We start from the raw sequence: 64,305 nt of genomic DNA, 5'->3' as shown, positions 1-64,305 counted from the left end.
AAAAAAAAAAAAAAAAAAAGACTCAATCATAAATGACAAGCCAAAAAGCTCTAAGAAAGTGAGGAGAATGCCTTCATGATTTTGGAATGGGGAAAGTTTTCATAACCAAGACACAAAGAGAAGGAAGTATTTTTTGAGTATTAATAAGTAAGACTACGTTAAAATTAAAAACTTAGTTCATCATCTGCCAGTATGAAAGTGAAAATACAAGCTACAGAGTAGGATAAGATATTTGCAACACATATAACTAACTAAAAAGTACTTCTATTCAGAAAATATAAGGAACTCCTAAAAATTAGTAAGAAAAAAATGAAATACAAATTTTTAAAATGGGAAAAAGTCTAGAACTTCACGAAGTGGAAACTCCAAATGATCAACAAACATATGACAAAATATTAACTGTCAGTAGTCATCAAGGAAATGCAAATTAAAACCAGTATGAAGTAGCTTTGAGTACCCATCAAATTGACGAAAATAAAAATTCTGACAATATCAAAGGTTGGCAAGGATGTGAAACAAAGGAAATTCTACACATCGCTGATGGTCTGTGAATTGTGTACAAAAGTTTGAAAGTTAGTTTAGCATTTTAGTAAAGTTAAAGGTATGCAAACTCTATGCCCCAGCAGTTTTTCTTCTACATACATCTTTTAAAGAAATTCTTGTATATGTGCACCAGCACAGTGGTACAGAATATTCTTAGCAACATTGTCTGTAAGAGTAAAAAACTGTAAAACAACCCAAATCTTATCAAATATTGATGGATAAATAAGTTGTGGCATAGTGATACAACTATACTACAACACAATGAAAATGAATACAACTGAACCCCACACTACCATGTGAATAGATCACAAAACCTAATATCGACATAAAACAAGTCCAAAAGAATACAAGTCCAAAATATGATTCTATTTATGTGAAATCAAAAATTCAAAAATAGGTAAAACCAGACTATAGTGCTTAGGATGATGTTATGAGTTGAATTTTGCTCCCCTAACATACGTGTTGCAGCATCTGTGAATGCAACCTTATTTGGAAATGGGGCATTTGCAGATGTAATCAAGTTAAGATGAGGTCATCAGGGTGGACTGTAATGCCATACAACTTGTGTCTTTATTAGAAAAGGAAAAGACAAACACGTAAGAAAGATGAACAGGTTATGATGAAAGCAGGGATTGGAGTTATGCTGCCAGAAGTCAAGAAGTGCCACAAGTCAAGAAAAGCATCCTTAGATGCTTCAGATACATCATGGTTCTGCCAACACCTAAATTTCAGACCCAAAATTATGAGAAAATAAAATTATTTTGTTTCCGGTATTTGTTAAGACAATCCTGGGAAACTAATGCACATAATAAAACTATAAGTACATTTTTGGAAGCAAAGAATTTATTATCTCAAAAAGCAGAATAGCATTTACCTCTGGAGACTCCACAGGCCTGGAATTGGTGCTGACCGAATCTTTCCTATCTGGCTCTTGTTAAGATGTTCTCTTTCTGTTTGAAGTTTGTAATTTAACTACGATGTGTCTGGGTGTGGATATCTCTTTATTTGTCTTACTTGATATTCTTAGACTTCCTAAATCTGAGACAAGTGTCTTTCATGCATTTTGAAATACTCTTAGCCATTCTCTCTCCTAGTATTATTTTTCCTTCCTTCTCCCTATTCTCTCCTTCAGGAATTCTGACTGGATACATGATAGATCACATGCTACCTTCCAGATATTTTCTATTTTCTACATCACTGTCTTTCTGTGCTGTATTGCATGTAATTTCTTCATATTTTGCCATTTTGCAACCATCATGGTAATCACTGGTTTGGGCAATTATTAATGAATGTGGATCCTTCATGAATGACTAGAAAAAAGGAAAGTTTGAGGGGAAACTGAATAATTGTATGAACTCAAAAAGTTTCTCTCAAGTCTATGTATTAGTCACAAAGGGGAAAGCAGTAACTTTATTGTGGAGAAACTAGAAAACACCTCAATTGCATGATCAAAATTAACATCAATGAGGAACAAATGACGTTTTGTGCCACCAGATGTGATTTTTTTGGGACAGAGTCCCACTCCCATCCCCCAGGCAGAAGGGCAGTGGAGTAACCACGGCTCATTGCAGCCTTGACCTTCCAGGCTCAAGCAATCGTCCCACTTTATTTTTTAACTTTTTCATAGAGATGAGGTCTCACTTGCCCAGGCTTGTCTCGAACTCTTGGGCTCAAGCAATTCTCCTGCCAAATTCAGCCTCCCAAACTGCTCGGATTACAAGCATAAGCCACCATGCCTGGCCCAGATGTGGTATTTTGAGAAGGATGCAATGCCACTTATTTAGTAGTCTGGTCTGTGATGTATAATCTGAACTAAATTTAGAAGAAACCATGAAACGTTCTCGCCCAGTGTTTCATGACAAATGTAAGCCTTACAGAAAATGACTTGAGTGACTGTTTTCTCAATTTTTCATCCTAGATGCGTAGGAGAGAGGTTAATTCATTCTATACAATGTATGCTCCAGGGCTTAGTTCTCCTGAGGAAACTCAGTTAAAAAGGGATGACTCACACAAATTCAAATTGAGGCATTCTATTATAAATAACTAGCCCATATTCTTCAAAAATATTAATGTCAACAATGACGAAGAAAGGCTGGTGAACTATTTCAAATTCAAGGAGATGTGACAACCAAATGCAATATGCAATCCTGGACCAAATGCTTTCCTGGAAAAAAATGTCATAAAAAACAACATTGAGACAATTGACAAAACTGTAATATAGACAGTAGATTAAAGTATTATGTCAATGTTAAATTCCCATAATTTGATAGCTATCCTGCTGTCATATAAATAGATATTGTCATTCACAGTAAATACACAGACAGTTTAAGATGGTAAAGAGGTATGATATATATGCAGCCTACTCTCAAGTAGTTCAGAAAATAATTACATATACACATCCACACAACATCAGCTGTATTTCTTAAAATAAGTACAATATTGGTGTTCAACCTTCCCAGTTATCTTAGAAATGCAAATTAAACCAACATATGACTTTATACCCAAAATAATGGCAAATATTAGAAATTCAGATAAGATCAAATGTTGTTAAAGATGTGGGAAAATGGCGATCCACATACACTAATGGTGAAAGTATATTGGCAGAGAAATTCTGGAGCGCAAACTGCCAGGACTTACCAACTCACCCTTTGGTCCATTAAAAAAAATCAAATATATTGATAATTCCAATAAATCTAAAAGGACTAAATTCTCCAGTTGAAAGAAAAAACTCAGAAAACAACTCCAATGTTTATCAACAATTATGTGGAAAATAAATCATGATAAATTAATATTTGTAATATTATACAGCAATGAAAATGAATTAATTACAGCTACACACATTGATGTGGAAGAATCTCAAAAACATATGAGGAAAAAGGCAAGTCAGGGCCAGGCGCAGTGGCTCATGCCTGTAATCCCAGCACTTTGGGAAGCCGAGGCGGGTGGATCACTTGAGGTCAGGAGTTCGGTACCAGCCTGGCCAACATGGTGAAATCCTGTCTCTACTAAAAATACAAAAATTAGCTGGGTGTGGTGACACATACCTTTAATCCCAGCTACTCGAGAGGCTAAGGTAGCAGAATCACTTGAACCCAGAAGGCAGTGAGCCGAGATTGCACCACTGCACTCCAGCTGGGGTGACAGAGCAGAGCAAGATTCCGTTGAAAAAAAAAAAACCAGGTCAGAAGAGTGCAAAAAGTACCCTCCATTTATATGAAGTGCAAAAACAGGCAAAACTTAACCGTATAATGTTTATTATTCATACATGTGCAATAAACCTTCAAAAAAAGTTAGGTAATGATGAAGACAAAACCCAGGGTAGTTGTACGTCAGAGAAAAAAGAGAGGGCTCAATTGAGGAGGGATACCCAAAAAGCTTCATAGACGTTGGTAATTTTCTATTTCTGCAGGAAAGTCATAATTACATATGTATTTATTTAATAGCTAATACCATTTGAACTGTACATTCATACTCCCTATTCTCTTGGTAAGTGTAACTCATAATAAACAGCTAAAATAAAAACAATACTTTCAGAAGTATATGTGACAAATGTTAAGATATGAAAAGGAAGGATGATGGGTACTCAGGTGTCTGTTATATTTTTCTCTGTGCTATTGTATATATTTGAAATATTCAGTAATAAAAAGAGAAAGGAGATGCAAGGAGACATTTAATATGATTCTCTTAAAGTCTACAGATCAAGTTGATGGAAAATAAATAAAGATATTAAAAAATTTGGGTTATATCACTAGTAGTTTGCACTAATAGTTTCATATAAAACATGACGGCCAAAAATGAAAATACATCATCACATATAGGCCAGTTAGAAAATCTCAAAACATTTGAAAAGTAGACAGACAGCATACAGGCTAAATTTATATATGTATATATATATATAGTCTATTTGAAAATTATAAAATCTTGTTCACTGGAGAGACTGTCCTTTTCCCATTGTATGTTCTTGGCACCTCTGTCAAAGATGAATTGGCTGTAAATACATGGATTTTTATCTGGTTCACTAGTCTACATGTCTGTTTTAATGCCAGTACCATGCTGATTTGGTTACTATAGTAGTAGGTTTTGAAGTCAGGTAGTGTAATGCCTCCAGCTTTGTTCTTTTTGCTCAGGATTGCTTTGGCAATCCAGGGTCTCTTGCAGTTTCATATAAATTCTGGAATTTATTTTCTATTTCTATGAAGAATTTCATTGGTATTTTGATAGTGATTGCATTGAATCTATAAATTGATTTGAGTAGTAATGTCATTTTAACAATATTAATTCTTCCAATCCATGAGCATGGAATATCTGTTTTTTATGTCCTCTTCAATGTCTTCCATCATTGTTTTATAGTTGTTGATATGGTTTGGCTCTGTATCCCCACCTAAATCTCATCGAATTTCTATTCCTAGTGTTGGAGGACGGGCCTGGTGGGAGGTGATTTAATCATAGGGGTAGACTTCCCCTTTGCTGTTCTTGTGATAGTGAGTTCTCATGAGATCTGGTTATTTAAAAGTGTTTAGCACTTTCCCCTCCACTCTCTTCCTCCTTCTCCAGCCATGTAGGACACGACTCCTTCCTCTTCACCTTCCACCATGATTGTAAATTTCCTGAAGCCATGCTTCCTGTATAGCCTGTGGAACTGTGAATCAATTAAACCTGTTTTCTTTATAAATTACACGGTCTCAGGTAGTTCTTTTTTGTTGTTGTTGTTTGCTTTTTTTTGAGACGGAGTCTTGCTCTGTCACCCAGCCTGGAGTGCAGTGGTGCGATCTCAGCTCACTGAAACCTCTGCCTCCCAGGTTTAAGCATTTCTCCTGCCTCAGCCTCCCAAGTAGCTGATATTACAGGCGTGTGCCACCATGCTAAGCTAAATTTTTTTGTATTTTTAGTAGAGACAGGGTTTCACCAGGCTGGTCTCGAACTCCTGACCCGCCTCAGCCTCCCAAAGTGCTGGGATTACAGGCATAAGCCACCGTGCCCGGCCTAGGTAGTTCATTATAGTAATGTGAGAATGGACTAATACAGTTTTCCTTGTATAGATCTTTCATTTTGGTTAAATTGATTCCTAGTTTTTTAATATTCTTTGTAGCTATTGTAAATGAGATTGCTTTCTCTTTCAGATTGTTTGCTGTTGGCATATATAAATGCTACTGATTTTTGTATGGTGTTTTTGTATCCTACAACTTTACTGAATTCATTTATAAATGTTAACCATTTTTTTGGCGGAGTCTTTAGGTTTTTCTAAGTATAAGATCATGTTATCTGTGAACAAGGCTAATTTGACTCTACCTTTTCAATTGGAATGTCATTTTTTTTCTTCCTTTTAATTACTCTAGCTAGGACTTCCAGTATTGTGTCAAATTAAAGTGATGAAAGTGGGCATCCTTGTCTTGTTCCAGATCTTAGAGGAAAGGCCTTCATTTTTTCCCTATTTAGTATGATGTTAGCTATGAGTTTGTCAAATATGGTCTTTCTTATTTTGAGGTGTGTTCCTTCTATACATGGCTTGTTGAGGGTTTGTATCATAACAGGATGTTGAATTTTATTAAATGCTTTTCTCTCATCTATTGAAATAATCATATGGTTTTTTGTTCTTGTTTCTGTTAATGTGATGTGTCGTATTTATTGATTTGCATATGTTTTAAGCCATCCTCACATCCCTGGGATGAATCCCACTTTATCATGGTGAATGATCTTTTTAATGTATTGTTGAATTCACTTTGTTAGTGTTTTGCTGATTATTTTTTCATCTGTGTGCATCAGTGATGTTGTCCTGTCCTATAGTTTTCTTTTGTTGTGTGCTGGGTTTTGAAATCTAAATAGTGATGGCCTCATAGAAGGAGTTTGGAAGTGTTCTTTTCAATTTTTTGGAAGATTTTGAGAAGGATTGTTATTAGTTCTTTAAATATTTGATAAAACTCAGCAGTGTAGCCATCAGATCATTGTCTTTTCACTAGTGGATGACTTCTTGTTACGGTTTCAATCTCACTATTCATTATTGGTGTGTTGAGGTTTTCTATTTATTTATGGTTCAATGGTGATAGTTTGTATGTGTCCAAAAATTTATTCATTTCTTCTAGGTTTTCCAATTTTTTTGTGTATAGTTGTTCATAATTGCTATGGTTTGGCTTCCCCACCCAATACAATCTTGAATTGTAACATCCACAATTCCCATGTGTCATGGGAGGAACCTGGTGGGAGGCAATTGAATTATGGTGGTGGGTATTTCCTATGCTGTTCTTGTGAGAGTGAATAAGCCTCATGAGATCTGATGGTTTTGAAAAACGGGAGTTTCCTGCACAAGCCCTCTTGTCTTGTCCGCCACCATATGAGATGGGCCTTTTACCTGCTGCCATGATTGTGAGGCCTCCCAAACCACGTGGAGTGGTAAGTCCAATAAACCTCTTTCCTTTGTAAATTGCCCAGTCTCGAGTATGTTTTTTTTTTTTTTTTTGTAGAGAAGGGGTTTCACCATGTTAGCCAGGTTGGTCTCGAACTCCTGACCTCAGGTGATCCACCCACCTCAAACTCCCAAAGTGCTGGGATTACAGGTGTGAGCCACCACACCCAGCCTTGGGTATACCTTTATCAGCAGAATGGAAACAAACTAATACAATAATAGTCTCTCATCATTCTTTGTTGTTGTTGTTGTTTTCTATTTTGTTGTTGTTGTTGTTGAGACAAGGGACAGTGTCTAGCTCTGTTGCCTAGGCTGGAGTGCAGTGGCACAGTCTTGGCTTATTGCAACCTCCATCTCCCAGGTTCAAGTGATTGTTGTGGCTCAGCCTCCCAAGCAGCTGGGACTACAGGCATGTGCCACCATGCCCAACTAATTTTTGTACTTTTAGTAGAGACGGTTTCGCCATGTTGGGAAGGCTGGTCTTGAACTCCTGACCTCAAGTGATCCACCTGCCTCAGCTTCCCAAAATACTGGCATTATAGGCATGAGTGACTGCGCCCACCACATTCTTTGTATTTCTGTGGTCTCAGTTGTTTTCTGTTTTATTTATTTGAATCTTTTCTCTTTTTTCTCTAGTTTAGCTAAAAGTTTATTAATTTTGTGTATCTTTTTTTTTTTAAAAAAAAAATGGTCCAACTTTTCATTTTGTTGATCATCTGTACTTTTTTTTTAGTCTCAATTTTATTTATTTCTGCTCTCATCTTTATTATTTCATTCCTTCTACTAATTATGGGTTTGGCTGGTTCTTGCTTTTCTAGCTCCTTGTGGTATATAGTTAAGTTATTTATTTGAAATCTTCCTAGTTTTTAAATTTAAGCATTTATTGTTATAAATTTCCCTCTTAGAACTGCTTTTGTCATACCCCATAGGTTTTGGTATGTTGTATTTCCAGTTTCTTTTGTTTCAATAAATTTTTTAATTTCCTTCTTAATTTCTTCATTGTCCCATTGGTTGCCCAGGAGCATTTTGCCTAATTTGTGTAGTTTCCAACATTCCTCTTGTTATTGATTTCTAGTTTAATTCCATTATTGTTCAGAAAAAAATACTTAATATGAGTTCTACTTTTTTGAATTCCTTGAGAAATGTTTTGTAGCCTAATATATGATCTATTCTGCAGAATGTTCCATGAACTGATGAGAAAAATGTGTATTCTATAGCAGTTGGGTTAAATGTTCTGTATATGTCAATTAGGCCTATTAGGTCTAGTGTGTAGTTTCACTCCAATGTTTCTTTGCTGATTTTTCTGTCTAGATGATCTGTCCATTGCTGAAAGTGGGATGTTGAAATCTACAATTACCATTTTGCAATCTCTCTCTTCGTATCTATTAATGTTCACTTTATATACTTGGAGCTCCAGTGTTAGATGGATAAATATTTGTAATTGCTATATCTTTTGCTGAGTTTACCCCTTTATCATCTTACAGTGACCTTGTTTCTTTTAACAGTCTTTGATTTTTAGTCTATCTACTTCTGCTCCTTTTTGGTTTCCAGTTGCATAGAATATCTTTTTCTACCCTTTTGCTTTCAGACTATTTATGCCTTTATAGGTGAGGTGGGTTTTCTGTAGGCAGCATATACTTGAAACTTGTTTATTTTTCAACCATAGTATGCCTTTTAATTAGAAAACTGAATTCATTTACATTTAATGTCATTCTTGATAAGTAAGTACCTACTACTGCTGTTTTGTTGCTTGGTTTTTGGTTGCTTTTTAACTCCTCTCTTCCATTTTAACTGTCTTCTTTTGTGGTTAAGTGATTTTTCTCTAGTAGTATGTTTTAATTTGTTGATTTTTATTTTTAGTGAATCTATTATAGGTTTTTATATTGTAGTTACCATGAGGCTTACATAAAATATCTTATGTATATAACAAGTTATTTTAAAGAGATGACAACTTATCTTAGATCAAAAGAAAGGAATAGAAACAAATTTTTAAAAAAGAAAAATTTCTATACTCTATCCCCCTACATTTTGGCTTTTAGTTGCCTCAATTTATATTATTTTTATATTACCTATCTCAACAGATTGCTATAGCTATCATTGTTTTTCATAGATTTCAAGATGGGACTTTCATCACAGGACTCCGTGCAGACCCTCCCCTGTACTAGTCTGGAGCTTGGTAGCTCTGCTGTGTGAACAATCACTGCAGTTTGGCTCTCAGGAAGCCACATCTCTAGGGGAAAGGGAGGAGCAATACATCAAGGAAGTACCCGTGGAACAAAAGAATCTGAATAGCAGCCCTTGAGTCCCAGATCTTCCCTCTGACATAGTCCGCCCAAATGAGAAGGAAGTAGAAAAAGAATTCTGGTAATATGACAAAACAAGATTCTTTACTACTCCCAAAAGATCACACTAGCTCATGAGCAATGGATCCAAACCAAGAAGAAATCCCTGAATTGCCAGAAAAAGAATTCAGAAGGTCGAGTATTAAGCTAATCAAGGAGGCACTAGAGAAAGGTGAAGTCCAACTTAATGAAATTAAAAAAAAAAAGAAAGAAAATGATACAAGATATGAAGGGAAAGCCCTTCAGTGAAATTAGATGGCATCAATAAAAAACAATCACAGTTTCTGGAAATGAAGGACACACTTGGGAAATGCCAAATACACTTAATTCTCCGTAATGGAACCAAACAAACAAAAGAAATAACTTCAGAGCTCAAAGACCAGGTTTTCAAATTAACCCAATTGAACAAACACAAAGAAAAAATAATTTTAAAAAATGAACAAAGCCTCCAAGAGTTTGGGATTATGTTAAATGACCAAACCTAAGAATAGTTAGTGTTCCTGAGGAAGAAGAGAAATCTAAAAGTTTGGAAAACTTATTTGAGAGAATAATCGAGGAAAACATCCCTGGCCTTGCTAGAGATCTAGACATTCAAATACAAGAAGCTCAAAGAACACCTGGGAAATTTCACAAAATGATCATCATCTAGGTATATAGTCATCAGGTTATCTAAAGTCAAGATGAAGGAAAGAAAGAATCTTAAGAGCTGTGAGACAAAAGCACCAGGTAACCCATAGAGGAAAGACTATCACATTAACAGCAGATTTCTCAGCAGAAACCCTATAAGCTAGAAAGGATTGAGGCCCTATCATTAGCATCCTTAAACCAAATAATTATCAGTCAAGAATTTTGTATCCAGGGAAACTAAGTTTCATAAATGAGGGAAACATACAGTCTTTTTCAGACAAACAAATACTGAGAGAATTCACCACTACCAAGTCAGCATTATAAGAACTGCTAAAAGGAGCTCTAAATCTTGAAACAAGTCCTCAAAATACACCAAAATAGAACCTCCTGAAAGCATAAATCTCACAGGACCTATAAAACAAAACCACAACTTTAAAAAAAGGTATTCAAGCAATAAATATCATGATGAATAGAATAGTACCTCACATCTCAATCCTAACATTGAATGTAAATGGCCTAAGTGTCCCACTTAAAAGATGCAAAATGGCAGAATGGATAAGAATTCACCAACCAAGTATATACTATCTTCAAGAGACTCACCTAACATATAAGGACTCACATAAACTTAAGGTAAACCGAAAAGATATTCCATGCAAATGGACACCAAAAATGAGCAGGAGTAGCTATTCTTACATCAGATAAAACTAACTTTAAAGCAAGAGCAGTTAAAAAAGACAAAGAGGGACATTATATACTGATAAAAGGACTAGTCCAACAGGAAAATACCACAGTTCTGTATACATATATGCACCTAACACTAGAGGCCCCAAAATTTATAAAACAATTACTACTAGACCTAAGAAATGAGATAGGAACACAATAAAGTGGGGGACTTCAATACTCCACTGACGGCACTAGACAGGTCATTAAGACAGTCAACAAAGAAATAATGGATTTAAACTATACCCTAGAACAAATGGACTTAACAAGTAATTACAGAACATTCTACCCAACAACTGCAGAATATACATTCTATTAATCAGCACATGGGACATTCTTCAAGACAGGCCATATGATAGGCCACAAAACAAGTCTCAACAAATTTAAGAAAATTAAAATTATATGAAGCATTATCTCAGACCACAGTGGAATAAAATTGGAAAGTAACTACACAAGGAATCCTCAAAACCATGCAAATACATGGAATTTAAATAACCTGCTCCTGAAAAATCACTGGGTCAAAAATGAAATCAAGATGGAAATATAAAAAATTCTTTCAACGGAACAATAATAGTGACACGACCTATCAAAACCCCTGGGATACAACAAAGACAGTGCTAAGAGGAAAGTTCATAGCCATACATCAAAAAGTCTGAAAGAGCACAAACAGACAATCTAAGGATACATCTCAAGAAACTAGAGAAACGAGAACAAACCAAACCCAAATCCAGCAGTAGAAAAGAAATAACCAAGATCAGAGCAGAACTAAATAAAATTGAAACTAAAAAAAAAAAAAAGATAAATACAAAAGATAAATGAAATGAAAAGCTGCTTCTTCAAATAGATAAGTAAAATTGATAGATCATTAGCAAGATTAAGAAGGAAAAGGGAAGATCCAAATGAGCTCAATTAGAAACAAAATGGGAGATATTACAACCAATACCACAAAAATACAAAAGATCATTCAAGGCTACTATGAACGAGCATAAACTAGAAAACCTGGAAGACATATGTAAGTTCCTGAAATATACAGTCCTCCTAGATTAAACTAGGAAGAAATAGAAACTCTGAACAGACCGATAACAAGCAGTGAGATTGAAATGGTAATTTTAAAATTACCAACAAAAACAAGTTTGGGACCAGATGGATTTGCAGCTGAATTCTACTGGATATTCAAAGAAGAATTAGTATCAGTCTTATTGGTACTATTCCACCAGATAGAGATAGAGATTCTATGAAGTCAATCTCACCCTAACGCCGCCTCACCTAAAACTACAGACCAATATCCCTGATGAATATAGATGCAGAAATGTTTAAAAAAATACTAACTGAATCAAACAGCATATCAAAAAGATAATCTACCATGATCAAGTGGGTTTCATACTAGGGATGCAGGGATGGTTTAACATATACAAGTTAATAAATATGATACACTACATAAATAGAATTAAAAACAAACATTACATGATCATCTGAACAGACACAGAACAAGCATTTGACAAAATCTAGCATCTCTTTAGGATTAAAACCCTTAGCAAAGTCAGCACAGAAGGACATACCTTAATGTAATAAAAGCCATCTATGACAAGCCCAGAGCCAACCTAATACTGAACAATTCTGCACCTGAATCAATACAGAATATTGATTCTACTCATCCATACATGCTCATGGATGAGTGAAACCAATATTGTGAAAATGACCATACTGCCAAAAGCAATCTACAAATTCCAAGCAATTTCCATTAAAATGCCACTATCATTCTTCACAGAACTAGAAAAAAATCCTAAAATTCATTTGGAACCAAAAAAGTTGAAAGCATTCCCCCTACGAACTGGAGTAAGACAAGGATGCCCACTCTCACCACTTCTATTTGACACAGTACTAGAACTCCTAGCCAGAGCAAACCAACAAGAGAAAGAAATAAAGGGCATCCAAATTGATAAAGAGGAAGTCAAACTGCTGCTGTTTGCTGATGATATGACTATATACCTAGAAAATCCTAAAGACTTCTCCAAAAAGCTCCTTTTTGATAAATGAATTCAGCAAAGTTTCAGGATACAAAATCAATACACACAAATCAGAAGCTCTGCTATACACCGACAGTGACCAAGCTGAGAATTAAGAACTCAATCCCTTTTACAATAGCTGCAAAAAAAAACTAAAATACTTAGGAATATATTAAATACCTAACCAAGGAGGTGAAAGACCTCTACAAGGAAAACTACAAAACACTGCTGAAAGAAATCATAGATGACACAAATGGAAGCACATCCCATGCTCATGATTGGTAGAATCAATATTATGAAAATGACCACACTGCCAAAAGCAATCTACAAATTCAATGCAATGCCCATCAAAATACCACCATCATTTTTCACAGAACTAGAAAAAACATCCTAAAATTCATTTGGAACCAAAAAAGAGCCCGCATAGCAAAAGCAAGAAGAAGCAAAAAGAACAAATCTGGAGGCATCACATTACCTGTCTTTATACTATAAGGCCATGGTCACCAAAACAGCATGATACTGGTATAAAAATAGGCACATAGACCAACGGAATAGAGAATCCAGAAATAAAACCAAATACTTACAGCCAACTGATATTCAACAAAGCAAACAAAAACATACAGTAGGGAAAGGAGACCCTATTCAACCAATGGTGCTGGGATAATTGGCAAGCCACATGTAGAAGAATGAAACCAGATCCTCATCTCTCACCTTATACAAAAATTAACTCAAGATGGATCAAAGACTTAAATTTAAGACCTGAAACCATTAAACATTTTAGAAGACAACTTTGGAAAACCCTTCTAGACACTGGCTTAGGCAAAGACTTCATGACCAAGAACCCGAAAGCAAATGCAATAAAACAAAATTAAATAGATGGAACTTAATTAAAAGAAACGATCAGCAGAGTACACAGACAACCCACAGAGTGGGAGAAAATCTTCACAATCTATACATCTGACAAAGGACTAATAACCAGAATCTACAAGGAACTCAAACAAGTCAGCAGTAAAAAACAAAACAAAACAAAACAAAAATCCCATCAAAAAGTGGGCTAAGGACATGAATAGACAATTCTCAAAAGAAAATATACAAATTGGCAACAAACATATGAAAAAATGTTCAACATCACTAATGATCAGGGAAAAGCAAATCAAAACCACAGTGCAATACCACCTTACTCCTGCAAAAATGGCCATGTTCAAAAAATTAAAATATAATAGATGTTGGCGTGGATGTGGTACAAAGGGAACACTTCTACACTGCTGCTGGGAATGTAAACTAGTACAACCACTATGGAAAACAGTATGGAGATTCCTTAAAGAAATAAAAGTAGAGCTATCATTTGACTCAGCAATCCCACTTTTGGATATTTACCCAGAGGAAAATAAGTCATTATACAAAAAAGATACTTGCACACGCATGTTTATAGCAGCACAACTCGCAATTGCAAAAATATGGAACCAGCTCAATTGCCCATCAGTCAATGATTGGTTAAAGAAATTGTGGTATATACGTACCATAGAATACTGCCCAGCCATAAAAGGAACAAAATAGTGGCATTCACAGTAACCTGGAAGTAACTGGAGACCATTATTCTAAGTGAAGTGACTCAGGAATGGAAAACCAAACATCGTATGTTCTCACTCATAAGTGGGAGCTAAGCTATGAGGATGCAGAGGCATACGAATGATACAATGGACTTTGAGGCCTTGGGGGAAAGGGTAGGAGTGGGGTAAGTGATAAAAGATTACACATTGAGTACAGTGTACACTGCTCGGGTGATGGGTGCACAAAAATCTCAGAAATCGCCACTAAAGAACTTATTCGTGTAATCAAACACCACCTGTTCCCCAAAAATCTATTGAAATAAAAAATAAAATTTTAAAAATGCTTAACATCTCTAACCACCAGGGACATGCAAATCAAAATCACAATGAGATATCACCTTGTACCTGTTAGAGTGGACGTTATCAAAAAGATGATAGATAAGTGTTGCTGCAGATGTGGATGAAAGGGAGCCTTTGTACATTTTGTGGGAATGTTAATTCATGGAGCCATTTTGGAAACAGTATGGAGGTTCCTCCAAAAACTAAAAATAGAATTACTATATGATTCAGCATTACTACTACTGGGTATATATCTAAAGGAAGTGAAATTAATATGTAAATGAAATACCTGTACCCCCAAGTTTATTGCCACACTATTCACAATAGCCAAGATATGGAATCAATCTGAGTGTCCAGCAACAGATGAATTTTTTTTTTTGTTTTGAGACAGAGTCTTGCCCTGTTGCCCAGGCTGGAGTGCAATGGCATGATCTCAGCCCACTACAACTTCTGCCTCCCGGGTTCAAGCGATTCTCCTGCCTCAGCCTCCCGAATAGCTGGGATTACAGGTGCGCACCACCACGCCTGGTTATTTTTGTGTATCTTTAGTAGAGAATGGGTTTCACCACATTGGCCAGGCTAGTCTCGAACTCCTGACCTTATGATCCGCCCACCTCAGCCTCCCAAAGTTCTGGGATTACAAGTGTGAGCCACAGCGCCTGGCTGAATGAATTTAAAGTCATATATATATATATATGTATGTGTAGGCCGAATGAATTTAAAGTCATATATATATATGTATACATATGTGTATATGATTTTAAATTCATTTGGCCAGGTGCTGTGGCTCACACCTGTAATATATACATATATATACACACATACATACACATATGTACATATATACATATATACACACACACAATGAAATACTAAGCCATAAAAAGCAGAAAAGTTCGCACCAACATGAGTCAATCTAGAGGACGTTGTGTTAAGTGAAATAAGCTAGGCACAGAAAGACAAATATCATGTAGTCTCACTTATATTTGGTATCTAAAAAAATCACAGAGTAGAATGGTAGTTACCGGAAGTTGAGTGGGGTGAAAAGGGCGGAGAGAGAAAGGGGAAATGTTGGTGTGAGCATATAAAGTTCCAGTTAGACAAGAGGAATAAGTTCTAGTGACGTTTTGCACAGTAGGGTGACTTCAGTTAGTAATAACATATTGTATATTTCAAAAATTTCTAAAAAAGTGGATTTTAAATGTTCTCACCACAAAAAAGTGGTAAGTATGTGAGGTGATGGATACACTAATTGGCCTAATTTGCTTTCTCCACAACGTATACATGCATTAATACATCACATTGTACCCCAAAACATATACAATTATTATTTGTCAATTAAAAATTAAGAAAAATCATTTAAGCTCTTCCCTATTTCTGATTAAATCTAGAATCTGCACTACTTGGTGGAAGTCTGCTTCCTTTGCTTCACTTTTACTCTAGATGGCAGCAGTAGAACAAAATAGAAGAGAAAAATCTGTTCTCAATGAGATGTATTCCTTGTCTACTATGTAAAAAAAAAAACTCAGAATGTTATTAGAAACAAAATATACCACTAAAAATTTTTCTTTCATTATAGAAATACTTTAACAGTATTTCAATTATTAAAAATCAATGTACAGATGTCTTCATAACTGTTCATCTTGTCAGGGCACTGATAATAAGATATTTACAGAAATTTTTTATAACAATATTTCCGTAAACAGTCACTGCTTATATTAACAGATTTACACTTGAAGGCTAAGATGTCATGTTTGAATATCAAATATACTTTTTAAATTGATAGAAACATCTTATAAGGGCTAAATAATCAAAGGGATAACAGAAATTCTCTGGGTGAATATATTATAGAAATAAAACTTTAACATTTCTCTAACAACCATGCTTTTAAAGTTATTTCAAATAAAAATATACACATGAAACTGGCTTTAAATATATTAAAATTATAGCTTATAAGCATTTAAAAAGAAATAATTTTATTGTAAAACAACATTTTCCACCATCACACTTTAAACTGTGAGGATTTATGATCCAAGAGAATTTGTATATGAGATTGCAGAAACACTGGAAACATTTTAAAAACAAAGAGACCTGGAGAGGAACCAAGAGATTAAAAGAAGGATGCAAGTTATCATAATTTTCAAAAAGGGACTTCCTTTTGAAAGTATAATTTATTTTGCTTGACATTATAGCCTCACAAAACTCCAGTCTAAACAGAATTCACGAGAGCTTAGAAAATAGAATTGTCCAGGTTTTGTGCCTTATGCCTCTAGAAGGTGCAATTCACACCTCTATATTCATAGATTTATGTATTTATTAAGGCAATTTTCCTGCAGAGGGCATCAAAATATCTTGGAGAAGGGTTATCTTTTTCCAAATTACACAAAGGTGCTATTTGGACTAATGGTGGCAGTGTTATTAGGAGTCAGAATGGCTTCACTAAATTAAAGCCCTGCCAGACTAAAAGTTCCTGCTTTGTGCTAGAATTATTGGCCTGATAAATAAGAATTTATTAACCAGAGCCTTCAGATTATCATTGCCCAATCAATTATTTAACCAGATAGATGGAGAGGCAGCATAGAATAGTGTCAAGGAAGCAGGCTCTGGAGTGGAGATCTTAGTTGGATTTCTAGCTCTGCCATTTACTCATAGGCACTGCTTATGTTTATGTGAATTGGAAAGCAGCTTGGCATCATGTGATTGGAACATTAATTTTTAAATTTTCTTTATCTAAGCATTGCATTCAAGAAATTTAACCTGAGGGAAAAATCAGGAAGGTGGAAAAAGCTTTATGCACAAAGAAATTCATCACTGTGTGATTTATAATAACGAACAACCTGAAAATGAGGTACAACCGGGAAATGGTTAAGTGAATTACAAAATACAGTAAGATTCAGTAATCAAATGAACATTTATCAAAGGTTTACGACATGCCATGTATTCTGCTAGGCACTTGGAGATTCAGCCCTGAACAAGATAGATACGGAATCTGACTTTCCTATGATAATTTAACGTCAACTTAAAGAAAGCAAGAGGCAAGCCCTTATAACAGCATACTATCCACTATATGGTTTATATATGGATATATGTATATGTGTGTATATGCAGAAAAAATACTAGAAGAAAATAAATCAAAATGTTAATAATTTTTAGGTCTTTTGTTATAGTAATGTTTATACACTTTTCAATATTTTCTACAATGAGAATGTTACTGTTTTAATTATACAAAATGGCATTGTACCAAAGGCTACAAAAGAAAAAAAAATTTAATAATGTACTTAAAAGTCAAGGTCACTTGAGAGTACAGAAAATCCCTTCAGATATAAAGACAAATTACATTGTCTTTTTTTGTATTTTGATTTCCATCACAGTGTCCCTTTGCAAAGCTCATTTCCTCTCTAGCATTTGCAAGGCCTGTCTGTTCTTACGCAGTGAATGCTAGCAGCACATTCCACCCTGGTGACACAAGGGGGTGCACAGGCCCTGCTTCCAAATGTTTCCCTTTGTCTATTTGGAAAGAAGAGGGAAAAAAAACCTGACATTTGATTTGGTGACCAATTAAAATGTTTTAATAGGCTTATGTATACAGTTCACAGCGCATTTCTAACCTGAGAGATCTTTGAGAGCACGATCCTGTGTGCAAACCACTCTGACTTCCTCACATTTATTTCACAAGAAAAAATATTGCAGGAGAATGAGTGGCCTTTTAAAGCACAATTAGTAAAACTGGAGATAATACATAATATAATAATACATACAATAATACAAACAATATGGTCTAATTTTTTTATTTAAATGTATTATATGAGTAAATAGAAAAATCTGGAAAGAGGTATGCCAAAATATTAAGTCATTATCCTTGAAAGCTGGATGACAGGATTTTTTTACTGCCTTCTTCCTATGTAGCTACATTTTATAATTTTTGTGCACAATGAATAAAAATTTGATTTTAAAATAAGAAAAATAAATGAGTACTCCCAAATAAGTACCAGTTCTTATGATCCTTATTAATTAAATAAATGTAAATTGCTACAAATCACCCAGAGATATGGTGACAATATAGCCTTGTCTGCCGAAGACAATTTCACTTTGTAACTGTTGTTCTGATATAACTGTGAATAATGCCCCTTTCATTCCAAAACTCTAAATGATAAGTCACCCTACATGTATATTTTTAAATTTTTACCCCTAGCAACTTGTGCCACTTTTGTCCTTATATCAGCAGGTTGCTTCCAATCCAAAGGATCTCAATCCTTCTCTCTACTAATATGCTAAGATGCAAGGCTAGTCCAGAAATCCTGAGATTCTCATGGTTACACCAGGGTCAGCATGGGCCAGGGTATACCCCAAGACCCATCCAAATCAGTCAAGACAGAATATTTTTGAGGCCCATCTTGACCCCTTGGCTGAAGTACCTTTAAGGCACCCTACTAGCAGGACATCTTCTGACATGTATTTTGAGGCAGAACCCTGGCACTACTATGAGAGAGAATATTTTTCAAAGCACTACTATACATGTAAAATCAATGATCCTACTGCCTTGGTTAAAATTCCTTGAATTAGAAGTAACAAACATGCTCAAATAACAAGTAAAAATGAAAAATTTGCAATTAATCTAAGGGTATCTCCCAACATTTAGTACATGGAGTCCAGCCAGGCTCTGGGTCTTAATTTCTAAGAGACAGAATCTAGTTGATTCAGTACAATGAATGGATTGGTTCCTCCTGGATTAGGTGTCCACCCTAACTCTGTCAGTTATGACCAGGGAGTGAGGGAATAACAGTACTGAAATGGTCTACCCATGTGAAATAGGAAACGAGAATGTAGTCTGGGTAGATAGCCTCATCAAAACCTGCTTGTTAGCTTTCCCTCCTTCACAGAGAACTGGGCAAGCTTCTCCTCTTCAATGACATACTCTGACTACATAGGCAGAAAAGAAGGAGCTTTTACCTGCACATCAGAAGTATTGTGATGATACCTCCAATGATACCCTCAACCATAGTTTTCAGCACAGCTGCCTCGTAATTTCTTAATTCTATTGCCAACTTCCAAGGGAACTGGGACCATAGTCCTTATCCACTTTCTCCATACTTTATATCCTATGATAAGGAGTCATGAGGAAGTTTCAGGTCACCCATCTGAAGAGCAAAATCTTTATTCTTTTGCTTTTTCATCCGTTCACTCATGTAACAAACATTTATTGCATTTCTATCAATTGTCAGGACCTGTACTTAGTGCTGTGGGCAGAGATAAGACATGGTCCTTATTCACAAGCATGCACAATGTACTGAGAGAGTCAAAGAGATAAAAGAATAATTATGTTACAATGTGATATGACATACAACAGAAGAATATATAGAGTGTGCTGAGTGCAAAGAAAAAGGATCTAAATCATCCCTTTGAGAAATTAAGAAAGGCATCAAAAAGGTGATTATATTCTATTTGGATGCTGAAAAAAAAAAAGACTTTTCTTCATGGAAATGAAGAGGAAGTTTCCCAGCTAAAATACAACAATAATAAATAGCTACCATATCCTTAATATTTACTGCATATAGAGACACTCTGACATAGGCTGTGCATGGATTATCTCATTTAAACTTTACAGCCCAACTGGTCTGCTTGTCATACCGTTGCCCATATATATCTCAGGACCAGCCAACCATTTAGAACAGAACTACAAGCACATAGGGACTTTAATAAATGCCAACAAATCAACTGAAAATATTCCATGTTAATGTGTATGAAAACAAGAGCTTTTATCTACTACTGATGGAAGTATAACCTCCTCAAGGACAATTTGTCAATGTGCATCAAATTACTCCTAGAAATTTGTCTTAAGGAGATAACTGAGAATTTAGGCAAGGTTATAACTACAAGTATGTTCATCACAGTATTTTTCTTTTCTAATTTTTTTCTTTTTTTCTGTATCTCCTCAAATTCCTTTTACCACATCACAGTATTTTTATAACAATCTAAATTGAAATTGTCCAACAATATCACAAAAAGATGGTGTAGAAGCATATTTATTTAGTATAAAGATGTCCATAACAAGTTTTTAATATTCAATATATAAACAGAATATATAAAATGGTCTCTATTTTACTTTATAACTGAATATATACAAATATGTATATATAAATTTAAAATGTACACATATATTTTAAATGTGTAACTGTCTTTATAGACATGTATTTTATTGTATATATGTTTAGTCTATATATGTATATATATATTTATATGAAGCACTGGAAAGAGATACACTAATTCAGTAATTTTTCTGGCCAAAAATTTGGAGATTGGATAACCTTTCTTTTGGTTTATCTCTATTTTCAAATTTTTCTACAATAAGATCATATTATTTAAGCAAATAAACAAAAATGAGATCTTACAGTGCCATTTATTGACAAGAATTTATAATTTAGTCATTTGTTTACATTTGCCAAGCTAAGAAACAAGATCTTAAGGTATGAGCTACACTCAACATAAAATAACTTGGTATTTATATAGGAGTGGCATCTCTGAAAATTGTATCTTTGAACACTATTTTCATAGAGATTACTCACATATCCAAATTGTATCCTATTCCAATAAAGGTGAAGAATCCAAAAAGGAAGAAGTTCCCAATCTGCCACTGATCAGTAATTTGAGCTTTGGTGAGTCACTTAACCTCTCTGAGCTTCAGGGTGATTATCTATAAAAAAAGGAACGAAAACCTGTCCTAGCAGTTCTTATAAGGATTGAGCGAATATACTTGTGCATGCTTTATAAACTTTATACTAGTGGTCAGTGCAATTTTAACTAAGCTCAGATATTAGTTCTTAACTTCTCCTTTTGGGGATCTTCTAATTTTTAAGAATGTCCGATAGCTTTATAGATGACAAAGTCATTCTTTATTATTCTGTCACACTCAATCCAGGGAGACACTGCCAACCCAGGAAAGTTGCGTTGTTTCTATTAAAGGGTTTGGCCACTGCTCTTACAGCTTTGGCAATCTACCATAAAGAAAGAATTTCATGTTGCTACTTGAAACCTTTTGTGAATTTGATTCGAGCTTCTTAGTGCATTTAATTGTCCCTATAACAGTCCTAAGCCCAACATAATAGCCAATGAAAATGCTCATGCTAATTTGAACTCCCTGGTTTTTCTATAGCCATTTGCCCAAAGATCCAAAACTAAAGTCACTGTTTTCCCTAGTATAGTCAAAAAGTCTGTTATTTCAGTCATTGGAATTCTTTTCTCAGTCTAGCTCCTCATGCCCTCCCTAATCTGGAGAAATCACTTTTAAACATGCTGACCAAGAAATCTGATTTCACCTCATTTCACCGGTAGAGTTCTAGCTCTTTTTTTTTTTAATGGCTTAAGACACCTGTTTCCTTTACATTATTGAAAAACCGCAATGTAATACATTAGAGTCTTTAGTTATTGAAAACCTCTTCTTTATAAAAATTTTTTTTCTACTTTTTACAAGCATAGTCCTTCCCTTAGGTCAGCTTTTGATAAATACTCATAAAATCACATTGGCAATACTGGTAAGCATATTCACTTGGAGAAACCAAGAAGATTCTAATTTTGGAATCTTAAAATCTTCTGGCATCTCTAAACTTGAAGGATGATCTGAGTAGTGAGCCTATAACTACGTGTTCTAATCTTCTTTGGGTTTATGACACCATGATGAACACACTAGCACACATCTGAGGGGTGTTTCCCTTCCCCAACCTGCCTGTCATCCACCAGTTCAGCCAACTGCTTTGGTGTACTCGTATTCTCTACCCTTCATGCTTACCAGGGTGGATAATGGATTAGCAACCGCAAAGGGAAGCTGAACTGAAAGTATTCTTCTTTGTCTATTAAACCATACTTCAACAGTCACAGCATTCAGTGCCTTTTATTGTAATTGCTCAATTAATTACAGTTTACTATATTTGCTTCCCCTTTGGATCCTAAGTTCTGCTATTTCCCCATTATCTGACATAGAGCCTGCTACAAATTAGGTACTGAATAGTAACTTATTAAATGAGTGAATCATCTCTCTCAATCCTGGCTTCCATTTTTATTAACAGAATTGGAGCCAGGCAAGTTGGCAAATGCCTATAATCCCAGCGACTGGGAGGCTGAGGTGGGAGGATCCCTTGAGCCCAGGAGTTTGAGGCTACAGTGAGCCATGGTCGCACCACCGCATTCCAACCTGGGTGACAGAGCAAGACCCTAACTCTTTATAAAAATATTAATCAGTCAAGGGGACTTGTCAAGGGGGTGGCTATGTGAATAAATTGAAAAAAATACAGTCTACCAGTTAGTCAAAATTTGGTCTCTGGAATGTGAATCAGTCCCCAGTATGTATGTGTTTTTACAATGATAAGTGAAGATACTCAAGTAAAATAAGTTATGTTGGATCAATGGCAAGGCATTTTTCAAACTTTTCATTATTTTAAAATAAAGAGCCTTGGCCAGGCCCGGTGGCTCACACCTGTAATCCTAGCACTTTGGGAGGCCAAGGTGGGTGGATCACCTGAGGTCAGGAGTTCGAGACCAGCCTCAACATGGAGAAATCCCGTCTCTACTAAAACAAAATCAGCTGGGCATGGTGGTGCATTCCTGTAATCCCAGCTACTTGGTAGGCTGAGGCAAGAGAATTGCTTGAACCTGGGAGGTGGAAGTTTCGGTGAGCCTAGATCGCGCCATTGCACTCCAGTCTGGGCAACAAGAGTCAAACTCCACCTGAAAAAAAAAAAAAAAAAAAGAGAGCCTCAAGCAAAGGCTCCTTCTTCCTCATAAGAGCTAATGCATATTAAATACATTCAGGTGATGAAACTGTCCTAAGCACTTAATGTAAATGTATTATCACTTTAGTCTTTATAAAACTGTATAGAATTACTAAGCTCATTTTATAACTTAGAAAATAAAGCAACCCAGAGTTAAACTGTCAACGTTTCCAAAATATGTGAGTAATACAATCAAATCCATTTCTATTTGAATCAAGGGCCCAAGTTCTTATCTACTAAACTGTACCATTTACCAGCTAAAATTTAGAATTTCTGAGTTTGTTTAGCTTAATTCTATTATATTCAGAAAACATACTTTGTATGATTTTCATTTTTTCAATTTGCTGAGTTTTGTTTTATGATACTTAATATTGTCTACCTTGGTTAATGCTCTTGGTCAACCTGAAGAAAATGTGTATTCAGCTATTGTTAGGTAGAGTCTGTGAATGTCAATTAAATTCAGTTGGTTAATGGTGTTTTTTAGTCTATCTTTGCTAATTTTCTCTCTACTTGCCTTGTCAATTACTGAGTTGACAGAACAAGAAAAATTGAGCTGAAGTTTCCAACTATAATTTTTATTTGTCCAGTTTTATCAGTATTTGCTAGAGCTCTGTTGTAAGTCACATATATATTTAGGATTGTTATCTACTTAATAAATCTTTCCCAAATCTACTTAGTAAATTAACCATTTTATAATTATGTAGTATCCTTCTTTATCCCTAGTAATTTTCCTCTCTCTGAAGTCTACTTTGTCTTATATTAATGTAGCTACTCAGTTTTCTGTTGCATAGTGTCTGCATTGTATATAATTTTCCATTCCTTCATTTTTGACCTATCATATTGTTATATTTAGAGTGGGTTTCTCATAGGCAGCATATTATTGTTTTCCTCATTCTGACAATCTCTGTTTTTTAACTGGTATGTTTAGGTAATTTACACTTATTATCATCATAGATACATATTTGGATTTAGGGCTACCATTTTGGTATTTAAGAGTAAATTGATTCTGAATAAGTGCCCCTTTAAGATTGAATGAGTTTTAATAAAAAGGAATTAGGGCCATATCTTTAGCTGTATAATAGCCTTCTTTATTCTTTAGAGCAGTATGCAGTTGTGTTACAAATAATCAAAATTTCCAAACAAACTTTCTATAATAACAGTTACTTTTATAATTGAAAATGAGAAATATTATTTTAATGATAAAATAGCCATATAATATAGAGTAATATTGTTATCTCAGAAGATCATCAGTAATATTAACTGAGATAATGTATGTAAAAAATTACTACACTATAGAGGAAAAAAGCAGACTAATGTTTGCCAGGGGCTGCAGGTGGGGGAAGGAGTTGATTTAAGGGTCCAGGGAAATTTTTCTGGAGTGATGGAACTGTTCCGTGATTTAGTTGTGATGCATTTATATACATTTGTTAAAACTTACAGAGTGAATATCACTGTTCATAAATAATACCTTAATAAAAAATATTTTAAATGCCTCACACACAGAAGGTAGTAAACAAGAGAAATTCAAAAATTAGTTTTCACTTTAGACGATGTATTACATTCTCAAAAATGGAATGAATGTGAAAACCAGTGCATACAGTTGAGTGTGTGTCTAAATGCATGCTATTTGAAAGCTGACATGCTGTCTCACAAGTGTTTGGATGCTTATAAGCCTGACTTCTGTCATTGTCCACTAATAAGATATAGAAATAGGGTTTTTAAAGGGTTGTAGCTAGGTAGGCCACCTGCTAGTTCTGTCCAAACTGTCCAAACTTACCAGCACTGTCTCTGGTCTCTAATTAGGGGGTGGAAAAAGAAAGTTTCAAGTGAAATGACACAGCATGAATGTAGTTAACAGAAATGTTAAAATTGAGAGCTGAAAAAATAAAGTAAAATAAGCTAAAGAGTGATGCTAACACTCTGGGTCACAGTCACACTTGACAGTGGCATTTGAATAAATGAAGCATGAGATTTCCCCCACAGTTCTTGCAGACTTTGAATGTCATGATTCCATAGGTATGTGACTGTGTTAGGATTAGAACATGAGGTGTGTGGCAGCCACTGAAGCAGACAATAGTGAAATGGGGTTACACCCTTTAGGAGCATTTTGCAAGCTAAAATCTTTGGAATGATGGAGGGTTTTTCACTGCTGATAATGGCAAAAAGTTAATATTCCTTGAGTTTCTGAAATGTCAAGAATTTGGCTAAGTGTTTTATATTTATTACTCAGAATAGTCTATTGCTGTATTATTGCCTCCATTTTACAGATGGGAAAGTTGAGGCAAAGAGATTGAGTTACTAGCCCAAAGTCACAAAGCTAGTAAGTGTGGTAGAGCTGAAATTTGAATTTAGCTTCTTGCATTCTAAATTTCCTTCTTCTAACCACTATCCTACAATAATCATTTGCTCAGTGGAAATGCTTTTGATCATATCTTCTGGTAGTTGTATAAATTTTATTGAAAAAAACGCTATTTCATTTTATAAATTGCACATTGTAAAAAGACCTTGTGAAGGAGGACAGATGAATTGAAAATTCAAGGTATTTTAGATTTTTAAATAAGTACCCAAGAGCTTATATCTGTAGTCTAAGGCTTAAATACAGCTTAAAGAGAGAGAGAGCGACAGCGAGCGAGTGAGTTAGAGACAGAGAGAGAGAGAGAAAATAGCAAAACATTATGGAGGGGACTGGCAGCAAGGACTGTGCTTCCAGAATTAATGCAGGGCACTCTGACCTTGCTGTGAAACTGACCAGACAGGGTAGAAACCAAGGGCTGGAAGGGCTCTGCCTTGTAAAAATGAGATGGAACAAGCCAGGGCCTTGAAAGATAGCTGAGCAAATATTGAGGTCAAGAACCCTATATGAGTCTTATTCTAAGTTCAATCCAACTCCTGGAAATCAAATTATCTATTTCTTAAGATTTACAATGATCCTACACTTCTTGGGGCCAATTCATGGAGTGATAAGGGGTTGTAAGCATCCAGGACACACAGCCTTTGTTATTCTATGGTTCAACTCTGATGAAAGTAAAGTTCTGAAGAATCCGGGCTACTTTTCTTTGTTCAAGAAAAATTAGGGTTTTGAAATAGAACTTAGGGGTTTTTTTTTTTGAAATACAAATTAGGGTTTCTGAAATGAAATTCTACCTTTTCTGTTTAAAGGGATTATGTTAAACGAATATACCAGGAATCATTCAATAAAATTGTTTTTTCTTTTCTGGAAGGTAGATCTAGAGTCTACAATTATTTTATTCCCTTTTTGACAATACACAGGACTTATTATTTGTACCATACTCTTCAGCTCTTGAATATATGCAGCTTAAACATCTCACTTGTACTATTCTTTAATTGCCCCATCTTTGTTGGTCTGGCTTTCTTAAGCTTTTTATGAGAGGGAAGATTCATATACGTCTATAATAAAATGTATGAATAGTCATGTTAATTGAAATAGACTATAGACAATCAGTTCAAGTCCAATTTTTCTACAAATTATTTACAGAAAAACTTTTGTTAAGATTTTTTGGATGTAGAAATTACAGATACAGTGTACCAGTTTGTGGACCTGCAATACTATGCTAGAAAGGAGCTTTTTTTGTTTGTACTGTGTATGTTATATTTTTAAATAAACAAATTAATCATCTTAAACCTACAAAAATATACACATGCATATACTTGTACAAACTACAATTCATATTAAAGTAATTTTCTTATCTAAAGCTTTCAAAAGAGCATACGCATTGACAATATTGAATCAGAAATTTGAGAATGGTGATGCTATTAGCAAGATAATAATCTATTACATCTATATATTACTTTATGCTTTGTCAAGTGCTATTATATGTACTATCATTTCAATCTTCATACCAATTCTGTGAAGCAAACAAAGCAATAATTATTACCTTTTTTAAAAATCACGTTAATTTTTATCTAGTTCCCAAAGTAAGATAAATTTCTTCAAATATATTGTGAAAAACAACAGGAGAGAAAGTTGAGAGATTTTCCCTATGGTTTTAATGAAGAAGAAATTTGAGGTCAGAGAGATTCCATGGCTGACTCTGCGTCAATCAGCTAGAAAGTGGCAGAGCTAGAATTGGAGACTAGTCTGGCCCCAAGACTTGTGGATTATTCTCTCAACAAATCCAGTGAGCATCAACTTGGTGTCAGGCTCTCTGGTAAGCACATCTGCTGTGCCACAATGTCTTCAGCCAAGAAACAGAAGAAAAGACACAGAATTTTACAACTTAAACCAACCATGGGAATCTAGGTCTGAAGAAAGTACTAGGACCACACTGTTAGGAGAATGACTTCTTTTCATTCTAAGGGGAAATTTAATTTGCTAAATAAAGTGGAATCTTTCTTCCCAAAACTTTGTTTCAACTATTTGATGGGTCTCTTGAACCCAACAATCGCTGTGGTACTGGTTGGGGGCCTGTTCACTAGTGTGGAGCAAAGCTACCTTATACCAGCCACTCCCATAAATGACCACACTTGCTTTGTAAGATATGAACCTTAACATGTACAGCTCCGAGAGTCTACTGATGGTTGGACTGAAGTGGTGAACATAGGCCAGTTTGGTGAACTATTAAACTATTTCTCAAAACTTAGTCTTTCCTCTGATACTGTGGTGAAATGATTATCATTAAACTGTTCCTGATGGGTTTTAGAAAACGAACTTATCATGAATTAGAATTGACCTAAAGACATTTAATCCAATTGTCAACTTTATAATGAAGGGCTTCAAATTTACATTTTTGATGTTATCTCCAACTGAGGTCATACATACAATCTGTATTTGTTCCCTGGCACTGCTGTCACAAAGTACCACAAACTGTGTGGCTTAAGCCATACAAATTTATCATTTCACAGTTTGGGAGGTTGGAAGTCTAAAATTGAAATGTCAGCAACGTTGCTTCACATTTTGAGATACTGAGGCTTAAGACTTCAACATATCTCTCTGGGTATATGAAGGCTAATGTTGTATCTTGAAGGGTGTTTTGGATGAGATTAACATCTAAATCAGTAAATTTTGTGTAAATCATATTGCCCTCCATTATGAGGGTTGGCCTCACCAAATTAGTTGAAGGTCTGAACAGAACAGTAAGACTAGCCTTCCCTAGCAAAAGGGAATTCATCAGCAAACTGTCTTCATACTTGATCTGCATCATCAGCTCTCCTGGGTCTCCAGCCTGCTGGCCCCACACTGCAAATTTGTACTTGCCAGCCTCCATAACTGCATGAGCCAATTCCTAATAATAAATTTCTCTCAGGCCTGGTGCGGTGACACACACCTATAATCCCAGTACTTTGGGAGGCCAAGGTGGGTGGATCACCTGAAGTCAGGAATTTGAGACCAGCCTAACATGGTGAAACCCAGTCTCTACTAAATACAAAAAATTAGCCAGGCATGTAATCCCAGCTACTTGGGTGACTGAGGCAGGAAAATCACTTAAACCAGGAGGCAGAGGTTGCAGTGAGCTGAGATTGCACCATTGCCTGGGCAACAAGAGTGAAATTCCATCTCTAAATAAGTAAATAAATAAATTTCCCTCTGTCTCTCTCCCTACCCCCATTGGTTCCATTTCTCTGGAGAACCCTAATACAGGGGTGGGAGAGACCCAGGAAACACAAAATTCAACATCCCCTGCTGCGTATTATGAATTAAAATCTTTTTGTAAATCCTGTAATCATCTTGTGAATGCTACCATTATATTGCATTATACTTTCTGGTGTTTCAAATATCACATAGATGCATTTGAAATATACTATAAATTTTGCAGACCTGCTTTGGAATTTATTTATTTTAATATGTCAGAAGCCTCAAAAACTGGAAATAGCTTAGGTCTTTCTCAACTTCTCAGAGACTCTACTTAGCTGTTACTTCTCTACTTACCTCTGCCATTTGCCTCCAACTACCAGGAAATTCTTGCTAATTTTTGCCTAATGGCCTTTGCATACATTCTTCTTCTTTTTCTTTTTTTCAATAGAGATGGGGTCTTGGTATGTTGGCCAGGACTAAGTAGTCTCGAACTCCTGGCCTCAAGCAATCCTCCCACCTTGGCCTCCCAAAGTGCTGGGATTACAGGTGTGAGCCACCACACCCAGCCTGTACACAGTCTTCTTCTACTTTCTTTCCCTGGTTATTTTCATCACCTGCTCTAAGAGAGCTTCTCAAATAAACTCCAACCTTACTTAATCACTATCTAATTAATTACATATTTAATTTGTGCTAATATGAGAAAAAAATCTTTTCTTTCATTTTCATACTATAATTCCAGGCTTCTTTATAACTATGTGTGCTTTTGTGATAAAGTTGTCTCCAATGTCTTATAGGTATGACTAAGCAATTTGGCTTCTAAAGTATAATGGGAAGCCACTGAAGTATCAGGAGAAGGTGAGTTATACAAGTCCATTTTTCTTGGAAAGATTCCGCTAGCTGATTTGTAAAGAATTAATTAGAGAAGGCAAAATGTATGCAGAAAGACAAGATAGGAAGCTCAAAAATTAATCCAGATGAAGAGATTGCAGTTTTATCTGGTACAGCTGCAATGAACACTGCGAAAGAAAAACACACTTGGTAATTGGTTAGATATGAAGAATAAGGAAGGAAGGAACTGTCAGTAATGACTAACAGATACAAAAAGGTGGTCAACCTCACCCATAATAAGATAAATGCAAATGAGATCTACAATGAGATACATTTCTCACCTTTATTTTTGAAAAAAAAAAAATCTAAAATCTTGACAACATTCTCTGTTGATGAGACTCGGGGAAACAAACATTCTCATTTAATGCTGGTGGAAATACCAAATGGTATAGTCTCTTTCAAAGACAACTGAGCAACAGAAACATTTATCCTTTGACTCAATAACCCCACTTCTAAAAATCTGTTCCAAATTTATACCAGCAAATATCCAAATTGACACAGGTACAATGCTATTCACCACAGAAAAATTTGTAATAGCAACCAGTGAATATACTAGAACTTGCTTGTATCCACTTGCAAAAATTGATTGTTACATTTCCAGTAATTTTGCAAGCTAGTTTTTAAACACAGTCACTGTTGAAATTATGTTATATAGACTTACAATTAAACAAATTATATTAAAAACAAAGGTAAGTCAGGCATAGTGGCTCATGCCTATAATCTCAGCATGTGGGGAGGCCTAGATGGGAGGGTCACTTGGGCCCAGGAGTTCAAGACTAGCCCAGGTAATATAGTGAGACTTTGTCTTTACAAAAAAACAAACAAAATTGGCCAGGTATGGTGGCACACACCTGTGGTCCCAGCTACTTGGGGGGTTGAGGTGGGAGGATTGTTTGGGCTGGGAAGTCAAGGCTGCAGCAAGCCATGATTATATCACTACCTTCTAGCCTAGGGAACAGAGCATGACCCTGTCTCAAAATTTAGAAAACAAAAAACAAAAACAAACAAAACTATGTTCTTCAGATTATTTACATGTACTGTATCCAAATGCTGGGAATACTATATAATGATATGCTACTGTACATCACTTCCCATTCAGTGACATTATATTAGTAGCTTAAAATCAGCCATGGTAGGAGTATTGACACTACAGACATTTGCAAACTCCAAATCAGGACTTTTTCCCCTATAGAGATCTAGTTAAATATTTACCAGCACACAACTGGAAATAATGCAAATATCTACCAAAAGGTTCTGGTTGACTAAACCATGATATACCCACTCAATTGAGAAATATGTAACTATAAAGGGAAACTACAAGCCAAGAACGATTACATTAACCTCTGAGACAGCATCTGCCCCATAAGCAGAGTCTCGCCCTCGCTGTTCTGCCATGAGTCCGCACCCACTGCCAGCTCACCAGAGATAATGATATCGCTGCACTCGTCGCGGATAATGGCTCTGGCATGTGCAAGGCCAGCTTAGCAGAGCCGGCTATTTTTATATACTTTATATAAAAGTGATCTCTAGGAAAGTGAAAAAAGTAAGCTGAAGAAAAGTGAGTATAACATGTTACCATTGATTGGTAGAAAGGAGAGATACAAAGGAAGAACATGAAAGGAGGGAGGATACAAAGACATATGTTTTCACATATTTTTAATGTAAGGCTAAAGCAAAAAGGTTTTTAAATGGCTACTTACAGGGAGAGGAAAGCAACTATAAGGAAGATAGGAATAAATGATGGACTTTTTGCAATAGATCTTGTTTGGTACATTTCTTTAAGTCCTGTAACCATTTTACATAATTAAAATTTAAATTAAAGTTAAATTTTTTAAATTCCTAAAAATCTAAGCAAAATGAAACCAATCTAAGCAATGAGCTGATGGCATAATTACACATAGAAGAAGTATTTCAAATAAATTGAAGACACAATAATTTCATTTGTCTATTTGGAAATACTCTGAACCTCAAAATAAATAAATAAAGTGTTTTTAAAAAAAGATCTTGAATAATTTTCAACAATCATATTGTTAGTGACAACATTGGTTATGATTTTCTGAAACTATTATAATACAATCTAGGATGAAGAAAAATAGATAAAGGATAAAGAAAATAAGTAATTATATTTACACATTTAGGAACCAATTTTTTTTTACAATAGTAGAGAGAATATGAATTTAAAATCAAAGAAGTTAAGTAAAACTATTGTAATTTTAAATTTAAAATTAAAATATCATGATTTCTATAGACCAACAACATCCAAGTTGAGAGCCAAATCAAGGAAGCAATCCCATTCACAATACCACAAAACGAGTAAAATACCTAGGAATACAGCTAACCAGGAAGGTGACAGATCTCAACAATGGGAATTATAAAACACTGCTGAAAGAACTTGGAGATGATACAAACAAATGGAAACACACTCCAGGCTCATGGGTAGGAAGAATCAATATTGTTAAAATGGCCATATCGCCCAAAGCAATGTACAGATTCAATGCTATTCCTATCAAATTACCAACAACATATTTCACAGAATTAGAAAAAACTATTCTAAAATTCATATGGAATCAAAAAAGAGCCTAAATAGCCAAAGCAATCCTAAGCAAAAAGATTAAAGCTGGAGGCACCATACTACTTGACTTCAAACTATATGACAAGGCTACAGTAACCAAAACAGCATGACACAGGTAGAAAAAGAGATATACAGACCAATAGAAGAGGTTACAGAACTCAGAAATAAAGTCATACACTGCAACCAACTGATCTGTGACAAAGTGACAATGGTGCTGCAACAACTGGCTAGCCATATGCAGAAGAATGAAACTTGCTTTTTTTTTTTTCCGAGACGGAGTCTCACTCCATCGCCCAGGCTAGGCTAGAGTGCAGTGGCAATCTCAGCTCACTGCAAGCTCCTCCTCCTGGGTTCACATCACTCTCCCACCTCAGCCTCCCGAGTAGCTGAGACTACACAGGCGCCTGCCACCACACCCAGCTAATTTTTTATGTTTTTGTATTTTTAGTAGAGATGGGGTTTCACCGTGTTAGCCAGGATGGTCTTGATCTCCTGACCTCGTGATCTGCCCGCCTCGGCCTCCCAAAGTGCTGGGATTACAGGCATGAGCCACCATGCCCTGTCCGAGCCACCTGGCCTTCCTTTCACCATATACAAAAATCAACTGAAGATGGATTAAAGACTTAAATGTAAAACCTAAAGCTATAAAAACCCTAGAAGAAATGTAGGAAATACCATTCTGGACATAGACCTTAGCAAATATTTCATGATGAAGACTCCAAAAGCAATTGCAACACAAACAAAAATTGACAAATGAGACCTAAAGAGCTTCTGCACAGCAAATAAAACTATCAACAAAGTAAACAGACAACTGATAGGAGAGAATATTTGCAAACTATGCCTCTGACAAAGGTCTAATATTCAGAATCTATAAGGAACTTAGACAAATCTACAAGCCAAGAACTATTGCATTAACCTCTGAGACAGCATCTGCCCCATAAGCAGAGTCTTGCCCTCGCCGCTCTGCCATGAGTCCACACCCACTGCCAGCTCACTGGAGATAATGATATCGCTGCGCTCGCCATGGACAATGGCTCCGGCATGTGCAAGGCCAGCTTAGCAGGCAGCAATGCCCCTCCATCGTGAGGCACCCATGGCACCAGGGTGTGCTGATGGGCATGGGTCAGAAGAAGTCCTATGTGGGCAATGATGCCCAGAGCAAGAGAAGCATCCTGACCCTGAAATACCCCACCAAGCACGGCACTGTTACCAATGGAGAAGATCTGGCACCATACCTTCTTCAATGAGCTGCATGTGGCTCTTCAGGAGCACCCTGTGCTGCTGACTGGGCCCCCCCCTGAACCCCAAGACCAACCATGAGATGACCCAGATCATATTTGAGACCTTCTATACCCCAGCCATGTATGTGGCCATTCAGGCCGTGCTTTCCCTGTAAGCCTCTGGCTGTACCACTGGCATCATGATGGACTCTGGCAGAGTCACCCACACTGTGCTCATCTGCAAGGGGCACGCCCTCCCCGGTGCCATCCTGTATCTGGACCCGACTGACTACCTCATGAAGAGCCCCAGGGAGTATGGCTACAGCTATACCACCACCGTGGAGCAAGAGAGCATGAGATATCAAGGAGAAGCTGTGCTACCTCACCCTGGACTTCCAGCAAGAGATGGTCACCGTGGCCTCCAGCTCCTCCCTGGAGAAGAGCTGCAAGCTGCCTGGAGGCCAGGTCAGCACCATCAGCAACGAGCAGGTCCTCTGCCTCGAGGCTCTCTTCCAGCTTTCTTTCCTGGGCATGAAATCCTGTGGCATCCACGAAACTACCTTCAACTCCATCATGAAGTGTGATGTGGACATCTGCAAAGACCTGTACGCCAATGCAGTACTGTCCAGTAGCACCACTGTGTACTCTGGCATCCCCCACAGGATGCAGAAGATCACCACCCTGGCTTCCAGCACAATGCAGATAAAGATCATAGGTCCTCCTGAGTGCAAATACTCTGTATGGGTCCGGTGGCTCCATCCTGGCCTGGCTGCCAGCCTTCCAGCAGATATGGATCAGCAAGCAGGAATACCATAAGTCCCATCCCTCCATCGTCCACTGCAGATGCCTCTAGGCAGACTGTCACTTAGTTTCCTTAGTTTCGTTACACTCTTTCTTGACAAAAACCAAACCTGCGCAGAAAACAAGATGACATTGGCATGCATTAGTTTGTTTTTGTTTTTTGTTTGTTTTTGTTTTTGTCTTTGGTTTGACTCAGGATTTAAAAACTAGACCATGACAGTGTCAGCAATCGGCTGGAGCCAGCATCCCTCAAAGTTCTACAATGTGGCCGAAGACTTTGATTGTATATTGTTCTTTTTTTTAATAGTCATTCCAAATATTGTGAGATGCATTGTTACAGGAAGTCCCTTGCCCTCCAAAAAGCCACCACATTTCTCTCTAGGGAGAATGGCCCAATCCTCTTCCAAGTCCAGGAAGGTGACAGCATTGCTTTCATGTATACTATGTAATGCACAATTTCTTAAATCTTTGCCTAGTACTTTTTTTGTTTTATTTTGAATGATTGGCATTGTGGCCCCTGTTTTCTGTCTCCCAACTTGAGATGTATGAAGGCTTTTGATCTCCCTGGGAGTGGGTGGAGGGTGGAGGCAGCCTGGGCTTCCCTGTACACTAACTTGATACTAGTGCAATAAAAGTACACACCTCAAAAAAAAACTTTAAAAAAATGAGTAAAGGATATAAATGGAAATTTCTCAAAAGAATCTTACACAATGTCAACAATAAACTTATGAAAAAAATGTTCAACATCAATAATCACTAGAGAAACAAACAAAAAAAACACAATAAGATACCATCTCACACCAGTCAGAATGGCTATTATTAAGAAGTCAAAAACAACAGATGCTGGCAAAGTTGTGGAGAAAAGGGAACACATATACTGCTGATGGGAATGTGAACAAGTTCAATCACCATGGAAAGCAGTTTGGAAATTTCTCAAAGAACATAAAACAGAATTACCATTTGTCCCAGCAATCCCATTACTGGATATACACCCAAGGGAATGTAAATCATTCTATCAAAAGGCATGCACATGTATGTTTATCAAAGCAATATTCACAATAGCAAAGACACAAAATCAACCTAGACGCCCATCAGCAGTGAACTGGTGAGGAAATGTGGTATATATACACCATGGAATAATACACAGCTATAAAAAAAGAATGAAGTCATGTCCTTTACAGCAACGTGGATGGAGCATGATGCCATTATCCTGATTGAAGCAATGCAGAAACAGAAAATCCAAATATCACATGTTCTCACTTATAAGTGGGAGCTAACCATTGAGTACATATGGACACAAAAAAGTAAACAATAGACACCAGGGCCTCCTTAAAGGCAGAGGGTGGGAGGACAGTGAGAACTGAAAAACTACCTATTGAGTACTATACTTCTTACCTGGATGATGAAATAATCTGTACACAAACCCTGATGACATGCAACTTATCCATATAACAAACCTGCATATGTACCCCCTTAATCTAAAATGAAAATTGATAGGAAACAAATTTAAATAATAATAATTAAACTAAATTAAAATATTATGAAATCAGATTTTCTCTTAAAAAAAATATGTATTCCAGTTGGTCACAGTGGCTCAGCCTGTAATCCCAGCAGTTTGGGAGGCTGAGGCAGGTGGATCATGAGGTCAGGAGATCAAGACCATCCTGGCTAGCACAGTGAAACCCCATCTCTACTAAAAATACAAAAAATTAGCAGGGTATGGTGGTAGGCACCTGTAGTCCCAGCTACTCAGGAGGCTGAGGCAGGACAATGGTGTGAACCCAGGAGGCAGAGCTTGCAGTGAGCCAAGATCATGCCACTGCACTCCAGCCTGGGTGACAGAGTGAGATTCTGTCTCAAAACAAACAAACAAAAAAAGCAAATAAAAAAGTATGTATTCCTTAGCTACGTTCACTGAACAAGTGTAGAAACAATGACCAATGAAGTAACAATGAGCACTCCTAAAACCCAGACCATGGTCTCTAAATACCATTTCCCAATACTAAATACCTTAGAGAAATGGATGATATCTATACTACAGCAGAAGATGTCTATGATAATCTTCATATATCTTATAATATTGAAAAAATTAAGCTATTAAGTAAAATTGAAATTTGTCAAAAGGACTCAGGAGCCAAACTGAAGAAGCCTCTACTCTTTAAAGATGGCATAAGTTGAGCATCAATAAAAATAACTAATGCAGTGGACTGAAACACTTAAAAACATTTTTAAAAGTTCATTGATCAGCCAGGCACAGTGGCTCATGCTTGTAATACCAGCACTTTGGGAGGCCAAGGAGGGGAGATCACTTGAACCAGGAGCTCCAGACCAGCCTGCCCAACATGGTGAAACCCTGTCTCTACCTTAAAAAGACAAAAAATTAACCGGGTGTGGTGGTGTGTGCCTGTAGTCCCAGCTACTCGGGAGGTTGAGGTGGGAGAATTGCTTGAACCCGGGAGGTGGAGGTTGCAGTGAGCCAAGATCACACCACTGCACTTCAATCTGGGCAACAGAGCAAGACTCTATCTCAAAAAAAAAAAAAAAGTTCATTGATCACTCATGGAAGATGATACAGAATGAACTAATCACACTGAAAGCTGATGAATATAGGAAAAGAATATTTTATCTTCCTATATGAAAGGTACTGCTGGATAACCAAAAGTTGTAAGGGGAAGTTTATCTTTATAGAAGCATTTCAACCAATAAATGAAACACTGATTTAAAAATAGAATATTAACATTTTGTAACCACTAATGATATAACGGATCTATTCTAAACAATGACCATCAACAGTTGTTCACAACACAAAAAGGAGAGACAATCTGACTTTCTGTGCTTCCTGATGAAAGTACCCAACACTTTCCATAAACTATTCCTATAAAAAAGCAAACCTGAACAAAACCAAGTTAAGCCTTCAGCTCAAACTACCAATTTACAGGAAATTAGGGGGTCAAAAAAAACTACAGGGCAAACGTTTCTTCAACAAATATATTTGGGATGAGGTGAATAAGAATGAGAATGATTTTAAAAATGTAAGACATATATCAACATTTGCCATTTATGGACTTTGTGTGGATTCTGATTTAAATTGACAGTGAAATAAAAGAAAAAATTTTGTGACAAGTTATAATATTTTCATAAATATTTTAAGAGTATTGTTTCAGAGACACATGCACAACTAAATACGCATAAAATAGTATGGTGTTTAGAATTCACTTCCAGATAATTTAGTTTGGGACATGGTGGAGTGGGTGGAAATATAAATGAAAAAAGATTCGCCATGCTAATTGTTGAAGCTAGGGATTCTCTCTATTTTTATATATATTATAAATTCTTCATATTAAAAAGTTTTTTTAAAAAGTTTAAATACCTGTCCTATTTCTGTTTGAACTGAGGGGATAGAGATGTCATTTACTAACTTTGTAATACTTTGAGAAGGACCAATTTGCGGGTGGGGAAGACATCTAGAAAAAGGAAGATTAATAATTTAACTTTCAGTTCTGAACATAATTTGATGTATCTGAGAGACATCCAAGTGAAGATACTAGTAGTCAGATATATACAGTCTGAGCCTCAGCAGAGAGACCTCGACTAGAGATATAAATTTAGGATTTGTCAACATGTGGATGGGAATTGATGCATTACATAGAGAAAGAATATGCTACAGAATAAAAACAATTAAAAATACCAGCCGGGCGCAGTGGCTCACACCTGTAATCTCAGCACTTTGGGAGGCCTGGGTGGGTGGATCATCTGAGGTCAGAAGTTCGAGACCAGCCTGGCCAACATGGTGAAACCCCGTCTCCACTAAAAATACAAAAATTAGATGGGCATAGTGGCAGGCGCCTGTACTCCCAGCTACTCCAGGGACTGAGGCAGGAGAATTGCTTGAAACCAGGAGGCGGAGATTGTAGTTAGCCACTGCACTCCAGACTGGGGGACAGAGTGAGACTCCATCTCAAAAAACAAATAAACAACCCAAATGCAGTGTTCTAAGGTTTTTTTTTTTTTTTTTTTTTTTTTTGAGACGGAGTTTCGCTCTGTCGCCCAGGCTGGAGTGCAGTGGCCGGATCTCAGCTCACTGCAAGCTCCGCCTCCTGGGTTTACGCCATTCTCCTACCTCAGCCTCCTGAGTAGCTGGGACTACAGGCGCCCGCCACCTCCGGCTAGTTTTTTGTATTTTTTAGTAGAGACGGGGTTTCACCGGGTTAGCCAGGATGGTCTCGATCTCCTGACCTTGTGATCCGCCCGTCTCGGCCTCCCAAAGTGCTGGGATTACAGGCTTGAGCCACCGCCCCCGGGCTTTTTTTTTTTTTTTTAATGGAGTCTCATCCTGTCACCCAGGGTGGAGTGCAGTGGTGCAATCTCAGCTCACTGCAACCTTCGCCTCCCAGGTTCAAGTGATTCTCTCTGGTCTCAGCCTTCCGAATAGCTGAGATTACAGGCGTGCACCACCACGCCCAGCTAATTTTTGTATATTTTTAGTAGAGATGAGTTTCACCATGTTGACCAGGCTGGTCTTGAACTCCCGATCTCAAGTGATCCACATGTCTAGGCCTTCCAAAGTGCTGGGATTACAGGCGTTAGCTACTGCACCCATTTAAATAAATACATTATTTAAATGTATTTACTTAATCCTCACAATAACCTCATGAAATAGGAACTATTATTATTCTCTTTTATATTTTAGGAGGCTGAGGCAAACAGAGTTTAAGCCTTGCCTGTAGTGAGTTCAAGCCCTGTAACCAGGATTTGGATCCATGAAGTCCAGCTGTGTAAAACAGAACAGCCCAGGACTGTTACCTAAAAAGCTCTAATATCTAGAGGTAGAGATAGCTAATGGTAGAAAAGGAGAAGAGAGAAAAGGGCTCTGAAGAAGCAGCAGCCAAAGAGGTAAGAGAGAAACAGTTTAACCAAGTGTCAGCATAAGTCAAAAGAAGAGCACATTCAAGAAAGAGGGAGTAACCAATGGTGTTGAATGGTGTGAGGCCAAGGAAAATGCATACTAAAATTAATTCTATTACTGGTAGAAGACTCAGCTCATGACTCCTAGTTGTTTTTTGTTGTTGTTGTTGTTGTTGTTTTCCTTCAGGATACTTTACTAGAATAATTTAAGGTATGATTCTAACTTGATAAATAGAAAAGAAATGCTTTTGTAATAGCTTCTACTATAAACACATCTTGCCTTAAAAATACATGAAATACACAAATCCAGACACTCAAAATATAATTTAGAGAGAATTTTCCTGTGGCTAACAATAGAATTCCTTACTGAAATGATTCATCCTAGCATTCTCTTATATGGGGATTTCTCTTAATACATTTAAAATACAATTTAATTTTCAAATCTGTAGGACATAAAATTTTAAACACACATTTGCTGCACACCTATATGATTTTTACTTGTTGTAGTATTTGCTAAGATTAGGAAGAATTTAAATTTTCAGGAAGAATGAAGCTTAAGAGCTATTAAAGGAAAATGATTAGCTTTTCCTACTATTCAAAGATTATCTTCTTTAAATTTGCAAATCTTAGTTTCAGTTTCAGTGAATAAATTGTTAGCAGTTATGTTTTTGGGTTCTCATGGGGAAATCTGTACATTCTCAAGAAATTTATTTGTGATAAGGATAATAGTAAAGAACTTCATTGTCATCTGCATATATGCAGTTCTTAAGAAATCTTCAAGCACCAAGTGCATCACACATGGTGAAAAATGGATTAGAGATATTCCTCTCAAAGAATATATTTGTAATTATCAATGTAATATTAGCTTATGTTTTAACTTTCATAAAAAAAACATATATACCATATAAAGTGTTTTTTTGGCTTGAATTTTTACAATCTTTATGACAATATTAGAAAATGAGAGACACTTACTTTCCTATCTATGTTTTTTTGATTTAAAATGTTGGCTTAAAGATCAAGATGCAATTATTAGCACCTGTCTTTAATCTGAAATAATAGAGGAAAATGGTGGGATGCTCGACATTAACTGCATGATCTGAGGAAACCTAGGAAAAAGCAATGTACTACTTTTCTTCCCTAGTAACTAGAGTAAAATGGAAATAATAGCTATGTTGGAGTTGCCAACTATAGGACTAGATCAGGGTCATCGCCTGGCACAGTGACTGTTATATACTAGGTTCAGAAGATCACTGTAGAACAGACAAATGAACATATAAATGAATAACAAATGACGCTTGTGTTTGTACCAGTAATGAGAAGAAGGAGGAAGTGTGTTAAATAATAATAGCCAATTTGTACTGCATGGCTATCATGTGTTCAGCACAGCAGATAATTATAAAAGCCGAAATTTACTAATGCTTACCATGTGCTCTGCTACCTACCAAACCATCACTAATTGAAGCCTCAATAGGTAGCATTATTATCATTATCCCTCATCATTTCATCTTACAAATGAATACTCTGAAGCAAAAGAGGTCAAGCAACTTTCCCCAAATCACAAAGCTGGTAAATGATAGTTTTGGGCTTTAAACAGCTTATGTTCAAAGCCTGCTCTTTTAACTACCAGGCCACAGTATACATTCCATATGGTTAAAAACTATATGTTGTATTTGCTGAAATCCTTACAGTTCCACCGCAAATCCTACCAACAGCCTTATTTGCCACTTTAGGAAGATATTTGTCTTCCAGAATCACTGACTTTCAGAGCTAGGTAGCAGCCTAGAGATCAGTATAAAGTAGTGGCCAAGTACATGGACTTTGGCCTCAGGCAAGATGCACATCTGGCCTTACCCCTGTACCAAAAATTTATTTTTGTTTTTGTCATTGTTGTTTTAAGCCCACTACGTTATGTTGTAATTGGTGACGCACCATTAGATAACTAATACAATTACCTATAAATCAGCTGGCTTTCAGGAGAACACGTCTTGAAGCACAGTTGAACTTGAATCTCTTCTGGGTCCTCCTGCTGGATCATGCTGGGGAGCCGCTCCCGCTGCCTCAAGCCCTCTATGCCCTCCAGGTCGGGCTGATGGCAGTGGCTGCGTAGGACCATGACCCGCTGGCCCCAGGTGATGGCGCGGTTGTGGCAGCCCAGCCAAGCCTGATCCTGGTACATGCAGTACACCTTCTTCCTGGCTGCCTTCTCCTTCCTGTAGAGGAAGGACTTGGGCACCAGGAACCTGCCCCCCAGGGAAGTCCTCAGAATTCCAGGGACCAGAAGGGTTCTGGGCAGTCCCACTGTGCCAGGATGGAGAAGTGCTCCCGCTGCCGCAGGGCCTCCAGGCCACCCAGGTCCAGTGGGTGGCAGTGCCTGTGCATGACCATGACCCGCTGGCCCTGGGTGACGGCGCGGCTGCGGCAGCCCATGCGGGTCTGGTCCCGGCAGGTCCAATACATCTGCCTGTAGAAGAAGGACTCGTACACCAGGAAGCTGCCCCCCAGCGGGGACCGCAGGAACTCAGGGCTTCCGGGGTCTGCATCTATGTCCTGGTCTTCATCCAGGGATCCTTCCAGGGCTTGGGGATGGGTTGGCAGCTCCTGGTCTTCGACCTTCGCTCGCTTTCCAGGCTGGGGCCTGGTGAGAGTCAGGGGGCCGGGGCCTCTGTGGTAAAGAAGACTGTTCACGCCTAGGAGGAGCATGTCCACTTGGCTCCCAGGGCCGTCCTGCACAGCCTGCAGAGTCTCCATGGCCGTCTCCTGCTGCTGCCGGGCCTCCAGGCCCTCCACGTCAGGCGGGTAGCTGTAGCCACGCATCACGGTCACCCGCTGTCCCTGAGTGATGGCCCGGCTCAGGCAGATGTGCAGCGCATGGTCCCAGTAGGTCCAATACACCTTCTCCCGCATGGCCTTCTCCTGCTTGTAGGGCAACGACTTGTGCACCAGGAAGCTGCCCCCGTAGCACCTCCTCAGGAACTCAAGGGGCCGGGCCTGTCCTAGCCCCAGGATCGAGCACTTCTTGGGCGTCAGGCTCAGCAGCGACAGGGCTTGGGGTCCGTGGCCCTCCTCTGGGCTGGCTTGCTCAACACCAGCCCACGGGTGGGCTCTGGCTCCGGCTCCTTGGGGCAGTGCCACAGGCCCACCCCCTCCAGCAGCTCCTGCACTCAGCCTCCAGGGCCCTCAGGACCCCAGGGATCTCCCAAGCCCTCTGGCAGGGCCAGGCTGGGCAGCTTCTCCCACTGGCGCCAGGCCTTCAGGCCTTGCTCATGGGGTGCGTGGCAGTGGCCCCGCAACACTGTGGCCCACAGACCTCAGGTGATGGCCTGGCCCCGGCAGCCCAGCTCAGGGTGCTGGTGGCACTTCCAGTACACCTTGTCCCCCACAGCCTTCTCTTGCTTGTACAGGAAGGACTCCAGCACCTGGAGGCGACCCCCAAATGGTGTCCTCAGGAACTCCAGGGAATGCGGGTGCTGTGTCCAGCTTGCTGCTCTTCTGTTTAGGCATCTGGGGGGCTGCCTGGACCGCCCCTCCCTGCTCCTCAGCTGGCAGGATCTGCAAGGTGCTGGCGAAGGTAGCGGGGACAGTCATCTCCAGTGACAAGACGCAGTGCACTTCCTGGGGCTTGAAGCCCACCCCATCCTCATCTTGGTTGGATGCTGTGAGCAGGACCAGTTTGGAGAACTTCCCGGGCTTCCCGAGGCTGCCAGGACGATGTCAGTGCCTGGCTCAGGGGATGGCTCCTGGCCGGCCTTCCCACTCTCACCCTCCTGTTCGCTGGACTTGGTCAGGGGCATCCCAGGACCCAGGGCCTGTCCCTCAGGCCACGCTCAGTCCCCGGCAAGGAACCTGGAGTGCAGCCGTTCCGTTCATGTGCCCGAGCTGTTGCTGTTGCTGCCTCGGCTGGTCGTGGTGGGGCTGCGGCGATGTCTGGAGAATCCCTAGATCACCGCGGGTTCCCTGAGTTCCAGCCTTCACAAGTGAGTGAGAGCCGCCACCATCATCCCCTACACCTGGTCACGGCGCTGGCTTGCTGGGCAGGAGACCCGGGGGACAGTCCTGTAACTTATCTGGGCTGGTTTCACCACGGCAGCAGAGCCCTCACTCTCCGGTGACAGCGCTTCGGCGGCTCAGTCAGCCTCTGCTGCTGCAGCAGCAGGCGTTGACCTCGAGGCTCAGGCCCCCGCTGCCACCCCAACCCCGGCACCTGCTCTCCGTCCCCGACCTGTCCCTTGGGAGCTAGCCCTGTCCAAAAATTTCTTAAAGATCTGTTTATTATTATTTCACTTTGGAAAATGAGGCAAGTATAGTCAGAAGCAAGCAACTATGTACTGCTTACCAGGTATTGACTATATTAGTTCAAGTTCCCACCTACTGCTATTAAATTTTGTCTCAGTTAGCAAGACAAGGCAATCTAGTCATTAAGAAGCCGCTCCCTGCTTTTAATGAGTGGGCCTCAGTGTTAATAGTTTCTTACTCTTGATGTTTTAACTTCATGGGAAATGGAGCAGTAAGAAGCTAGCCCATTTTTCTGACAACAGAAGGGGAAATTCAAGACTGTAACAATATTGAACTCTAGTCAGCTTCTTTTTTTTTTTTTTTTTTTTTTTTGACAGAGTCGTGCTCTTTCGCCCCGTCTAGACTCTCAGGCTGGAGTCTAGTGGCACAATCATGGCTCACTGCAACCTACACCTCCCAGGTTCAAGCAGTGCTCCTGCCTCAGCCTCCTGAGTAGCTGGGATTACAGGCACCCGCCACCACACCCAGCTAATTTTTGTATTTTTAGTAGAGAGAGGTTTTTGCCATGTTGGCCAGGCTTAGTTCAGAGATTTTCAAAATGCAATTCACATACTCCTGAGATCTCCAAGACCATTTCAAGAAGTCTGCAAGGCCAAAGCTGTTTTTATGATAAAACTAAGATGTGATTTTTCTTCTTCATTATGCTGATAATTGCCAGTGTTGCTAAGGCAATGGTAGGTAAACCTGTAGTTTCCTTAGAAAGAATCAAGGCTGTGATACCAAACTATACTGGCAGTTATCACATTCTTCACCACCACATGCTCACAATAAAAATAAAATGTCAGTTTCACTCAATAATGTCCTTTATAAAGCAATAAAAATGATTAACTTTATTAAATCTAAACCCTTGAGTATACATCTTATTAATATTCCTTATTGCAAAATGAGAAAGTGCATATGAAGCATTTCTACCACATATTGAAATATGATAGTTGTCTCTAGGAAAAGAAACTCATGCAACTGAATTACAAATGGAACCAGTATACATTTTCATACAACATCATTTTTCCTTGAAAAAGAAGACTGACAGACAAATGAATTTTCAGATTATTTGGCAGACTTTAATTTTAATGGACAAAGTAAGCCTGTCACTTCAAGAAAAACAACAGATGGTATTTATTGCCTATGATCAAAATGTGAGCTTTCAAGAGAAAATTAAAATTTTAGAAACCTGGAATCTACTGCTATGAACTTGGTAGTTTTTCAATACTTACAAGCTGATGAGATTTCCTGATGAGATTAGTGGTGATATTAACAAAATAATTTTTGATATTGTAAAACAAAATGGGTCAAGATTCAGAGAATCTGAGTAAGTCCGTGAACCAATATTTTTATCATTGAATGATGTTACAAAGTCATGCATGAGTAAAAAACCCATTCTAAGTTCAAAACAAATAAGAGGATTTTAAACACAACCACATACATAAAATTTATTTATATAATTTAAGGTTCTGCAGTGCAGTTAACCTTTAAGAAACTAGCTCTTGGGTGGGCATGGTGACTCTCACCTATAATCCCAGCACTTTGGGAGACTAGGCGGGCAGATCACGAGGTCAGGAGTTCGAGACCAGCCTGGCCGACATGATGAAACCCTCTCTCTACAAAAATACAAAAATCAGCCGGGCATAGTTGCGGGTGCCTATAATCCCAGCCACTCGGTAGGCTGAGGCAGGAGAATCACTTGAACCCAGGAGGCAGAGGCTGCAGTGAGCCAAGATCGCTCCATTGCATTCCAGCCTGGACGACAGAGCGAGACAGGACAGGACAAGACAGGACAGGATAGGAAAGAAAAGGAATCTCTTGCAGAGGTTTGATATAATGTTAAAAATGAGAAAACAGTAACAGATAGAACAAGTGAATAGCCCAATATCAGAAACAAATTGCTGAGGATCTGAGATGAGAAACTTGGCTCCTAAATCCCTACCTCCCAGGAAAAGTTTCTACTAATATGACAACTGTATTATTAGTATTTAGCCTTTTTAAGATTCTGAAGAACATAGCCCTTACTTGATCCCCAATCATCAGAACTTAAAATTTAGAAAGAATTGGTCTACAAAATAGTTTCCAACTTTTTAATGCTAAAACATTTTGAGGATGTCTACATGGAGTATTTATACTGTAAGCATCCATTGACAAAATACTGTAAGAAATTATATTTAGTCTTTGGCAACATATGACGTAAATTTTGATTCAGGTTATCCTTTCTTTTCTTGCTTGAGATGGAGTCTCACTCTGTCACGCAGGCTGCAGTACAGTGGCGCGATCTTGGCTCACTGAAACCTCCACCTCCCGAGTTCAAGCCATTCTCCTGCATCAGCCTCCCCAAGTAGCTGGGATTACAGGTGCCTGACACCACACCTGGCTCATTTTTATATTTTTAGTAGAGATAGGATTTCACCACATTGGCCAGGCTGGTCAAGAACTCTTGACCTAAAAGATCTGCCTGCCTCGGCCTCCCAAAGTGCTGGGATTAGAGTGAGCCACCATGCCCAGCCCAAGTTATCCTTTTTAAGCATCCAAATCCCACAAATTGGAATTCAAAGGTCTCAATCTAAGTCTTTGAAAATGCTAATAATAGGGGTAACCCTCAGATTCAGACTAACACAGAAGGCAAAATTTGTCCCATCAGCTATGGAGAAATCTGAATTTATTTGTATTTTTATTTTAAATGTATGCGAAGAAGGGCCAATTTTCTCAATAAATCTGGTGCCTTTTCAGCATTCTAGTAGATTGGGAGAATCTACTGTGGGAGAATTACAACTGTCTAGTGTCCTTTGTGAAGGTGTTACTACTCTGGTTTTAACCAGTGATCATTCCTACCCAAAGATAAAATAGCACCATATTATTCCATTGCCAAACCCAACCTGGACTTGAAGCAGGGAGGAGATGCAAAGTAAAAATGGCTGCATGCAAATGTAAGGTATTCTGTTTCTAGCCTTATTCTGCCTAACACTTAGAATCAGAGAATTTCAGAATCAGCAGAAGTCTTACACACAATCTAGCCAATCATCCCTTTTTAAAGATAAGGAAACTGTGACCCAGAAAAATTAAGTGGCTTCCTCGAGTTTTTACAGTAAATTAATGCCAGAGATAAGATGACAACATGGGCTCTTGTCTATACCACAACTTGATCATCTAATTGCTTTTTTTTCTTGATCATCAGTTTTCTATCTCTAAACCTACACTGAGGTTTTCCTAACCACAACAAAAAGGAAACAGCATGCTAAAGAATTGGTTAAATCAAATCAAGGAATTCTATTTACTTTCAAAAAATAAAAGAAACTCTTGTTAAATGCTAAGAAGTTTATAATAGTATAGTCAGTTGACACAGGTTCTCGGGTTTCAATTACGGAAAAAACATATTGCCCAAGTCTGCAAATGCTATCCTAATTTATCAGATTACTTACTTAGAAAGCGTGCTTTTGATCTGCTCTTCCAAAGAAGAACAAATGTACAGACTTCAATACTTAATAAAGTTGAAAGCTTCTCCCTGGGGTAACTGAAATTTTTATCAAAGGGGCGATAGACCTGGTTGCAGCTGTAACAAAGAAGTGCCATATAAAGCCAAGTGGAAAGCAGTTATACATCATTGGTGGTAAAGGGCCATTGAACATGGTCATATTAATTGGAATCTATTGCACAGGACATTCCACTACCTGCTGGGCAAATGACCCTGAAAGTTTTGAGTCTCTCTGGTGTATAAAAAAGTTCAGACGTAAAAATAATCATACAGATGGTGGATTCTCTATCCCTGAATGGGCATAGCTACCCTGAGATCTGGGTGGCTAGAAATTTCTTTTTTAAATAATGCCCTTTGAGTGAGTCCCCATATATGCATCTTCTTTTACAACCATTTGAAAACTTGTCTTCTAATAATTTCACACAGAGCTTTCAGTGTAGCAACATTCAAAAGAACGAAACTAATGAAACACAGCAACTTTTACATTTTCACTTTTGTGCTTTGGGAAAATTCTGATTAAAAGGTATGAGGCAGTTCAAATTGGAATTGCATCATTTCCTCCAAAATAAGTAACTTCTAATCAAATAGAAAAATTAGAGAAATTGATAGCTAAGGTAATATGGAACACATCTCAGATACATCAGGATGCAAACCTTATGCACCTACAATTTAAATTATTTTATCCTTAGATGCTATATTGCTCCAGATTTTAGGTTATATGTAAAGAGTAATCACTATATTTGCCTTTTAGGCAGATGCTGTTCCAGACCTTCATCACAGCCACTTTATCTTATTCATTAAACTAAATATTAAAATAAACCCCCAGAAGATATCATAATGTCAATAAATAATAATCTTAAAATGCTAGAAACATTGTCAGGATATGCCAACTGATAAGATTAACCCATTTTTGACATAGCTACACAATAATACTGGAAGACTTCAACACCCCACTGACAGTATTAGATTATCAAGGCAGAAAACTAACAGAAAAATTCTGGACTTAAATTTGGCCCTTGGCCAATTGGTTCTAATAGACATCTACAGAATACTCCACCTAATAACCACAGGATATGTATCTTCTCATCTGCACATGGTACATACTCTAAAAATCTACGACATTCTCAGCCATTAGGCAAGTCTCAACAAATTCAAAAAAAGTGAAATCATACCAAGCATATTCTCAGACCTCAGTGGAATGGAAATAGAAATCAAACCAAGAGGAACTCTCAAAACCACACAATGACATGGAAACTAAATAACTTGCTCCTGAATGGTTTCTGGGTAAACAGTAAAATTAATACAGAAATCAAAACATTATTTGAAACAAATGATAATGGAGACACAGCATGACAAAATCTCTGGGATGCAACAACGCAGTGTTAAGAGGGAAATTTATTGTACTAAATACTTACATCAAGAGGTTAGAAAGATCTCAGATTAACACTCTACCACTTATAGGGACTAGAAAAACAAGAACATACTAATTCCAAAGTAAGCAGAAGAAAAGAAATAATTAAAATCAGAGTAGAGCTAAATACAATTGAGACCCAAAATACATAGAAACAATCAACAAAACAAAAAGTGGGTTCTTTGATAGGATAAACAAGACCAATAGACTGCAAACTAGATTAACAAAGAAAAAAGTGTGAAAATTCAAATAAACACAATCAGAAATGACAAAGGTGGCATTATAACCGATTCAACAGAAATACAAAAGATCCTCAGAGACTACTATAAACACATCTATGCATACAAATCAGAAAATCTAGAGGAAATGGATAAATTCCTGAAAACACATAACTTCCCAAGATTGACAGGAAGAAATTGAAACCCTGAGCAGTCCAATAACAAGTTCCAAAATTGAATCCGTAATTTGAAAAAAAAAAATCCACAAACCAAAAAAAGCTGTGGACCAGATGGATTCACAGTTGAATTCTAGCAGACGTAAAAACAGATAGTACCAATCCTACTGAAACTATTTCAAAAAACTGAGGAGAAGGAACTCTTCCCTAACTCATTTTACAAAACCAGTATCATCCTAATACCAAAATCTGGCAAGGACACAAGAAAAAATAAAACCAAAGGCCAATTAAACCTGATGAACATAGTTGCAAAAATCCTCAATAAAATACTAGCAAACCAAATCCGGCAGTGCATTGAAAAGTTAATTCACCATGATCAAGTGGGCTTTATTCTTGGAATGTAAGGTTGGTTCACAATACACAAATCAACAAACGTGATTCACTATGTAAACAGAACTAAAACAAACTCACATGATCATCTCAATAGATGCAGAAATATTTCAATAAAATCCAATCCTTTCATGAGTGAAAAGAAAACAAACCTCAAGAAACTACACATCAAGAGACAATACTTCAAAATAATAAAGGCATCTGTGACAAATCTATAGCCAACATCATACTGAATGGGCAAAAGCTAGAAGCATTCCCCTTGAAAACTGTAATTAAACAAGGATTCCCACTCTCACCACTCCTATTCAACATAGTACTGGAAGTCCTAGTCAGAGCAATCAAACAAGAGAAAGAAAAAAAAAAGACATTAAACCAGGAAAAGAGGAAATCAAATTATCTCTCTTCACTGACAATATAATTCTATACCTAGAAAATCCTAAAGACTCCACCAAAAGAATCCTAGACCTGATAAACAACTTCAGTAAAGTTTCAGGATATTAAAATCAACATTCAAAACCCAGTAGCACTTCTATATACCACTAACATTCAACCAACTCAAGAAGGTAATCCCACTTATTATAGCCACAAAAAAAACACCTAGGAATACATCTAACCATGGAGATGAAAGATCTCTACATGGAGAACTACAAAATACTGATGAAATAAATCATAGATGACACAAACAAATAGAAAAATATTCCATACTCATGGATTAGAAGAATCAACATTGTTAAAATGCCCATAGTGTCACAAGCAATCTACAAATTCAACACTATTCCTATCAAAGGATCAACATCAGTTTTCACAGAATTCTGAAAAACTATTCTAAAATTCATATGAAACCAAAAAAAAAAAGGGGGGGGCCAAACAACCACAGCAATCCTAAGCAAAAAGAACAAAACCGGAGGCATCACATTACCTGACTTCATACTACAGTTTGAAGATCATAGTAACCAAAAACAACATAGTATTAGTACAAAAACAGACACATAGACCAATGGAACAGAATAGAAACCCCAGAAATAAAACCACATGTCTGCAACCAATTGATCTTCGACAAAGTTGACAATAACAAGCAATGGGAAAAAGACTCCCTACTCAATAAATGGTACTGGAAAATCTTGTTAACAGTGTGCAGAAGAATAAAACCGGACTCCTTTCTTTCGCCACAGACAAAAAGACAAAAGATTTAAATGTAAGACCGAAACCTTAAAAATCTTAGCAGAAAACCTAAAAATATCTTTCTGGGCATCGGCCTTGGCAAATAATTTATGACTAAGTCCTCAAAAGCAATTGCAACAAAAACAAAAATTGGCAAAAAGGGCCCAATTAAACTAAAGAGCTTCTGCACAGCAAAAGAAACTATCAACAGAGTAAACAGACAACCTAAAGAATGGGAGAAAACACTGGCAAACTCTGCATCCAATAAAGGACGAATATCCAGACTATAAAAAACTTAAATCAACAAGCAAAAAACAAACAACCACATTAAAACGTGGACAAAGAACATGGACAGGCACTTCTCAAAAGAAGACATACAAGCAGGCAACAAACATGAAAAAATTCCCAGCATCACTAATAATCAAAGAAAGACAAATCAAAACCACAATGAGATACCATCTCACACCAATTAGAATGGCTATTATTAAAAAGTTAAAAAATAACGGATGTTGGCAAGGCTGTGGAGAAAAGGGAATGCTTATACACTACTGGTAGGAATGTAAAGTATTAGGTTGGTGCAAAAGTAATGTGGTTTTTGCTATTAAAAGTGGCAAAATAGTTGAGCTACTGTGAAAAGCAGTTTGGAGATTTCTCAAAGAATTAAAAATAGAACTACCATTCCACCCAGCAATCCCATTACTGGATATATACACCCGCAAAATAAATTGTTCTACCAAAAAGACACATGCACTTGTATGTTCACTGTAGCACTATTCACAATAGCAAAGGCATGTAATCAGCCTAAGTGCCCATCAACAGTGGGTGAGATAAAGAAAATGTGGTACATATACACCATGGAATATTATGCAGCCATAGTAAACAAGGTGTCCTTTAAAGGAACATGGATGCAGCTGGAGGCCATTATCCTAAGCAAATTAACACAGGAACAAAAACCAAATACCCTATGTTCTCACTTATAAGTGGGAGCTAATCATTGAGTGCACATGGACACAGAAGGGAACAATAAACACTGGGGACTCTGAAAGAAAGGAAGGTGGGAGGAAGACAAGGAATATAAAACTTCCTATTGGGTACTATGTTGGCTATGTAGGTGACAGGATGAATAGAAGCCCAAAACCTCAGCATCACACAACATACCCTTGTAACAAACCTACACATGTAACCGCAGAATCTAAAATAAAAATGGAAATTTAAAAAAAGAATAACCACTTTCGGCCGGGCGCGGTGGCTCAAGCCTGTAATCCCAGCACTTTGGGATGCCGAGACGGACGGATCACGAGGTCAGGAGATCGAGATCATCCTGGCTAACCCGGTGAAACCCCGTCTCTACTAAAAATACAAAAAACTAGCCGGGCGAGGTGGCGGGCGCCTGTAGTCCCAGCTACTCGGAAGGCTGAGGCAGGAGAATGGCGTGAACCCAGGAGGCGGAGCTTGCAGTGAGCTGAGATCTGGCCACTGCACTCCAGCCTGGGCGACAGAGCGAGACTCCGTCTCAAAAAAAAAAAAAAAAAAAAGAATAATCACTTTCTAAGATTTCCAAATTTGCTTAGTTTTATAAATTGTCTAAAACTTATGTATAAATCAAGGAAAGTATAAGCCCTGGTTACATGAGATCCAAATAATGAATGTCCTTTAAAAGTATTACGCTACAACTGGGCGTGGTGGCTCACGCCTGTAATCCTAGCACTTTGGGAGGCCAAGGTGGGTGGCTCACCTAAGGTAAGGAGTTCGAGGCCAGCCTGGCCAACATGGTAAATCCTCACCTCTACTAAAAATACAAAAATTAGCCAGGTGCGTTGGCAAGTGCCTGTAATCCCAGCTACTCAAGAGGCTGAGGCAGGATAATCACTTGAACTTGGGAGGCGGAGGTTGCAGTGAGCCAAGATGGACACAGTGGCTCATGTCCATAAAGGTCAAGGCAGGAGAATCACACGAGCCCAGGAGTTCAAGATCAGCCTGAGCAACATAACAAGACCTTGTCGCTACAAAAAATTTTAAAACTAGCTATGCGTGTTGGTGTGTACCTGTAGTCCTAGCTACTTGAGAGGCTGAGACAGGAGGATAACTTGAGTCTAAGAGATTGAGGCTGCAGTGAGCTGTGAGCTGTGATTGGCTGTGTGACAGAGTGAGATTCTGTCTTTAAAAAAATTTTTTAGTGTGTGTGTGTGTGTGTGTGTATATCTATATATATTTATCATACTTCAAGCCAACTTTCATTTACTCTAAACTGGAAGCCCCAAATTCTTAAATATATCAATCCAGTGTCTCAAGACATATATCACATACTAAAAAGATGCTGAGTTTATATTACATCCAAGTTCTACTTTCCACCAGGATTCCACACAAAATGTTCAATGGATTTTTTAACTTAACAAGTAAAAGTTATATATATTTATGGTGTACAACACAATGTTTTTATATACATATACAACTGTGGAATGGATAAATTCAAACTACTAAACACATGCACCATTTCACATTTTTTTTGTGGTGAGAACACAAAATCTTTTAGCACTTTTCAATATACAATATATTATTACTAACTCTAGTCACTGGACTGTACAATAGATCTCTTTAAATTATTCCTCCTAACTGAAGTTTTGTGTTCTTTCACTAACATCTTCCCAATCCCCCAACCTCCAGCCTCTTGTAACCACCATTGCACTCTCTGTGAATTCAACCTTTTACACTCTACATATAAGTGAGACCACGTAATACCTGTCTTTCTGCGCCTGGCTTATTTCACTTAGCTTAATGTCCTCTAGGTTTATCCATGTTGCTATAAATGACAGGATTTCTCTCTTTTTTAAAGCTGAATAGTATTTCATTGTGCATATATAATACATTTTCTGTATTTATTCATCTGTCAATGAAAACTACGGTTGGTTCCATATCTTGCTATGGTGCATAATGTTATAGCAAACATGAGAGTGCAGATATCTGACTGACAAGGATTTCAATTCCTTTGGATACATAACCAGTAGTGGTATGGTTAGTTCATATAGTAATTCTATTTTTACTTTTGTGAGGAACCTCCATATTGTTTTCCAAAATAGCTCTACAAATTTACATTCCCACCAACAGTATACAATGGTTCCCTTTTCTCCATATTCTTGCCAGTATTTATCTTTGTCTTTTTGAATAGCCATTCTGACAGATGTGGAGTAATATCTCATTGTGCTTTTGATTTGTGTTTCCCTGATTATTAGAGATATTGGGATCTTTTTCATAGACCTGTTGGCCACTTGTATATCTTCTTTTGAACAATTTCTATTTAGGTTCCCTTTGCCCATGTTTTAATTGGGCTGTTTTCTTACTTCTGAGTTGTTTCAGTTCCTTACATGTTTTGGCTATTAAACCCTTCTGAGATTGTTTACAAATATATTCTTCCATTCTCTAGGTTATTTCTTCACTCTGATTGTTGCCTTTACTTTGCAGAAGCTTTTTCGTTTGATGTAATCCCACTTGTCTATTTTCGGTTTTGTTGCCTGTGCTTTGGCATCATATTTTAAAAATCTTTGCCCAAACCAGTGTCATAGAGCATTTCCCCTATGGTTTTTTGTTGTTGTTGTTGTTGTTGTTGTTGTTGTTGTTAGTAGCTTTACCATTTCTGGTCTCACATTGAAGTCTTCAATCCATTTTGAGTTGATTTTTGTATATGGTTTGGGATAAGAATCTAGTTTCATTCTTCTGCATGTGGATATCCAGTTTTGCCAATACTATTTGTTGAAGAGATTGTTATTTCCCCATTGTGTATTCTTGACACCCTTGTCAAAAATCAATTGACCATAAATACAGGGATTTATTTCTGGACTGTCTTTCTGTTCCATGGGTCTATGTGTCTGTTTTATGCTGTTTTGGGTACTGTAGTTTTATGGTACATTTTCAAGCCAGGTAGTTTGATGCCCCCTACTTTATTCTATTTACCAAGATTGCTTTGGCTATTTGGAATCTCTTGTGGGTTCCGTATAATTTTAAGACTGTTTTTTCTATTTCTGTGAAGAAAGACATTGAAATTTTGATAGAGATTATATTGGATCTGTAGATTATATGAACATTTAAAAAATAATTTGTAAATACATGAACAGGGAATATCTTTCCATTTGTTATATCTTCAATTTCTTTCATCCATGTTTTACAGTTTTCAATATACAAATGTTTCACTTCCTTGCTTACATTTATTCCTCAGTATTATATTTTTTGTAGCTATTGTAAATGGGATTGTTACCTTAATTTGTTTTTTAGTTTTGTGTTGATTTTGTAGCCTACAACTTTATTAAATTCATTTATTAGTTCTAACATTTTTTGTGGAGTCTTTAGGGTTCTCTCTACATAAGATCATGTTGCCTGAAAACTGAGACAGTTTAACATCTTCCTTTCCAATCTAGAAGCCTTTTATTTCTTTCTCTTGCCTAATTGCTCTGGCTAGGACTTCTAGTACTATGTTGAATAAATGTAGAAAGTGGGATGTCCTTGTCATTTCTTTATCTTTATAATCAAAGACAGAGAGGATTCTGAAAGCAGCAAGAGAAGATAAGCAAATCACATGTAACAGAACTTTATTAGGGCTGGCAGCATATTTCTCAGAAGGAACCTTACAGACCAAGATAAAGAGGGATGATATATTCAAAGCACTGAAGGGTATCTTCAAAAAGTATAAACCAAGAACACTACACCCAGCAAAACTGTCCTTCAGAAATAAAGAAGTAACAAAGGCTTAGTGATGGGTATGTCACATATGGTCTTTATGGTGAGATGCATTTCTTCTATACCTAGTTTCTTGAGAGTTTTTATAACAAAGGAATGTTAAATTTTTTCAAATGCCTTTTCTGCATCAATTGAGATCATCATGGGGTTTTGTCCTTCATTCTGTTAATAGGGTGTATCACATATATAGATTGGCATATGTTGAACCATCCTTGCATCCCATGGGATAAATCACACTTGATTACGGTGAATGATCATTTTAATGTGCTGCTGAATTCAGTTTACTAGTATTTGGTTGAGGATTTTTGCATCTATGTTCTTCAGGGATACTGGCTATAATTTTATTTTCTTAGGTATCCTTGTCTGGCATTGGTACCAGTGTAATCCTTGCAAAATGAGTTTGGATGTATTCCCTCCTCTTCAATTTTCTAGAAAAGTTTGAGAAAGATTTATATTAGTTCTCTTCAAATGTTTACTAGAACTCAGTTGTGAAACTACCGTGTCCTGGGCTTTTCTTTGAAGGGGGACGTTTTATTACTGATTCAGTCTCTTATCAGTTATCAGTCTGTTCACATTTTCTATATCTTCAGATTTAATCTTGGTAGGTAGTGTCTAGGAATGTATCTATTTCTTCTAGGTTATCCAGTGTGTTGACATATAATTATATAGTAGTTTCTTGTGATCCTTTGTATTTTCATGTTGTCATTGTTCATGTCCTCTCTCTAACTTCTGATTTGAGTCTACTCTCCTTTTTCTTAGCCTGGTTAAAGGCTTTTCAAATTTGTTTTTTACAAAACTGTTAGTTTCATTGACCTTTTCTATTTTTTTTTAGTCTCCATTACATTTATTGTTGCTTTAATCTTTATTACTTCCTTACTCTTACTAACTTTGGGCTCATTCCATCTTCTTTTTCTAGTTCCTTGAGGTATAACATTATGTTGCTTATCTGTAATCTTTCTTCTTTTTTGATGTAGGCATTTATTACTACAAACTTCCCTCTTAGAACTGCTTTTGCTACATCTCTTAAGTTTTTACATGTTGTGTTTTAACTTTTGTTTGTCTTAAGATTTCTTTCAGTTTTTCTTTTAACTTCATCTTTGTCCCATTAGTTGTTTAGGAACATGCTGTTTTATTTCCACATGTGTGAATTTTCCAAAATTCTTTCTAATACAGATTTCTAGTTTTATACCATTGTGCCTAGAAAACATGCTTGATATGACTTCAATCTTCTTAATTTTATTAAGACTTGTTTTATGTCTTAACACATGATTTATCCTGGACAATGTTCCATGTGTGCTTGAGAAGAATGTGTATTCTGTTGCTATTGGGTGAAATGTTCTTCACATGTCTGTTACATTCATTTGGTCTAAAGTGTAGTTTGAGTCTAATGTTTCCCTATTAATTTTCAGTCTGGACAATCTTTTCATTGTTGAAAGTGGAGTATTTAAGTCCTCTATCATTATTGTGTCACAGTTTATTATTCTCTTCAGATCTATTAATATTTGCTTTATATATTTAGGTGCTCTGAAGTTGGGTGCATGTATATTTACAATTGTATCTTCTTGATGAGTTGACTCCTTTATCATTATATGACCCTTCTATCATTTTATAGTTTTGACTTACACTCTATTTTATCTGATATAACTATCACTATCTCTGCTTTCCTTCATTTTCCATTTGCAAAGAATATTTTCATCCACTCAGCTTCAATTTATCTGTGTTCTTAAAGGTGACCTGAACCTTTTATAGGCAGGATACAGCTGGGTCTTGTTTTTTATCCATTCAGCCACTGTCTTTTAATTGGATAATAAAATCCATTTATATTCAAGATAATTATTGATAAGTAAGGACTTACTACTGCAATTTTGTTAACTATTTTGTGGTTGTTCTTTAGATCATTTCTTTCATTCTCTCTTGCTGCCTTCCTTTGGGATTAATTTTCTTTATCGGTACGCTTTGATTCCTTTAAGAGGGAATTTCACTTTTGTTGCCCAGGCTGGAGTGCAATGGCACGATTTTGGCTCACTGCAACCTCCGCCTCCCAAATTCAAGTGATTCTCCTCCCTCAGCTTCCCATGTAGCTGGGATTACAGGTATGCACCACCATGCCCAGCTAATTTTTTAATTTTTAAATTTTTTTTAGTAGAGACGGGATTTCATCATGTTGGCCAGGCTAGTCTCAAACTCCTGACCTCAAGTGATCCACCCACCTTGGCCTCCCAAAGTGCTGCTGGGATTACAGGCATGAGCCACCGTGCCTGGCCGCCTGGCCGATTCTTAATTTTTTTTTTTTTTTGAGACAGAGTCTCACTCTGTTGCCTAGGCTGGAGTGCAGTGATGTGATCTTGGCTCATTGCAACCTCCACCTCCTGGGTTCAAGTGATTCTTCTGCCTCAGCCTCCGAGTAGCCGAGACTACAGGTGCATGCCACCACGTCCTGCTAATTTCTGTACTTTTAAGTAGAGACAGGGTTTCGCCATATTGGACAGGCTGGTCTCGAACACCTGACCTTGTGATCTACCCTCCTAGGTCTTCCAAAGTGCTGGGATTACAAGTGTGACCCACCGTGCCCAGCCTGATTCCTTACTTTTTATCTTTTGTATATGTACTATCGACATTATTGTGGTTACCATGAGGCTTACATAAAACATTTTAAAGTTATAATGGGATATTCAAAACTGATAACAACTTAACTTTGATCACATAAAATAACTCTACACTTTACTCCATCTCTCACACATTTTATGTTTTTGATGTCCCAATTTATAATTTTTTGTACTGTATATCCTGCAACAATCTATTGTAGCTATTATTTTTAATAGCTTTGTCTTTTAACCTTCATGCTAAATATATCATTGATTTACACACCACCATTTCAGTAGTAAACATTCTGTGTACTTAGTTTTTGCAATAAGTTTTATAGCTTCATATGTGTTACTAATTAGCATCTTTTTCTTTCAGTTTAAAGAGGTCCCTGTAGCATTTATTTTAAAGTAGGTCTGATGGTGACAAACTTCCTCAGCTATTGTTTGGGAAAGTCTTTGTCATTCCTTCATTTTTGAAGGGCAGTTTTGCTAGGTACAGTGTTCTTGGTTTGCAGTTTTTGAATATATCCTTCAGTGCTTTGACTATATCATTTCACTTTATCCAGACCTATAAGGTTTCTTCTGAGGAATATGCTGCTAGTGTTGGTGAAATTCTGTTACATGTGACTTGCTTATCTTCTATCTTTGATTTTTGACAGTTTGATTCTAATGTACCTTGGTGTCATCTTGTTTGAATTGAATATAATTGGAAATCTGTGATCTTCTGGTACATGGATATTATCTCTCCCCAGATTTGGAAAGTTTTCTGCTATTTTTAGATAAGCCTTCTACCCTCTTTGTCTTTCTCTTTGACTTATTTAATATCTTTAACTAAATACTTGCTCTTTTGATGCTGTCCAATACATCCTGTAAGCTTTCTTTTCGTTCTTTTTGCCCTCTGATAATTTTTTTTTAAAACATGTCTCTGAGTTCACAGATTTCTTCAGCTTATTCGATTTTCCTGCTGATGCTGTCTATTGCATTTTAAACTTCATTTATTGTATATTTCAGCTCCAGAATTTCTAGTTTTTTTTTTTAAAGTAATTCTAATCTCTGTTAGATTTCTTCTTTTGGTCGTTTTGTATTTTCCTGATATCATTCCATTGTTCTTCTGTATTTTCTTGAAGTTAACTGAGCTTCCTTAAGACATTTATTTTAAATTCTTGGCCATGCACAGTGGCTCACGCCCATAACCCCAGCACTTTGGGAGGCCGAAGCGGGTGGATCACCTGAGGTCAGGAGTTTGAGACCAGCCTGGCCAACATTATGGAACACCATCTCTACTAAAAATACAAAAAACAATTAACCAGGCATGGTGGCGGGCACCTGTAATCCCAGCTACTTGGGTGGCTGAGGCAGGAGAATCACTTGAATTCAGGAGGTGGAGGTTGCAATGTGCCAAAATCGTGCCATTGTACTCCAGCCTGGGCAACAAGAGCGAAACTCCATCTGGAAAAAAAAAAACTTTGTCAGGCAGTTTATATATCTCTGTTTCTTTGGGGTCAGCTACTGTGAAGATTGCTGTGTTCTTTTGGTGGTTTTATGTCTCCTTGGTTTGTCATGTTTCTTGTTGTCTTACATTGATGTCCATGTATTTGGTGGAGCAGTCACCTATTGCAGACATTACAGGCTAGTTACACTTTGGAAATATTTCTGAAGGGTATGAGGGCACTTGCTCACTGGGGTGTACCAATGAATGTGCCAGCTGTGTAGTCTCCGTGCAGCTCTATCAGCTAGTGAGAGTGTTGATGAAGGTTCTAGGTGTCCTCAGTGGTCAAGGCTGTGGATTTCCACAGTGGTAGTGAGGGTTATTGAAGTCTTCAGTGGCAATGGCTACTAAGATCTTCCCACTTTTTTTTCCCACTGGGGAAACTGTGTCTGAAGAGATCCCTCTCGGCACTGGGTCTGGCTCACGGGCTTGCTTGGAGTGACAGTGGTGCCAGCATCAGATGAGTGGTGCCCATGGAGTAGCCACAGAGCTGAACCCAGAAGCATGAGCATGCATGGAGGGACTACAACTCTAGGATCAGCAGTGATAATGGCACTGGTGCCTGAAGCACAGACACCTCTTCTGTTATGCTGGTAACAGAATGTGAGGCATGAAGATTTGTGAAGCACTCAGGGAAGTTGGGAATGGGTAGATAGTTGTGCACAGAGTTAAAGCAGCTTTGGGGTTAGGGTTCTAGTACCTGAAACATGGGCATGCCCAGTGAGGGTTTGGCTTCAGGGCCCAGAATGTGAACTAGCTTACTCTGGTGATGGCTTCAGTGTCTGAGATATGGACAGGCCCAGTGAAACCATACAGCCTGGGTCCAGAGCGTGGGTACTCAGAGCAGCCACTGCTCCACAGTTGGGGCACACACAGGATTGGAAGAAGTAACGTTTTTTTTTCCAAAGTACCTCAACAGTAGTAACTTCTTGGGTAAGGGAGAGGTGTGGAGTCACACTGCCCTCTTTGGGGATCCCCCGAATAGCTGTTGGTTACTGAAATAGCAAAAGATCCTGATGTTTTCTGTGGAACAGGCCCCCAGGGACCATAGTGGCTCCCACTGCGTGGCTAATAGCCTCCACCTTTGTTCTTTGATCCTAGCCATCTTTTGGCATCTCAGTATGCCAGAATCACCACTGATCTTTCCTATGTGGATATTCTCTGGGGGTTTTTTGGTCCCACCATTTTGCTGCAGATTATTTAATGGCCTCTCAAGCCCTCCCTGGGCTCTTTTGGTTTGGGAATACCTGTTCATATTTGTTTTTGTTAGAAGGAGTTGGTGGATTAAAGCTGGTATCTTCTACTCTCCTATCTTGGTGATGTCACTCTTAATTGGATTTTTGTCTTTTTTTTTACTGCATTCTTGATTAACATGTTTATCTAAGACATCGTACTCATGAGAAGTCCAAACACAGAATTCAACACATTCACAAACATCTTCTCTGAACTAATTAAAGCAAATAACCACACTTCTTTTCTTTCAAATCATAACTAGCATCTCCTCTATATTTAATTTTCTATTAGTAAGTAAAAATTCAATGATTTCTACCTTTCACAAAATAATTACTTCAGAATTATTTGGAGCCTCCAAAAGGTAGATATTATTATTGCTGAGGGGAGCAGGAAAAATATATATAACCAAATCTTGTTAGATGTGGAGGAACTTCTATGGATAACCTCCCTATTTCCCAAGGGTCAAATATCAACGAATATAATATTTAGCCAGAAGCAACCTGACCTTCTGAGTTACACTTCCCTGAGTAGAATGGAGCTAATGACAGACAAATAACAAGTGACGAAACATGATATTCTGCGGTGGACCTTGCTTCCCTCTAAGTAGGGAAGGCATTCCTTCTTGAATGGAGCAAGAGCCAGAACCAAGATTTAATGGAAATTACAAGATAGGCATGGTAGACCCTGCCAAATTATCTCCTTGTAATGAATAACTCTTGTCGTCACTAGTTTTGTTAATGATTATAGCAATAGGCCAGGTGCAGTGGCTCACACCTGTAATCCCAGCACTTTGGGAGGCCGAGGCAGGCAGATCACTTCAGGTTAGTAGTTTGAGGCCAGCCTGACCAACATGGTGAAACCTCGTCTCTTCTAAAAATACAAAACTTAGCCAGGCGTTGGGGCGCATACCTGTAATTCCAGCTATTTGGGAGGCTGAGGCACATGAATCACTCAGACTCAGGAGGCGGAGCTTGCAATGAGCCGAGGTTGTGCCACTGTGCTCCAGCCCGGGTGGAGTGATACTCTGTCAAAAAATATATATATATATTATCGCAATAATCTAGTACAGGTATCCTCAAAAAAAGGTTAGCAAGATATTAAATAAATTATTTTCCTACTTTGTCACTATGTTGTCCACAATCCTCTCTCCCATACCTCTTTACTAAAATTAATATAGTTATAATATTCTGTGAGAGGTATGAACAAGTACTATTCTGTAAGTGGTTTCATCATGAAACACAACAGGCAGAAAGCAGCAATATTCTTTTCCAAGATTATCTAATTTTATAAATTTGTCTCTCTTCATATTACACAAACAAGTTTTCACTGGGTAATAGAAGTAGATATTCTCATTCCAAGTCAGAGTACAAAGGTTTTCAAACAATTATATTTTATATTTTTTCTTAGTGACTGATAAATCATGATTATTTTACCTGGCTATAACACCTAATAGGGAAACTTGAGGAACACTTAACTAAAAATCTATCATAGGCAATATAACATAGTTGGTTTAGAATCAGACAAATCTAATTTAAATTTAAATTTAGACTACAATACATATGAATTCTGTGACTTAAATCAGGTAATATAAATTCCCTAATTCTCAGTTTTTTCCTTTTTAAAATGAGAATAATACTTTCCATATAAGGTTGTTATGAGGATTATGTGATAATATGTTTAAAATCCTTAGCCTGGTATCAGACACATAGTAATTACAGGGATAAATAGTAGCTATCAGGGCCACCACCAGTTCTTTTCAATTAGAAAAAGCCCTGTGGGTAATTCAACTTGGAAAGCAGAACATGAGCTGGATTTTAGCCTCCCCTAGCCACCTTAGGTGCTTCTGTTCAGTGGACAAACTGCACAACTACCTTCAGAAGCATTGGTAGCTACTATCAACAATGGCACCTAAGATTCCCATCATTTAAATAATGCCTTGTGAATAAACGTTTTCCCTCTCTCTAGGAAGCCCCTGATCTTTTGATATTCAATTAAAGTAAGATAATGAGATAGACACTTTCCCATACAACTGACAGGAGTAAAAATTGGTATGAAATCACAGGAGAAAAAGAAAGTAATGATATTCACTAAGAGCCTTACACAAGCTTATGCTGTTTGGTCTAGTAGTTCCATTTTAAGACTCTATTCTAAAAATAATCAGAGGTATAAAAAATATTTTTGTATAGTGTTATATATAATAGTATTAGAAATTATTTGAATATGATTATAGTGAAGTGAAATACTCTGTAGCCATTTAAATCACTTCTCAAAAAGTTTCAGTCATACAGAAGTTTATTAAAATATTGAGTAAAAAAAGCAGAATGCAGATTGCATATTTATATGATTCCATTAAAAAAATAGATGCAGATGGTCTCTGACTTACCATGGTTCAATTTTACAATTTTTGACTTTACAATGGTGTGAAAGCAATATGCATGCAGTAGAAACCACACTTCAAGTACCGATACAACATACCGTTTTTCACTTTCAATGCAGTATTCAATAACTTACATGAGATATTCAATAGCTTATTATAAAATAAGCTTTTTGTTTATTTTCTCCAACTGTAGGCTAGTGTAAGTGTTCTGAGCACATTTAAGGTAGGCCAGGATAAGCTGTGATGTTCAATAGGTTAGATGTATTAGTGCATTTTTGTCTTACAATATCTTCAACTTACAATGGGTTTACTAGGACATATCTTCATCAAAAGTCCAGGAACATCTGTATATAGAAACAATTCTGAGATAAACTAACAACAGAATATTTACAGCATTTCTCTCTGAGTGGTGTAATTACAGGTGATTTTTAAATTATTCTTGACACAGTGTCTTTAGACTGAGCATTTTTACTATTATAAACAGAAGAATGATTTTTTTAAATTTTCTTTAAAAATCAATGCATAGGATAGAAAACATTCATTCATTAACACTGGCTTATTAACAAGTCAGTTAATACATGACACAAAGAAATAATGAGCAGGAATAAGGTGATGGGAGGAAGATGTCAGAAATTCTTGGAGTTGAAGTTATTTTGAGTAGTCTGATTTACAAAGATAGGAAGCTGAGGCTTTACACTTGATTGGGCAAATAGGCAGTTAAATAAATGATATGAGGGATGTCTATTTCTGGCCAATGTGAAGTACCAGGGACCAGATATACTGCCCCACCGGAAATAACCAAAAATCAGATAAAATATATCAAATAATGGTGTTTTAAAATATGATTTTTTATTTCCTTCCAGCTTTATTAAGGTATAATTGACAAATTATATATATCTACAATGTACAACATGTTGATATATGTATACATTGTGAATTAAATCAAGTTAATTAACATATTCATCACCTCACTTAGCATTTTTGTGGTGACAACACTTAAAACCTACTCTTTTAGCAATTTTCAGTTATATAATAATTATTAATTATAGTTACCATGTTGCACAACAAATTCCCAGAACTTATTCATCCTAACTGAAACTTTGTACCCTGTGATCAGCATCTCATTTCTGCTGCCCCACTTCCTGACTCCCAGACCAGGCAACCACCATCCTACTTTCTGCTCCCATGAGTTCAATTTTTTTTCTTTTTTTTTTGAGATGGAGTCTCACTCTGTTGCCCAGGTTGAAGTGCAGTGGCACTATCTCTGCTCACTGCAACCTCCGCCTCCCAGGTTCACACCATTCTCCCACCTCAGCCTCCCGAGTAGCTGGGACTACAGGCACCCACCACTATGCCCAGCTAATTTTTTGTATTGTTAGTGGACATGGGGTTTCACCGTGTTAGCCAGGATGGTCTCGATCTCCTGACATCATGATCCGCCTGCCTCGGCCTCCCAAAGTGCTGGGATTACAGGTGTGAGCTACCATGTCCAGTCAAGTTCAAATTTTATTCTCCACATATAAGAGAGATTATATTTGCCTTTCTGTGCCTGGTTTATTTCGCTTTGCATAATGTC

General features: G+C 37.5%; 2 pseudogenes; one reads left to right on the top strand and one right to left on the bottom strand.

Moving 5' to 3' along the window:
- The first annotated feature begins 27,800 nt into the window (after positions 1-27,800).
- Positions 27,801-34,355, top strand: LOC105522265 (annotated as a pseudogene).
- A 6,743-nt stretch (positions 34,356-41,098) lies between these two features.
- On the bottom strand, positions 41,099-42,999 carry LOC105522252 (annotated as a pseudogene).
- Between the last annotated feature and the right edge of the window lie 21,306 nt (positions 43,000-64,305).

This window comes from Colobus angolensis, unplaced genomic scaffold, assembly GCF_000951035.1.
Source record: "Colobus angolensis palliatus isolate OR3802 unplaced genomic scaffold, Cang.pa_1.0 Scaffold422, whole genome shotgun sequence".
Classification (NCBI taxonomy): domain Eukaryota; kingdom Metazoa; phylum Chordata; class Mammalia; order Primates; family Cercopithecidae; genus Colobus; species Colobus angolensis.
Note: the sequence above shows the minus strand (reverse complement) of the source record. Positions and strands in the feature narration are given on the sequence as shown.